Source organism: Medicago sativa, chromosome 5, assembly GCF_051527215.1.
Source record: "Medicago sativa cultivar Bolivia chromosome 5, Bolivia_mono, whole genome shotgun sequence".
Taxonomy (NCBI): Eukaryota; Viridiplantae; Streptophyta; class Magnoliopsida; order Fabales; family Fabaceae; genus Medicago; species Medicago sativa.
The window spans coordinates 67,843,952-67,916,040 of record NC_140753.1 but is presented as its reverse complement, the minus strand read 5'-3'; the positions used below and the strand labels follow the sequence as shown (position 1 = coordinate 67,916,040).

The window sequence follows — 72,089 nt, the reverse complement described above, 5'->3', positions numbered from 1 at the left end:
CAACTCCTTGGTTCTCAAAGCCGATTGAACTTCTTCCAAGGTAACAGTGCCTTCTTTGCCATAGAGCATGGTATCTTTGAACGATTCATAAGATTTCGGTAGAGCACACAACAAGAGTATAGCTTTATCTTCATCCTCAAGTTGCACCTCAATATTCTCCAAGTCATCAAGGATTTTGTTGAACTCCGTAAGTTGCTCCATGATGGCCTTTGACTCCACCATCTTGAATGAGTAGAGTTGTTGCTTTAGGAATTGCCGATGAGCCAAAGACTTTGTCATATACAAAGATTCCAACTTTGCCCACATTGATGCCGCGGTTGGTTCCTTTGCTACTTCTCTCAAAACTTTATCTCCGAGGCACAAGACAATGGCACTCCTGGCCTTGTCCACCATCTCGGTCTTCTCCGCACGTGACATGGTGACCGGTAACGCACCTTCACCCTTCAAAGCTTTCTCACACTTTTGCTGTATTAACATCGCTTCCATCTTTACCTTCCATAACCCAAAATCGTTATCTCCGGTAAACTTCTCAATATCCCACTTCGAACCCATGGTACTAGATTATCCTTTGACCTTGCCCCACGGTGGGCGCCAATTGTTGCGGATTCGATGAGAAAACTCACACCAATAACAACTTGATGTGTGGAGCAATGGATAATAAAGCAACCAATAATCAAAGTGAATAGAACAGTTATAATCACAAGCCAAAAGTAGAAAACAACACAGCAAGAGAAAAGAAGAAGAGAGAACACAAAGAATCTGTTTACCCAGTTCGGTCCAAATTGACCTAGTCTGGGGGAGAGAGCAGCCCTCCGTTCCACTATATGATGAGTAACGTTACAAAAGAGATGGATTACAAGAATAAGTCTCCCGCCTAATTCTACCCAAATCCCAGCCTCTTCCCGTAACCAAGAGACTCAATCCTAATAGTGTTTCCCAAGGTGAATCAACCCTCAAAACCTAGTGTTTGTTCCAAAGAGACAAACTCTATACAAACCCTAGTTTTGTTGTTGCCTTTCTAAACCCTTGTTTCAGCCCCCTCTATCTCAAGGTTTACACTGATACAATGCCTATATTTATAGTAAAAGTAACTCCCATAAAATTGTACCAAATCTGGCCCAAAAATACGTTTCTGAAAAAAAAACTGCACGCAAAATTGGGCCCCGATTTTTACCATTCGGGCGCCGATTTTTCCAGTACCAAACTGCTCCCAAAGACAGCCAAAATCGGCCCCCGATTTTTGCCATTCGGGCCCCGATTTGTACTTTCAGCAAACATCAATTTTTGGCCTCCAAACTCCAATTTTGAGTCACTTTCACAACACTTCACTTATACATTTTTCTTAATATGTGTGAAATGAGCAAATGATTCACTTAATTTGGGACAGAGGGAGTAATGTAGAGTACCGAAATCCAAACAATATTAAACGATGTATAGTTTTTTGAAAATTCCTTTAGACCACCAAACTGAAGAAAATGATATTGTAATGCACCCTAGGAAACAAAAGAAATACTTATCCAACCAGTAATCAGGTACCAAAGTCTGCCATAGAAATTGCATTGAAAAAATAAATGATCACAATTTTCCATTGCATCACACCCAATCGCACAAAAGCTAGTTGCAGTAGCTAATTTATTGTCACTCAATTAAAAAAAGTATGTTAAATTGAGTATCTAAAGAGGAACTATCAAGTCATGAATCCCTCTAAAACAACGTAGTCATCCCATCTCCCACCACATTTTGAATATTGTCTAATAACCATATCTCCTCTACCATCCCTCTCCCTTATTTATCTAATATGATTCAAGTTTCACAAATACTTGACAAGATCCCTTAAAACCATTTTTCTCTCTCCTTCACTTATACATTTTTCGTAACATGTGTGAAATGAGCAAATGACTCACTTAATTTGGGACAAAGGGAGTAATGTAGAGTACTGAAATCCAAACAATATTAAACGATGTTCAAGAATTTTTTGAAAATCCCACCTAACTAAAGAGAATGATCTTGTAATGCACCCTGTGAAACAAAAGAAATACTTATCCAAACAACAATCAGGTACCAAAGTCTATCGTAGAAATTGCGTATTGAGAAAATAAATGATCCCAATCTTCCATTGCATCACACCCAATCACCCAATCTTCCAAGGTGTACCAAAGGAAACTTATAAATCCAGGAATTTACATGATACAACTGAAGCTTCATGAAGTAGCCGAAAAACAAATTACGAAACCACCATTAGGCAAGGCATTGGGGTCGTCCTCCAAGTATGGTAATCATAATTGAATAAAAGGAAATATGGTTTTAACCACCAAAACGCTTGGATTTTAACCTAATAAGGTTAGTATTCCGAATAATGTTGATAAATATGGATGATTAGAAAGTGGAAGGAGATTGGAACAAGTTATGGTCACTTTCCATCCCTTCGAAGGTTAAACATTTTGCGTGGCCTATTGGGAGGGATTATCTACCTGATGGCTAACTAGAAAGTGTATTGAATGTTAGTCAAATAGCGTGGTTCGTCAATCCTACACTTTGACATTTTTTCTTATGTTGCGAGGATAGTGTCAATTGTTGGCAAAAATTGAACTTGTGTAGTTGTGTCCTTCGTTGGAAGGATTAATGGAAGGTACCGAAGGCTTCAGTGATGTGTTGCTAGATTATGGAAACACATGAGTCAAAATTAATTAGTGAACTTTGCCATGTCTGCTTGGAGCTTATGGAAGAAACACAATCTTGAAATTTGCAAGAATAAGCATGAAACAAAATCTTGAACTCTTGGAGTTTGTTGTATGAACTTGAATGGTTGAACTCGCTAGAGCATCAGTTCATGGTATTGGAAACGGCTATAAAATGGTGGTTAATGATGTTAACAAAAATAAATTAAATCACTCAGAGTACAGTGTCATCTTCCGAGATTGTAAAATTATTCTTTTTTTTTTTTTTTTATAACGAGATTGTAAAATTATTCTCATGAATCACAACAGTTACAAAGTTGTGTTGACTAGACATCAAGCAAACTGTAGCATTTATGCTCTTCCACGAACATCTCTATCTTATGCTTCACACAATGTTTTAATATAATTCCAAATTACGTTGCTACTATTTTTATTAACGAAGTGCCTTAAGCAGTGGTAAAGCTAGTCAAAATTTTATTAGAGGGCTAAATATATAGAAAAAGTAAAATATCTTTTTACGAATCTTTTCTTGACAATTTTCGTTTTTTTTTTGAATGGTTTCTTGAAAATTTTCGTTGTTAACAAAACTTTTTATGTAGTTACTATAGAGACTAAAAGTGCCAAAACAAGATAAATATATTTATGTATCAATTATAATTTTGTCTTCTATATTTCTACTAATAATTTTCATAAATAAACTCATTTGAAATAGTTAAATTTGTATTATTAGAGTAGCTAAACATAAACCAAACAATTAAGGTGAAGTGGTTAATGAGTTCCATCAATGACAAATTGTTTAGGAGAATATGAATTTAATTCTTAGGAGGAACAATTATTGGTCAATCTTTATCTACCTCACGGTCCAACTCCAAAATATCATAACCTCTTTCCTTTAAAAACTGAAGATTAACACACAAAAAATAGATAAACATAAAAATACACTAACTTCTAAGAGATTGTTTGCTCAAAAAAATTGAAACAAACTCACCGTTATTTCTTTAGAGAAAAAAAAAAAAACTCACCCCTAATTATATATTTTTTTTTAAGGAAAATTACCCTTAACAATGAAACGTGATCTAATCTACGATTGATAATGTTTGCAAAAGTCAAATGCATGTGGAACTTGTACGATTCCGTGGCGTGCCACTTGCGAATTTCACCAACAAAACAAATACTACCTCTGGTCACTATTATAAACAAATTTCTACTTTTTAGATTCATTCAATAAATGATATATGTGATCTATAATATACTCCCTCCGGTCACTATTATAAGCAAAAAACTATTTTTTAAGTTCAGGGATGTATGTGGTCATTAATATAGACCACATACATCATTTATTCAATGAACCTAAAAAGTAGTTTTTTGCTTATAATAGTGACCGGAGGGAATAGACCACATACATTATTTATTGAATGAACCTAAAAAGTCAAAATTTGTTTATAATAGTGACCGGAGGGAGTATGATTTTTTTTATTAATTTGTTATAAATTCATTTTTAAAGATAATAACAGGATATTTGAAGTTCAAACCTCCAACCTTTTACGTATATTATATAAGCTTCGAAACTCCGACATCTCCATATATTTTACGATGTTTATAGAAACTAAATTTAACTAATCAAAACAATGTTTCCCTAAAAAAAAAAACTAATCAAAACAATGTTAATTTAAAAAAAAATGCTAACGAGTGTTCTAAAAACACTCTTTAAAGACTTTATATAGTAAATTTTTATTGGACATTTTCAATAAGAGCAATGCTATATCTCTAAAAAAAAACATCAAGAATTCTTCAAGAATAAAAGTCAACCAATCACAATGCACTATTTGCCACAATTCAAGGAGGTGTGGCTGAAAAATAGGAAGTGGACAAATAAATCATGCAATTAAAACTTGCCACATGTGTCTTGAAAAATTCTTGATGCTATTTTTCTAGATAAATAGCATTTTCCTTTCAATAAATAGTTTAAAGGACATGTGCAGTATTTTGTGAATTCTACTCACTTCCCTGTTATCACGTATGAGTGGTCTATTAGTTGCCGGGGCAACAACTAGACCCTTCTCTACAGGTATAGAATCAATCAATAAAATGAATTGAAAATTCTCATTCCGATCAATATTAAAAGTAAAATTTTGTATTTTAAATTGATTAAATAATCGATGTATCTTATTTATATAGATTAGATATAATTGTTATTTAATGAATCTTTCTTCAAAAAATAGTTTTTAGATGAATCTGAAAAAAGAAATTTTGTGTTTAATAAAATGAAACAAGTGTTACATCTAACTACGGATAAAATGAAACATGTCGACTGGTTGTTGAACGGGTCTGACACCTCTTAGATGATTGGAAAACCGCCCAAGAAGTCAGATCGCACAAAGCTACGGACATCCTTACTCAACCGAGTAGTGTTATTCATGGTCCTGTCATCGAGTGGACGAAGCCGACATATGGTAGGTACAAATGTAATATTGATGCCTCCTTTTCTGACTCTCTGAATATGGTAGGTATTGGCATATGCATCCGTGATGATCAGGATGAGTTTGTCATGGCTAAGACAGACTGTTTCTCTCCTCTTTGTGATGTTGATGTTGGCGAGGCTGTTGGACTTCACATGGCACTACAATGGGCGGCTGATCTTCATTATGACAATGTTGATTTTGTTTTGGATTCCAAGTCTGTTGTTGAACGTTTTAATTCAAACCTAGGTGATAGCAGTGAACTAGGTTATATTCTTCAGGCTTGTGGGCAGTTGTTCGATTCTAATTTTCAGAACTCTCATGTCGAGTTCAAAGGAGGCAAGCCAATGGGGTCGCTCATGGATTAGCTAGGGTAGCCCTATCTAATGCTAGCTCCCACGTTTATGATGATGTACCGTCATGTATCCGAGACTTGATAGCTAATAAAAAGCAATGAATTTTTTCCATAAAAAAAATGTTACATCTAACTATAAAGAAAATAGGTCGTTTTGAGCTGAAATTTTTTTCCTTCAAAATATATCCTTAAACAAATTTAATTATAAGAATGGTATTTTATTGATGTCATTCAAAAATATAAGAATTTGTTCCTTTAAAAAAGATAAGAATTTGATATATTATTTTTGAAAAATATTATATTTTTTGTATTATTGAAAAAGATAATTATAGTTTGTTACAATATGAAAGTGTAAAATATCTATTATTTATATCTATAATTTTAATCAAAATCAAAATAATTGTAATAATTTTTTTTATAAAAACTAATGTTCGTAATTTTTATGCATTAGCGTAATAAGAAGATGGGACATACGATACGGAATGCTCGTTTAAACGCTAGTAACAATTTAATTATCTTTATGAGAAAAATACTTTAGTGACACGAGTTCGATTATAAAGTAGAAAAAGTCAGATTCACATTTGAGATCTTCCAAATAATTTGTCATTAATGTGTAGGATGTCATAAAAATATCTATATAGCACCTCAATTTTAAAAAATTTATGTATATAGAAATATAAAAAAAAACACAAAATATAAATTTATGATAAAAACAATGGCTACTACTTAATAGCTTTAAGTATTGTGAGGCAAATATTTTTTCTCAAATGATTTTATTTCATTATATACTCAATCCAATTTAAATAAGTCTTATAATAATAATTCCCTCAACAAAAAAATAAAAGTCTTATAATAATAACAAATCAGAGTGGCACAACAGAAGCATGGTGGGTCTATAATAATAGCTTCAATATTGAATTTTATTAAAAATGTTTGGTTCTAGACAACTCTTTAAACAAGAGTATCTATAAACAGAAGATTTGTGGGTTGATCGAAGAGAACTCCTATAAAGACATCAATCATTATCATATGCTAAAATCGCAATTGATGATGTAGGAAACATGAACCTCTAAATATTTATGGCTATGCCTATGGATGGTTCCACATGATTGAATTCCAGGACCACGTCCACGTACTCACTGCGTTATCCTTACAATGATTTGAAGTAAGGAAGTCTTTTGAGGCGGCTTTGTAACTTTCATCACGAGTAAGAGCATCTCCGATGCTAGAACCAAAATTTTGTTCTTCAATCAATTTTTGTGGGCCTATGGATGACACATAGGATTTAAGAACTATCACTCATTTTTGCTCCAATGCAAGAACCATATTTATGTTCTTATATTACTTTTTAGAGTCCCACAATAGACCCCTTTTTTACCAAACTATTTATTTTCTTTATATCTTCTATTTTTGTAATATATATTTAATAAAAAAATCAGTTTTTTAATTTAATTTTGTTAAAAGGAATGGATATAGAGTTAACGCAACAACCCAGCATATGCCATCAAACTCTCCAACTTCCTCTTTCCACTTCTAATCCATCGCGACTCCTTTTTTTTTTCTTTTTTTTTAATTCTATCATTTTTATTCTTTTTAAACTGTTCTCACATATTTAAATCAGATCTGAGATGATATTTGAAGAGAAAAAACTGATATTGAAGAACTTGTTCATCTGCTTTTTGCATCTTCTCTCTCCCATTCATCTGCTTTTTCTGACCATTTTCTGCTAGAACTTGTTCTTCCTGGAGAACGGTTCTCCAGCTTGGCCCTCCATGTCACTCAACTTCAATGGGATACAAAAGTAGAACCTGTTCTTGAAGCTGTGGAACACTCTTAAGAACAGCATTGGAGTTGCTCTAACCAATCTTCATTTGTTAAAGTATATAGAGTATATATATCATTCGATTATTATTGTAAGTAGGGTCGGTCTTAAGATTTTTGATGTCTTTGACGAAACAATAAAATTGTGCTCTTTAGTTATTTCAATATTTTTCTTCTTGCGCTTTTTGTTGCAAAATATTCATTTATAATTAAAATTCTTTAAAAATATATTTTCAATATAATTAATCACATCGAATTAAAAAATATATCTCTATAATACTAATTACTAAGTAATAATAATTTTACCCCTAAATTAATGGTGCCTTGGGCTGCCGCTCCTCCCGTCCACTTTCAGGGCCACCCCTGATTATAAGCAAATTTTAACATTTTAGGTTTATTCAATAAATGATGTATGTGATCTACATTAAAGACAACATACATAATTTATTGAATTAATCTAAAATGTCAATTTTTACTTATAATAGTGACAAGAGAGTGTACAATTTAACGATAGATAGACAAAAAAAAATATAGTGAATGTTTTCAATAATTATTGTATACTCTTTTAAAAAAAAATTGTGTCTTTATCTTTTTAAATAGAGAAAATTGAGAGAATTGTAAATAAAGAGGATCTCAACTCTAAATTGATTACCGTTGATGAATTTATTATAGTGAATTTCATCCGATCATTATTATAAATAAATAATTTAAATACTCACTCTGTTCTTAATTATAAGCAAATTTGACTTTTTAGATTCATTCAATTAACGATGTATGTGGTTCATAATATGGTGTTATAAGAGGAAATGAGAGGATCTAATTTGGTGCTTCGTCTTGCCCAAGTGACACTAAACATTTGAGTGGCTTTCAATTTTCATTGTTACGTTTGTTGTTTACTCCCTATCTCGTAGAGAGATATTTCAAGGTATCTTTATGGTTTAGGTCATTTAAGCGTGTGTTCATTTAAGTGTGTGTTTGGTTTGTGATAGGGAAAATTGAATTTTATAGAATTGATTTTGATTAAAAGTGAATTAAAATTAACTTGATTTATGTTTGGAGATATGTGAGTTTAATTCTTACCAATTTATACCGAATAAAATTGTTTTTAAATGTATAACAATCAAAATAAATTTTAATTATATATAAATGAGTTTTGTTAGAAGCCACTCATGAATTTGTCTTTTAGCAATCCACACCTCAAAGTGTGATTTCCACTTTTTAGGTATAACTTTCCTAAAAGACACCTTCATAAAAATTAGTTGGTGTCTTTTAGCAAATGTTCATAGAACAACTTGCTAAAAGACACCTTCATGATATGTGTTTTCTAGCACAACTCTGTATAAATATAGAAAAGTCGTTGGAGGACAAAAGTATAAATAAAGTACAACGGTCACGGTGAAATATTGGAATTGGTTCTCAATTCTCATCCAATGGAAAAGTTATTCATGGTAGCTTGACTACAAATAATTTTTGAAAAATGTTATCAAGTGTTCTAATGTGTTCTTAGGACATTTGTTTAGAAGTTTAAAGTAAAAAATTTATAATCTTAAAAATTATACATTCAATATATTGAAACAATAAAAAGTAATTTTTTTATACATAAAATTAATCAATTTTTTTGAAGGAGTTAATCAATTATTTTTATTTTTGAATTTTAAACAAATACCTTAAAGGTTAGCATAACCCATAAATTTTTTGTAAAAAAAAAAAAACTATAAATTTTAATGCCAAAAATTGTGTCAAATTTAGACACAGATAAACATGCAACTTATCACTAAATCATACTCTACCTCCGTCCTTAATTATAAGATCCTTTTGGAAAAAAAAATTGTCCCTTTTTATAAGACCTCTTTGATATTTTGAAGTACATTAATTATTTCTTTACCGACATACCCTTATTTATTTTGCATCTTTTTCTACAATAAACAATAAATTATGTTGAAAACATAAATTAACTCTCTCTCTTAAGGATAAAATTGTAAAAACAATAGTAATTATATACAAATTTAATACTACGACCAACTTTCTTAATCTCCGTTATATAGTCTACATACATCATTTATTGAATGAATGAACTTTTGCTTATAATAGTGACCGGAGGGATTAATATTTAGGGACGGAGTAGTAACAGATAATGGAGTCGGATACAATGTTGTCATTGTTTGGATGAGTAGATCGTGAATCATAATATTTTTCACAAATTGCAATGTTATTTGGATATATTTTTGCTAACATTAAATGCTCATAACTGCAAATTTGTACTCTATAGAAAAAAACAGAGAAACATTAAATGCATAAATTTCGTTAGATTTGATGAGAAGGAAAAGCTGAACTAAGTGGGTGACTCTCAGTATCGTTTGTTGCTGGCAATTTAATTCAACATAAGTACATCAGTTGAATTATTCAAAATCTCTTAACTTGTTATTGTGACATGAGCAGTAAGGACAAAGGACTAGGGAGGGCAATTGGGGGTCCCCATGGTCCCTTCCTCCCTTAACATGTTGACTTAAATATATTTTCAGTCTTTTATCTTTTATTAAAAATGCATTTTGATGCATTATTTTATTTTTATTATGTTTTGATAATTTATGTTTTTAAAAGATTTACACCTTTTTTTTTTTGAAGGAAAAAGATTTACACCTTAGTCTTTTAATCATAAATTATAACATCGAAAAATAATAACAACACACATTCTATCACATACTTTTCAAAACATTCTATTTGATTGATTAAAATTTACATGGAACGCACAAAATTTATATGAGATATCAACGTGATTTGGTGAGACTCATGTGAATTAACATAAACCTATGTGACGTATAGACATGCACGGATGCAGGTTATGCATATTGGGTCAGTTCACCCCACTTTTTGCTTTTTATTTCAATGAATAATAGAATGATTTTATATCTTGACTCCGCTTTAAATTGTACGTTGACCTCACATAACTAAACTAATACACCAGAGAGTCTAGAGGTAAAGCAAAGTCGTATATGTAAACTGTTTTTTATATTAGTACTTTCATGCCTTCTATTGCATTTTTTAAAATGGATTAGTGTTATCACCATTTACGTTTATGCATTGGAAACAAAACATTGGTATTTAAGTTTTAACTTTCAAAAGAACGATTGGTTTTTCAATTAAACCAAAAAAAAAAAATGATCCCAAAAAGATAAAAAAAATTAAAATAGCCCGTAAAAGATGAAAAATGACCAAACCAAATAAGAAAATTGATAAACTCAAGTCTAAAATTGAATTTATTTTTAAATTACTTATGAAATATACGAGGAATTACTAGAAAACATGGATGTATCATCTTTTGAAAACTTTTCTAATTTAGATGAAATTACTGATCTTTGAAGAAAGTGTGTGGAAACTACAAAACATATTGTATGTGATGACTGCAATTGTTGAAAGGAGTTTCTTTGCTATGAATTTTGGAAAAATCAAATGCGATGGAGGATGAATTTTTGAATGATAGTTTGATAACATCTATAGAGACCGATATAGTGACATACATTTTTTTTAAGGGATAATGACATACTTTTTGTATTCTCCAATTTTTCTTACTGCTAATTATTTTGTTAGTAATAAATTTATATATTTTTCTATAAATATTTATTGTAAACAATATTGACCTCACTTATTGAAATTTTTGGATCCGTCACTAATAGAAATGGGAAAACAAGGTTGTTTTTAAGAACATTGAGAATGAATGTTGAAAATGAAAACAAGAAAAAAAAAAATGTTTGAAGGAGATTTTATTGAGACGTCTTTTTTACCAAGTAAGGAGAGATGAGTGAGGAGAGACAATAACAAAATATTAAAATACAAAGTGAATAAAGATGATAAAAAGGAGAAGATACGACTAGGGCTTATCAAGAGTACGATAGCACCTTCATGTGTTTAAATATAATATTTGAATCATTCAAGACGAGTCTACCATACAAACCATCATAAACATAATTTTCAAAGCGAAAACAAAATAAGAAAATGACCAAACAAATAAAAGGGCACCGCCACTAGCTATAAAAACCTACAGAGAGGTTTGTAACTTTTATCTTCAGCCATCTGAAAGAAATAATCTTGACTTTGTCGAGAAGCTGAGAAATAGATTTTTGTTTATTATTAAAAATTATGTCATTCCTTTCATTCCAAATTACTCAAACACACGAGAACCGGATTAAGTGAGAAATAGAGCCTCTTGTCGAATGCACATACTGAACAAAACGATCAGATATATCAATAGGGTCAACCGATGAAAATTCCAACAAGTACGAACCAGATGACAAATAGAACCAAAAACAATACAATTTAGAAATAGATGGTTTGCGGTTTCTGTATTACCGCACCCACTCACGCATAGTTGTGCATCATGAGTAATAACACCACGCCAACCAAGTTATCTTGTGTAGGTAACTTATTACGAAGTAGCCACCAAGTAAAATTTGAAACCTTCAAAGGAACGTCTTTATGCCAAATTAAGGCTGAAGCTGCGAAAGACTGTTGTGACTACGAGCTAGTGAGAAAATTATACACACCTCGAATTCAATAAGCACCACGTCGGGTCTAACTGCCACCGTCATTGATCATCATTATCGATCTACAAATTCACATTAGAAAGTAAATCCGAAGACGCCCCAATCAACTCCTCTTCCCATTCGAACAACCGCCGCCGCCACTTCCAGGCCACACCACCCTCACCCCAACCTAAGACAAACATATCATTCACCGATACCCATTTATCCTCCGACAAATCAAACAACCTCCTAAACCCAGTGATGGCCCTAAGCATGGGCCGAGAAAGCGGCAACCTAGTGCACCATATTTCCAATATTAAAGAGAATTTTATATTATTTTATGTAAGATACTTGCTAACAATTGGGGCACTCTAACGTCATATTATTTTACACGAGTTTATGTGTTTCATTTCTTTCTAATTTTAAATCTCTAATCTCTTCATCTCAATTTTGTTAACACAAGAACATAAGTCATTGACATTCGACAACAACAAAAAACATAAGTGTCAATGTCATATAGATATAATATAGTCTCTTACGAATATGTACCAAATGATCCATTTATTTATTTAATATTCATACAAATATTTTTATATAGATATAATAGTAAAAAAATAAAACGATTTCTTGGAGGAGGAGGAAGAAGAAGAAGTCTCTTTATAGTGGTTTATGAATATAAATATTGAATTGTGATCAATGTGTGGTATTGTGTAAAACATGTTCTATTTAGTTAATAAATTCTCAAGTGTCGAGTGTAGACTTTGGAGCATGATCCTAGTTTAGAGCTTGTTGGTCCACATTTCAAAGATTCATACTCGTGTTCTTTTTGCACAATGTCAAATGAAAAGGTGCAATAATCTTTCAAGTTTATTTGTTTTATCCTTGTGTATTTTTTGTTAACTTTTTTTTAATAGGGGCACCATCTCATGATCCGCCCAAGGCATCCATATTCAAAGGACCAACCCTACCTAAACCTCTCACATAAATGAATCTCCCAAATCCACTCATCCGTCCAAAATAATGTATCTACACCATTGGAAACTATTCAAAAAACATTATCTTGAGACCAACCACCCCCCACCATCCCGATTACACACCATATACTTCCACCAACCTGACCTTCTTCGGATCCCCTCCAAAACTCGGCCGCCGTCCACACCGTATTGCGCCGATAAGACACGATACCATAAAACATCTTTATCCACCAACATCCTATAACACCATTTACCTAAAAGAGCAACATTAAACTCCCTCAATCGCCTAACCCTCAAACCTCCATCCTTATTCCTCGTACACATAGATTCCCAGTTAACCCAAGAAATTTTCCAATAATCCTCACACCAACCCAAAAAAAAAACTAATATAGAATCAATAGAGGAAATGATACATGAAGGGGCTTTGAAAAATGAAAGAGTATAGACAGTCTTAAGGAGAATCAATCAGCCATCCAATGATAAATTTCTACTCCTCCTCCCGAACAGTTTAGATTTGATTTGATTGAGCGTCACTCCCAAAAAATCAGACGCCGCACATTACCACTAATCGACATACCCAAATACACAAAAGGAATCTTCCCAATTTTGCATTTCAACACTAAAGCCACCTCATTTAACCAAGAATCATTAACATTGACTCCAACCAACATACTCTTATGAAAATTACCTTTTAATCCTGACATCGCTTCAAACAAGTACAAAACAGCTCGCAAGGCTTTATCAGTTGCCCAAATTTTGATCGTAAATAAGAACGTATCATTTGCAAATTTCAAATGAGGAATAACAACATAATCATGATCACCAACTAGATATCTAGTGTACACATTAGACTCCACTATCGATTTCATCATTACATGACATTCTTCTGCTGCCAACAAAAAAAGAAAAGGGAAAAGTGGGTCACCCTGTCTCAACCCTCTTTCCAACAGGAATTCATCTGTAGGACTACAATTAACCAAAACACATGTCATAGGGGTACTGATACACTCCTTTTGATCCATTTCCTTCAAAGAGTCGGGAACATCATTTTAGCCTTAACATCATCCAAATATCCCCAATCTACCGAATCATAAGCCTTTTCAAAATCAACTTTAAACATCAATAACTTTTTCTTCATCTTGCAAGCCTCATCTACCACCTCGTTGGCTATCAGAGTCCCATCTAAATTTGCTCGTTTTTCACAAAAGCTGATTGCATATCTGAAATAACACTACTAATGACCAAGTCTGTTTGCTAACAACTTAGCTAAGATCTTATTCAAGCTACCCACGAGAAAAATGGGTCTAAAATCGTTCAAGCGTTGGGGACTATCAATTTTAGGTATCAAAGCGATACAAGTATAATTAATACCTTTCGTTAACCTTCCATTGCAGTGAAACTCTAAAATGAACCTCATGATATCACCTTTTAATTCATGCAAAAACTCCTTCATAAAACTAAAATTAATGCCTTTCGGGACATGACTTTTGAAATTGTCACAATTCCAGAATGCAACTTTCACTTCTCCAAACTAAAAGGCTTAATCAAATTCCCTCCACCATAGGAAATCGAGTATGAAATTGAAGATCATCCACAAGTGGTCTATCAATATTACCCGCCACAAAATGAGCCGCAAAATGAGAAAAAACTGCACTACGCACATTAGACACTCCTTCCACCTGGGCGCCTTCGACAATAACAGAATTAAGATTATTACCCTGTCGACGACTAGAACTAATGCCATCAAAAAAAATTTGAGCTCGAATCTCTTTCTTTTAGCAAAAGTAACATAGATTGTTGCCAACAAATACTAGTATTGATACGAGATAAAAAATGTAAATCACTTGTCAGCCCACGTAACTCCTCAGACTCGCTATCTGATAACGACTCAATTTCCCCTTTACAAATCTAACAAAACTATTCTCTCCTTATTAGTAGAAATCCTACCGGCAAATTTTGAACATGGTTACTAATCCACAATTTAAGCGCTGATTTGATCAACTTAAACTTCTTCTTAACAACGCAACCACCCAAACCATCAACCTGAAAAGACATTCACTGATCACAAACTACTTATAACCTGGAATCTCTGACCAACACTTCAGTATACGCGTTGGTCTAGGCCCCCAATTTTGCTCATCACCACACAACACAACATGACAATGATCTGATAACCCTCTAATTTGAGCCATATGTAAACATTTAGTCCAAGTCAAACACCAAGCTTCAGATAACAAGAATATATCTAGACAACTCATGGATCTACCGTCTCCCCGATACCAAGTACATGCACGACCCCCAAGAGGGAGACCAACTAAGAAATTCTCCTCAATAAATCTAGTAAAAGGATCAATGTCTTCATAATGTACTACTACCCCAACTGATTTCCTTCCTTCCATACACCGAACCGCATTAAAATCATCACACACACAAAAGTTCTTCCCCTCACGGACACCAAGACTCGCATATAACTTGTCTCATAACAATTGCCTAGCCACATTATCATATGGATCATATATATTTGCCAAATAAAATTCCTCATTATTAGTAAGAAACATACCATGGATCAAGAGATTATGCTCAACATTGTACGATGACCGCACCTCCACCAAAGAACAACCCCACACGGTTAATAAACCAATTAACGCTCCTACCGAAGGACGATAAGAATACCCATACTATCCCAAATGGAAGAACAAGTAACGTTTTTTATAAAAATATTCAAAAAGTTACATCAATTAATAATTGCATTGATTTTGATTTTTTATTTTATTTTTTATAATTCTTCTTGTAATAAAAATCAGAGAGTACTCTCTTGCCAATCATTTTATTTAGTTAGGATCTACGTATCTCCATGAGATGAGATAGGTGGTATGAACTAGTAGTATGCTTTCAATACTTTGTCGCTTTCAGCCAGTTGCAAGTAGGCATAACTCTACTCCACTTTCATAAATCATAGCCCCCAATCTTTACTATTCCCTCTCGTTCGAAAGATATTTCATGTCCTGTCTATCCACCATTTTTATTGTGTTAAGACATATAAAGCATAAATATTAGTTTTATGAAATTTTGATTTTTATTTAAAATTAAAGATATAGATATTTAGCATTTTTATATTGTAATAAATTACATTTGTATTTTTTAATGATACCTACAATATAATAAATATAATATGAATTCAAATCTTTTTGAATGACATTAATAATATAACATTCTTATATTGTAAGAGTATAATTCAAAGTGAAAAAATTATCCTAAAACCATGCATTTTTGTTGTACATTGTATAGATTATGAATAGTATCAAAATTACCAAACAATACTTCAAAATTTATAGATAAGATTGAATTTATACTCACTAGCTACCTTCCCAACTACCAAGTAAAGGTCCTTATATCTCCCTCCTTCCCTCCATTATATATAGAGCACACTTCTTACTAGTTTTCTCATCATTTACCAAATATCACATTTGAACAGATATTGAACAATGGATTCGAGAAAAGCAATCCTCATCCTAGGCCTCTTGGCTATGGTTCTTCTTATTTCCTCAGAAGTCTCAGCTAGGGACTTAACTGAAACTACCTCTGATGCCAAAAAGGGTGAGCTATATATTATTTTTCTTTATAAATACTTTCACGAGCATTTTCTATATTGTTTAAATTCTTTTCTAGTTAATTATATATAAAGTAATGATTCATATTATATGTGCTGTGTTTGCAGAAGTTGTTGAAAAGACTAATGAAGTAAACGATGCCAAATATGGTGGAGGTTACAACCACGGCGGTGGTGGTTACAATGGTGGAGGTTACAACCACGGTGGTGGTGGATACAACAATGGCGGTGGATACAACCACGGTGGTGGTGGATACAACAATGGTGGAGGTGGATACAACCACGGTGGTGGTGGATACAACAATGGTGGAGGTGGATACAACCACGGTGGTGGTGGTTACAACCATGGTGGAGGTGGTTACAATGGTGGTGGCTACAACCATGGTGGAGGCGGTTACAACCACGGTGGAGGCGGTTACAACCACGGTGGAGGCGGTTGCCAATACCATTGCCATGGCAGGTGCTGCTCACATGCTGAATTTGTTGCCATGCAAGCTAAGGACAACACTCAGAATTGATCATAATGCTATGATCATGATGCACTCTTTCTTAGTAATAATATATTTCATGAATAAATAATGTGTGTTGATAAAAAAAGGCACATCAATTTCAGTTGCTGTGTATTATCTATCTTGCCACTATATAGTATAGATAGATATTTCATCGGTGGAAATCATGTATAAATTTGCATCAATCTATGTATTTGGGACGATGATGAGCTTTTCCAAAAAATGAATGTGTTATCATGTGTATTACGTTATTATTACTTTCTCTCGTTTTAAAGTTATGGATGAGATATCTAAGAAAATACACCGATCAAAAAATTCGTAGCATAAAACTTCTTAATACATATTTTTAATAATTTATAATTTTTTAGATAAAATTGATAATTTTTATATGAGTGGGAAACAAAATTAGTTCTTGAAATTTACATTCTGACACGGATACATTAAACACCTGGATTGAACCTAATGGTGTATAAAATTCATATGGACAATACAAATTTATGTAAAACCATTCTACATATATATAATTAATTTAGTGGATCAAATTTGTATTCGAACTATTCGAAATATTGAGTTTAAGAATCTACGTTGCTAGCTTTCCTAAAAAATGCACTTGTAAAAAATGTAAAACTTTTAGAAACATATATATTAAAAAGGTGACCATTATCCCTTAAGTACATCTAAGGTTACCATTGTCTCTCTCTCTTCTTTCTCAAAACATAGTCGTCGTAATTTTTCTTCTTTTTGATCTATTAAAGAGTTGTAATTTAGGGTCAATTTTGACTTGAAATCACTCAACCAATTGTTTTTCTTTTTCTTTGGTTAAATACGCGATTTTCACATATTTCAGTTTTCTTTCGTTTGCTTTCGTGATTTGGTCGTCTATCACGACTTTTTTTATTTTGATTTCCCGTCTTTGTGTGATGTGTTTATGATTTCCCATCTTAGTACGATGTTTATTTGATTCATGTTGAAATATTAGCTTTGATCGAATGCATATTATTTTTGCATCATCAACGTACAAATCTAGAAACATGAGTATTTCAGTTGCTTGAATATAGTCATATTTGTAGGCATACTCTGTCGATTTGTGCTATTAACATGGATGTTGTGAGTTTGTTCGCAAATTCATCTTTTTTGTTTTTAGCAATATTGAATTTGTATTGTATCGATGTACTCTATCAATTTAAAATAATGAATATCGTTTATATTTGTTAAAAAAAATGTATGGACCGGAGTTCGAATCTCAAACACACCACTCATTCACCTTACAAATGTGAATTCTAGTTACTAGGTTATTTGAAAAAAAAGTACCACACTACCCATCAATAAAAGGGTGAATAGAGTTATCCATTATGATTTGATATAGATGATAAGTGCTAGGAAGTGATACTTTCATGTTATATTTTAAGCACTTTCGTTACTTCTTGTGCAAGTTATTTAGGGAAAAGCCGAGATAAAAGTGATAATTGCCTTATTACGCTTTAATTGCCTTACTTTACCCAATTGCGCAGGATTTGACCTCAAGACACTAAGCAAGGATGAAAAAGCCAAGAAAAGTGCAAAAGGGCCGCATGTACCCCATTACTCGCGAGGCGAGCACAGCAGCTCGCAGTGGCGAGCATCAAAACAAAGCCAGAAAGCCGAAAGCACCCTCTTGCTCGTGAGGCGAGCAGAGCTACTCGCCGTTGCGAGTAAGGGCGGTTTGACCCTCCAAGGGTGACGTGGCAGAATCTTAATGGTGAAGGAAACAGCACTCGCCATGGCGAGTAATTCTGCTCGCGAGGCGAGCTCAAGCATGTCAGAATTCTATAAATAGCCACTTGCTATTCTTGGACAAGAAGCTTGATATTTTTCTTAGTTTTTCTCTTAGGTTTTAGTTTTAGATATTTTATAGAGAGAAATAGGGTAGATCATATAGAGTGAGAGTGGTTTTGGAAGTTGGATCTTTATTCCTTTGTTGAGACATCACAAGTGTAATGGTTCCTTCCTTTTCAATCCATCCTTGCAAGGCTTCCATGATGATGTGTAGCTAAATACCCTTTGTTGGGATGAGAGGTACTTGATCCTTGCTAGACATGTAATCTTTTGATCTTGCAATATATTGGTTCTAGCAATTTATATTCAATATTGTTGTTATTCTTGTGTTAATGCTTTCAATGAGATTCAAGATGATTTGGACACAAACTCTTGAATCTAGAGCTAGAGTAGCAATATATCTTAGGTTAACTTACTTGACATCTTTTTTAATCTTGTGATAATCACCATAATCAAGAGTTAAATGCTTTCGGATACTTAATCAGGTTGGACACGGTCGATTAGGTTATTTGATCGACTTTGTTATCGTTTAAGGGATTTGGACACGAATGTTTAAACGATACCTTAGAGTTAATTATATCACTTTGGACACGAAGGATAGTTTAGAATTGATTGTGATAATGTTGTTTATAAAGCTAGAATTCGTATGGATCATTAGGTTACGTGTGACGCTTGGTTAAGGAACGCTACTCCTAACAAGTTTCAATCCTTATTTATCTCAACTTTTACTTTTTGCAAATTAGTTTAGCTAATCACATTTCAAACAAACAAGTACTCTTAATACTTTGAATGATAATTGATGTTAAACTGTCATTGATAACGCACTATTCCCTGTGGAGACGATACACAAATACTTATCTTGTTTGATGCAAAAAGACTTCATCAAAATGGCGCCGTTGCCGGGGAATGGTGTTTAGTTATCATAGATAGAACGATTGATTTATCATTTTAAGCATTTGTACATAATCCGTAAATAGTTTTCATTTCTTGATAGTTGTTTGTACTAACCCCTTGTTGATAAACAAAGAAAAGTTTCTTGTTAGTTGTTTCCATTTTAGGATCATCACCTAGCCAAAATCATGGCTGATTATGGTTATAGCAACTTCTATACTCCACCCGAGTACGAATCCTGTCAACAGAATCAGCAACATTCTTACGAAGATGAAAGATATTAGGTGATAGAAAATACTTTGAATGTCTTCATGCAACAATCCATGATAAACATGCAAGATACCAACCAAAGATTGAAGAATTTATCACTTCAAATTGGGTTGATTCAAGCACAAATCATGGATAACCAAGCCAACAATCAATCCACTCTTGGAGAACAAGAAAATAATCCAAATATGTTTGAGAGAGTTGGAGAGATTGTTGAAGAAGTTGTTGTTCAAAATGAGGAAGTTACAACATTAGAATGTGGTGCATCACATGAAATAGAACTTCCCCAAGAAAGGCCACTTAGTGAAGATGCCAAAACTGTTGATATAGGAGAAGAAATGGTGGTTGAGAAAAAGGAACGGTTACTAATCAAGGAAGATTTAATGGAAACAAGAGGGAAGAAGATGAACAAGGTAGAAATCGATCGGGTAATTGATGAAATTTGCACCTTGTTCAATAAACCAAAGTTAGGGAGGTCATGGACTCCAAGTCATTGGAATTCCTACCAAAACGTAGGGTTTCAAAAGATGATGTGATATCTGTCTCATTTTGGCCACCCTAACGGAAAAGGCGTCGAGCTAACGACGTTAAACAAGCGCTAGTTGGGAGGCAACCCAACTTTGTAAGTCTATTTATTGTTTTAAAGCATATTAGGTATTAGGGTCATGTGCATACATCAGAACATCCAAAAGAGAAAGCCAAAAAAAAAATCCAAAAATTGTCATTACTCGCGAGGCGAGTAGATCTGCTCGCCACTGCGAGCAAGCTGGTAGTCAACATGGTCAAAAACCAATTCACTCGCCACTGCGAGTAATGTTGCTCGCGAGGCGAGTAAACTCAGTTGGGCAGTTACGCATCCCAAGATCACTAATTCACATTAACTCCCCCATTATTTTCCTTAACCACCCATTTTTACCTTTCCCTTATCATTTTCGTTTTTACACTCTCTCTCATCAAAAATTTTCACATTCTTCTCTCTAACATCATCACTAACCCTAAAACTTCAAAGTTTCAATCAAAGTCTAGTCAAGTCCAATTAATCCTTTCACTTTCTATTTATTTTGCACTTGCATCAATTTAATCTTCCAACAGGTTTGAATCCTTTCTTCAACTTCTATTTATTTTCAATTTTGAATTCATGTAAACCCTAGGATTAGAAGATTGATTTTTGTTGAAACTGTTGTTCTGATTTAGCACCCATATGCCTAAGATAAAACAGAATCATGTACAATTTCGTATTGCTTTTCTTTCTAAGCCACATCTTTTGGTTAACCCTTTTGTAAATTTTGAAAATAAAAATTAGGGTTTTGTGGCATAAATTCGAATTACAAAGCAAAGGCATGATTCAGTTTATCTATAGGTCATTAACAGGGTCGAAATTGTTGTATCTAGGGTAAGAATTCATGAGACTGAACAACTGTTGAAAAAGAATGGATTTTTGAAGAATTCTGGGTCACTCGCTGCTGCGAGTAAAACTGCTCGCGAGGCGAGTGTTCATCTTAAACCCAAAAATTCATCTGCTTACTCGCCACTGCGAGTAAAGCTGCTCGCGAGGCGAGGAGCTTCAGAACCTGAAATTTTTGTTCTGGTTTTAATTTTTAGTGATGCCAATTATGCTGATTTGTCTTCATACTGATAATTAACTGTTATATTGCATTGTGTATGGATTTCCTGGCTGTTTTGCAGGTATGGCTCCTAAGAATTCTCAAAAGAGAAAGAAGGGTGAAACCTCTGCACCCCAACCCTCCCAAAACCAAAATTTTGATGTGGTTAGATTTAAATCCCGCTATCATCAGGAGAGGTATGTCGAGTTACTCGACCAAAACATGTGGGCTGAGAGAGTGTTTAACATAAGCCCTAATGGACCTTACAGGGAGATTGCTAAACTTTTGAAAGACCAAGGTTGGGATAGACTGTGTAACCCCATCACCAACCTAAATGCTGAGCTTGTGCGTGAGTTTTATGCCAATGCTCTTCCAGAAAACCCCCTCACTGATACCTTTCCATATGAGACTGTTGTTCGGGGTCGCACCATTAAATTTGATAGGGCAGCCATCAACAAATACCTTGGCAATCTCTTCCAATTACCCCGTGACCATGAGTATGATGAATTCCACACCAAAAGAAACTTGGGGCACTTCAAGGTTGATGAAACTCATGAATAGATCAAACGATTTCTTTTGCTTGAGGGTTTCAACTATGACAAGAGTGAAGCCGGGAGAGAGCATTGTTGCCAATACAAATTCATGACTAACCCGGCCAAAATCATCCAGAAATTTATCCTCTGTAATGTCATGCCTAGTAGCCACATGTCCGATTGTGTTGTAGAAGTGTGCCCCCTCATTTACTACATCCTTAATGGCAAACCAGTGGACATAGCTCGAACCATTGCTTGGGAGTTGAGGAAAGTCACTTTACAAGGGAAGGGTGAGCCACCAGCCCGCCTATTCTTCCCCGGTCTCATCATGGGACTCATTAAGGATACCGGTATGAAGCTTCCTTCATCCGTCCATGAGAAAATTCGCAACCCCATCAATGATACTTTCATCACCCGTTTCATCATGGGTGAATCAAAGAAAGATAAGGGTAAGGGTAAACAAGCTTCATCTTCTCGGGCACCTCCCCCACAAGAAGAACCCATGCAATTTCAACCCACTGCAGCCTTTGATTTTGCTAGCTACGTGCAGTGGCAGCATCAAAGCAATATGAACACATGGAATATGTTGGAAGCTCAAAACCGTGCAAACACCTATTTCCAACAATCTCAGTATGTCATGCAGCAGCAAGTAGGCTACTCACAGGAGGTGATGGATCAGTTCATGACACCACATGCTTTTCAGACCTATGTTAATTGGCCTGAGGGCATGCCAGGTCCATATGGAGGGGTTGGAGACTTTGCAAGTCATGAGGATACAAACTTGGGAGAAGATGTAGGTGATGATGATGATGATGATCGAGATGATCCGGCAAATGTACCGAGTGCTACATCAACTCACGATGGCTCGGATGATGACATGCAATCTTGAGGAGGAGGAAAAGATTTGAAATCTAGTTCTTCATAGAGTGATTTTATCAAGCTTTCAGTCATTTCTTGCTGTCTTCCTTATATTTCATTTGCTTTCTCTTATGATACTTTTTGAACAATGTTACTTCTTTTTGTGTTTTGATTTGGCACTATTGACTCAGTTTATTTTTGTATTGGTACAATCGTATTGTGTTATGTTGTATTGTGTTTCGTTGGTACAATTAATTTAATTAGTATTGTGATGTTCATATTTATATTAGTATTATTTATTTTCGTATTATGTTAGTTAAATTCATGTTTAGCACCTTTTGTATGATCAAGTACCCTTTGTGGTTTTAATAGCCAAAGTTTAAATTTTAAACTCTCAGATGATTGATATTGATTCATAGTTGTGATTAAAGCGCAAAGCCAAGGTACAAGTTTCCAGTTTTTCTAGGTTTTTACTCGAATATGAAACGAGTACTTAGTACAAATTTCATTTCATTTAGTTCTTTACAATAATATATTTGTTTGTGAACCACTTGGTTCTAGCTAAAAGTGAGGAAACCTCAAATGTTTGTACATATGCAAGGAGACCGGAATTTATTGTTTAACTCGATTGTGTTATTTTAAATCCAATATTTGTTTTAAATTGTGTGAAGACATGGAAGTGATCAAGGCATATTTTTGTTTATGAGTGAAACTTACTTGACCACAAATAGCCTACCTTGTGAGAAGAGCGAGTACTTGCTAACCCACTTGAGCCAAATGAATCGGAGTCATCAATTATGAACTGTCAATTCATAAGCACAATGCTTGATGAAGTTGCCTATAAATTTTTCAAAATTCAGTTCATTCTTGACGCACTTTAGGACTCTGATATGTTTTTAATTGTTGAACCCTAAAATTTCATTGTTTATTTGTCCCTTTTGCCTTAGAGTAGAGGAACATTCAAATAGGGTATTTGTTGATTCAAGTTGGAGAGAGAAGGTAGATGTAAATCTTATGTCAAGTACTATGGTGTAATTTTATCTTTGATCAAGACAACATGGTGTTGTAAATACAAAAAGAAAAAGAAAAGAAAACAATGTGTACATGAAAAGAAAAAGAAAAAGAGAAAAAGAAAGAAAAATCCAAAAATAGAATAAGTTGTCAAGATCAAAGTGCTTCATGTTTAAGCACCAAGGGTTTGTAATGATTGGTAGGAAAGATTGTGGAATTTAATGGTTGATACAAGGAATGTTCCTCTTTGATAGACTTTTTGATTTCAATTGCCCCACATATGACATTTCTTTTGTAACCAAGCCAAGTTATAACCCTCAAAGACCTTTTGATCCATGTTTTTCATGCCTTTTGAAATGATATTTGGATGGACACATAACTTGATTGGAATGTTAACCTGATTTCCGGATGTGTGTTCATAACCCTCTTTTATATGTTTTCAATTGTTTATCTACTTGCAAAGAAGTGTGTTAGGTGTGGTTCATAAATAAATGTATTATTGTCTTGAAATATTTGACTTGAACTTTTTACTTAGGACTCATCCCATGTTGGTAGTAGAATTTTAGATTAGTTGGAAACTTAGACTTGCCAGCGCATTCACTTTTAAATCATTCATCTGAAAATGTTTTCAAAACCTTTTGTACTTGTGTCTTGTTCTATTAACTTGTTTGATTTTCAATCTTTTGTTTGAGGACAAACAAAGAGTTAAGTTGGGGAGAGTTTGATAAGTGCTAGGAAGTGATATTTTCATGTTATATTTTAAGCACTTTTGTTACTTGTTTTGCAAGTTATTTAGGGAAAAGCCGAGATAAAAGTGATAATTGCCTTATTACGCTTTAATTGCCTTACTTTACCCAATTGTGCATGATTTGACCTCAAGACACTAAGCAAGGATGAAAAAGCCAAGAAAAGTGCAAAAGGGCCGCAGGTACCCCATTGCTCGCGAGGCGAGCACAGCAGCTCGCAGTGGCGAGCATCAAAACAAAGCTAGAAAGCCGAAAGCACCCTCTTGCTCGCGAGGCGAGCAGAGCTACTCGCCGTTGCGAGTAAGGGCGGCTTGACCCTCCAAGGGTGACGTGGCAGAATCTTAATGGTGAAGGAAACAGCACTCGCCATGGCGAGTAATTCTGCTCGCGAGGCGAGCTCAAGCATGGCAGAACTTTATAAATAGCCACCTGCTATTCTTGGACAAGAAGCTTGATATTTTTCTTAGTTTTTCTCTTAGGTTTTAGTTTTATATATTTTATAGCGAGAAATAGGGTAGATCATATAGAGTGAGAGTGGTTTTGGAAGTTGGATCTTTATTCCTTTGCTGAGACATCACAAGTGTAATGGTTCCTTCCTTTTCAATCCATCCTTGCAAGGCTTCCATGATGATGTGTAGCTAAATACCCTTTGTTGGGATGAGAGGTACTTGATCCTTGCTAAACATGCAATCTTTTGATCTTGCAATATATTGGTTCTAGCAATTTATATTCAATATTGTTGTTATTCTTGTGTTAATGCTTTCAATGAGATTCAAGATGATTTGGACACAAACTCTTGAATCTAGAGCTAGAGTAGCAATATATCTTAGGTTAAGTTACTTGACATCTTTGTTAATCTTGTGATAATCACCATAATCAAGAGTTAAATGCTTTCGGATACTTAATCAGGCTGGACACGGTCGATTAGGTTATTTGATCGACTTTGTTATCGTTTAAGGGATTTGGACACGAATGTTTAAACGATATCTTAGAGTTAATTATATCACTTTGGACACGAAGAATAGTTTAGAATTGATTGTGATAATGTTGTTTATAAAGCTAGAATTCGTATGGATCATTAGGTTACGTGTGACGCTTGGTTAAGGAACGCTACTCCTAACAAGTTTCAATCCTTATTTATCTCAACTTTTACTTTTTGCAAATTAGTTTAGCTAATCACATTTCAAACAAACAAGTACTCTTAATACTTTGAATGATAATTGATGTTAAACTGTCATTGATAACGCACTATTCCCTGTGGAGACGATACACAAATACTTATCTTGTTTGATGTTAAAAAAAACTTCATCAAAATGGTTTGATAAGTGCTAGGAAGTGATACTTTCATGTTATATTTTAAGCACTTTTGTTACTTGTTTTGCAAGTTATTTAGGGAAAAGCCGAGATAAAAGTGATAATTGCCTTATTACGCTTTAATTGCCTTACTTTACCCAATTGCGCAGGATTTGACCTCAAGACACTAAGCAAGGATGAAAAAGCCAAGAAAAGTGCAAAAGGGCCGCAGGTACCCCATTGCTCGCGAGGCGAGCACAGTAGCTCGCAGTGGCGAGCATCAAAACAAAGCCAAAAAGCCGAAAGCACCCTCTTGCTCGCGAGGCGAGCAGAGCTACTCGCCGTTGCGAGTAAGGGTGGTTTGACCCTCCAAGGGTGACGTGGCAGAATCTTAATGGTGAAGGAAACAGCACTCGCCATGGCGAGTAATTCTGCTCGCGAGGCGAGCTCAAGCATGGCAGAATTCTATAAATAGCCACTTGCTATTCTTGGACAAGAAGCTTGATATTTTTCTTAGTTTTTCTCTTAGGTTTTAGTTTTAGATATTTTATAGAGAGAAATAGGGTAGATCATATAGAGTGAGAGTGGTTTGGAAGTTGGATCTTTATTCCTTTGTTGAGACATCACAAGTGTAATGGTTCCTTCCTTTTCAATCCTTCCTTGCAAGGCTTCCATGATGATGTGTAGTTAAATACCCTTTGTTGGGATGAAAGGTACTTGATCCTTGCTAAACATGTAATCTTTTGATCTTGCAATATATTGGTTCTAGCAATTTATATTCAATATTGTTGTTATTCTTGTGTTAATGCTTTCAATGAGATTCAAGATGATTTGGACACAAACTCTTGAATCTAGAGCTAGAGTAGCAATATATCTTAGGTTAACTTACTTGACATCTTTGTTAATCTTGTGATAATCACCATAATCAAGAGTTAAATGCTTTCGAATACTTAATCAGGCTGGACACGGTCGATTAGGTTATTTGATCGACTTTGTTATCGTTTAAGGGATTTGGACACGAATGTTTAAACGATACCTTAGAGTTAATTATATCACTTTGGAAATGAATGATAGTTTAGAATTGATTGTGATAATGTTGTTTATAAAGCTAGAATTCGTATGGATCATTAGGTTACGTGTGACGCTTGGTTAAGGAACGCTACTCCTAACAAGTTTCAATCCTTATTTATCTCAACTTTTACTTTTTTCAAATTAGTTTAGCTAATCACATTTCAAACAAACAAGTAATCTTAATACTTTGAATGATAATTGATGTTAAACTGTCATTGACAACACACTATTCCCTGTGGAGACGATACACAAATACTTATCTTGTTTGATGCAAAAAGACTTCATTAGTAGATTAAAATAATTCATTATCGTCTACTATTTATTATCTATTTATATGTAACATAATAAAAATAAAAAAATGATTTATATTGATGCAAACTTAGCATGCACTCTACACACGTTTTTTATTGATGGGCAAGAATTGCCATACAGTAATGATAACTTGACATCAAAATAAAAACACAAATTAAGATATCAAGCATTGTTCATAGTATCTTTATACGGTATTTACACATGAGTTTTTTTCCCTATTTTTTCCCTCTTCTGCCAACCGCTCTCTCATCCATCTTTCTAACCAACGCCTCTCTCTCACCACCGTGTGGCCACCGTCCGTCCAACCACAGGTCCGTCCGCAACTCACAGTCTCTATCACAACCGTCTTTCTCAGATTTGACTAGCACTAGTGAGCTCCTCTCTCCTTGCCGCCTCATGTAACCGTCAAACTCGGATGTGTAAGAGCCTTCTCCCTCCTTGCCGCCTCCTTCAACTCCATCGAGTCTCCCTCCTCCACCTCGTCCATAATCGCGCCCTACCCCTCCTTCGCCACCAAAGTCAGGAATGAGCTAGAGAGAGAAGAGATTAGACAGTAGAAAGAAGATGGACGACGTACACAGAAGATATGTGAGAGAACGGTGAAGAGTGAATGAAAAATTGTTTTTGCCCTTGCATTTTAATGATAATTACAAAACTGCCATTAATGTCGTATTTGTGTAAAATGTTTTGTGTCGTATTGATGTCGTATTCAATTTGGAGGGAATCGTTCATCAAGGATTGGAAATGTTTTAAGGGTACATAAGTACGATCAAACGATACGACTTTCCATTAACAATTCAAACAGATCAAATTGCGTCCCTACAAAAGTGATTGTCTCATTGTTATGTCATGGTTTGAACACATGTCATATCACTTAAGAAAGGAGGCAAAGAAAACCATTGCATATCACTTGAGAAGCCCTTTAGACTTTCACCTCACCTCTAAGTTTCCAGTCCGGGGGGGGGGGGGGGGGGATAGGGGCTAGGGGATAATGCACCAGTATGGACCTAAAAGGTCCAGGCTAGTCATTCATTAAGGAATCCAAGCAAATTAGCCCTTCAACAATAACATAGGAAGACCTAACAAATGGACCAAGTCAACGAACATTAAGATTACCACATTAATTGGACATGTGGCATAAAATCCGAATCGATCTTTTATACCACCATGTTATAACTGATTCCTTAGAATAATAACTGATACAGATCAATACCTCAACAAAATAAAAAGGGGCCACCTTGTAGACAGACATAAGTTCCTACATGCTCTAGCTCCTCAAAGCATAAAAAAACATTTAGATAGCTACGAGATCGATCCTATATATTGGGACCTTAACTGAACCACATAAATGCTCACATAAACCTCAGGTTCTCTTACACTCGGATATACATGAATCACTCGTAATTACAATGTTCTGGTAGGGTTGTTACTCTAATATCCATATTTGCCTCGTAATAAACCATATTAAAGATACGGAAAGAAGATTGCAACCAACAAGGAGTCTATCATCATATCAACCATTATAAATAGGGGGCATATCTCCTTGGTATGATGAATTTCACATCATTCCAATTCAATTTTATCACACTCATATACAATGTATGTCTGCTCTCAGTTTGTACCTCGTCAGAATTGAGCGTTGGCGTGTCTTATGCAAGCCCCTCCCCCCCGACACATTAAAAAAGGTGCAGAAGAAAGAGCGTACAACTAGTGCAGATGAGTAACACTCCCTAATTAGGAGGTAAATCCCCATTGTTCATACAGAAACACAAACAAATGGACTTGAAAAGCAATCTAGGACTCGATTCAAGTCCTTATGAGAGATTTTAGGTATTTGGCAAGTGTACCAAAAACTATCGAAGTAGTAATAAATATCGATCCACAAGGACTGTGTTAATTTCAATTCTAGCAAGTGTGTTATTAGTTAGGATGTGTAAAGATTATAATGGTTGCCCTAGGCAGAAGATTTTTGGTTCAATACTTGGTAAATAAGTGTGAGAGAAAATTACTTTGAGATGAATGATTAAGTCAGTGAATCCGCTATTGCTTTATATGACTAGTTTACCTCTCTTTACTCTCAATTACTACTCAATCTTTATGAAAAATTAACTAAGTGGTTTTGATCAATCTCTTGACTCAAAACCCTTTCCTAAGTTATAACCATATTAATCTCTTAAACAGATTGAATAACCGCGGAAGCGATGTCGGAACGTTAATTTATATGTCATAACCCTCAATTTCCTATCTCTAGGTTCCTAGTGTTGAGTTAAACAGAATTACTATTTCAGGATTAAATGCTAGGGCTAGTAGTCATTCAATTCCTAAGATCAATTTATATGATTGTAAGAAGCTAGGGTTAATAGTCATACAAAACAATCATATGAAAAGCAATAAACACAAATAATTCTGAATAAAGACTGAATAACATTGATAATAAAGAGAGTTTAACTACTGATTCATATATTACAATAGGTTCATCATGGCTCAATCAAACTAAGAGTTTAGCTACTCATAACTAAACAATCATAAACATAAACAAGAGAAAACATACATAAATCCGACCAACAGAGAGTTGGTATGAGATTCAGGGCTTGTTCTTCGATCTCCTAGTGTCTTCTATGCTCAAAATTGCATTAATAATCGGTACCCTAATCCTTGCCTGCAGCTGGCTTTATATAGAAAGAATTTTAGGGTTTCAGAAAAGCCCATCATCGTGCCACGTTACGATCCAATCGTGGCACGATCACTTCATTAATCCTACGTGACAGCAGACAAAACCTAGAATCGTGGCACGTTATACAAACCTTCGTGCCACGAAAATTCCAGTAACCAATCCTTTGTCCCACGTTCTCAAATCGTGCCACGAGATGTCTCCAATGTGGCACGATGCTTCACTCTTAGGCAATTTTCTGTCTTTTCACCAGTTTCTTCTCTTGAGCTCTTGTTCCTGTTTTGATCTGATTTCACCATGAATTACATGTAGTTGACTCTCTAAATGCCATAATAAAGACATAAACATGACTAAAAACTAGTGTTGTTGCACAGTCATCAATAGGTTTAATGCGAGACAAGTTTATGTAGTTGTGAATCGAAGGAACGTACTAATTTTTTAATATATAAAAGGTTAAAAAAAGGGCACATTTACCACTCTTTGAGTCTAAAGTATAAACAACAATCAATCTTATTTATAAACTCTGATTGTAGAAGTCCTCAAGGTGAGACTGAAAATCTTAGATTTGTGTGTTTAATTGTAATCTTACGTGATTATTGTGAAACAAATCTCTCTTGTATGTGGGGACTGGACGTAATCTCAGATTGTGGGATGAACCGGGATAAATCTTTGTGTAATTCTCTTCTCTTATCTATGATTATCTTTTGCATTCTATGATTGGTTTTTAACTTAAAAAAAAATCATACTCAATTCAACCCCCTTTCTTATGTTTTTCTCACATTTATGAGTCAACATCATACGTTAATCAGAATGTTTGTATGATGTATCTAGTCATGATTCCTCTGGATCAATTAGAAACCCATTTGACATGAAGGACCAATTATCAGGGTCGGCCCTAGGCATAGTCCTGGGGTGTGACGGCCTAGGACCCATGCCGAAAGGCCCCAAACATTGATATGATGAAGAGCTGGGCTGAAATCTGTTAATGTTTTTTGCCCTTTTGGTACAATTTGCAATATATATCCCCATACAACACATAGATTTCTATATACACCATCCCGATAATAAAAATTGGTTGTTCTTATTAATGTGCCAAAAAATTTATCATCGAAGAAATTAGTTTTTTTTTTTTGCTCTTTGTTCCGAATAATCTGTCTCACTAATATTAAAAATAGGGACCAAAACATACTTTTAGTCCTTGTAAGATTAAAATTTGCTTAATTGTGATTAAACTTTTAAATTTTTAATATATTTTTTACATACTTATTTAGAACATTATACAAAGTTCCTCCGCAAATAAGTAACTCAAAATTTTATCATTAGGTCCAAATTTTCATTAATATAATCTTGAAAATTTGCCTTTTAGAAAAAATCATATTTAATTCATTACATGTTTAAAAACTAAAAGATTTTATAAAAGAGTGTCTTACGATGTTATGAACATGTCTGTAAAACATCTTTTGAAAATTTAGAAGTTTAAGCATAATTAAACAAATTTGAATTTAACAAGGACTAAACACACTAAAGGAAAATTTTGTAGGGACTAAAAAGCGTGATTTGTTTTTATAGGGACTAAAAAGAAAACTGCAAATATTTATAGGGACCAAAAACTTAATTAACCCAATATAGTAATGTCAACTTTCTTGAATTGATTGAAAAGATTGCATAATTGAATTTGATAATGCAAGATCATGCGAAAAGCATTCATGATCATGAAATCGATGTGAGACGTATTGGGATTATGTGCCCACTCAGTTTTTTGTTTTTGTTTTTTTGTTCTTTTTTTTTTATCAATAGTTGCATTTGACATACGATGTTTTGGGGCATCAACATAATTGAGATATCAACCGTCAAAATAAAAGTGAGTCTCATCAATTTCAATGAGGTAATTTCTTATAATAAGTGTGATAAAATTATTGATATAAGTTATTAAGTGTGCTAAAATTCACCATTGAAGGTACACTTTTAACAACAGTCTAACATTGATTTTGTATCATCATAATGAATTTTTTAAAGATAATTATAGCATGTAAAAAGAGAATCGATGTACTTCTAGCATATAAAGGAGTTCTTGTATCTATGATTCCTCTAAAAAGTCTAACACTAATTTTGTATCATGTATTATTGTTGTTATGAGTTTAACATTGGAGAAGTTGCCATCTAAAAGTTTAAAAAGGTTTAAAATGTAATTAATTACGCGTTGATAAATTTAAGTCTATATTTTTCTAGTGTTAAAATTTTAGTCTAGCTACTTCGTAGATGATATTGTTCTCTACTTCTACGATATATTATTTTGTTTTGGTGTCTTTGAAGTATTTGATTTATTTTCATATGTTGCTTAAAAAAACATTTATTTGGTAATAAAAAGTAAAAAAAAAAACGAAATAAAGAGTTAATAAAAACACAACAATGAGATCCCCGTGAGCTTAACTCAGTTGGTAGGGATATTGCATGTTATATGCAGGGGCGGGGTTCGAACCCTGGACACCTCACTTCTCCACATTTTATTGTGTGAGCTATAGCCACTAGGCTACTTGATCAAAAAAAAAAACACAACAATGAGTTAAGTTTTTTCAATGATTTATTATGTAAGAGACCATTTTCTCGTATTATACATAAGACCTGTAAAGTTGTAGAGACGGCTAAGGCAATTATCTTGACAATCATTTTGGTAAGGATTAAAATTATTATTAAAATTATGGAGGACTAAAATTGAAAACTCGTATATTTATAAGAATTAAAAACATATTTTATCCAAAAACTTACAACCATCTTAATGGAGAAATGAATCTTAACTGAAACAATTTCAAGTTTTCTCAATTATTACATCTCAAACACAAGCTCAGTATACTTTTTCTGTATTTTTTTTTTTTATCTTTTTTCTCTTTCAAATTTAATGGTATAAATATAACAATAAAAAAAACTTAGAGATTTTCACTTAAAAAATTCATTTCCTCCTAAACAGATACTACACCACAAAAACAAATTCCAAATTTGTATATATCAAACTAATGAGAACAAACACGTGATCTAATCTAAGATTGTACCATTACGTGGCGTGCCACTTGCGAATCTCACCAAAAAACAATGTCGATTTTAATCATAAAAAATAAAATAAAAAATCGATTGCATTTAATGCCTCAATATTGTCAAAGTGTCGGTGTGAATGAATTAATTGAATGGGGGCACCAAATGACCTATTCTAGTTTTTTCTTTTATTTTATTATTTTTTTATTAAAGAAAATGACCTATCCAAGTGTTCTGTGAATTCTTCTTACTTCCCAGTTATCAAATGAGTGGTATGTGTTATTAATCATATTAAATTATGAATAATTCAGTGCGTGATAGTAAAAAGATGAAGAAGTATATAGTTTTGTTTGGTGGATTCCTCCCTACAAAAGATAATTTGGTTAATTAAGGAGTAAGTTAACAAAATTCTAATGCTTGTGTTAGTGGTTATGATTTTTGGGTCCATTTAGGTGTTGGTCAAGTAAACTATATGTGTTCATTCAGCAAATTATTTATATTTGATTGATTATCTTATTCATTTTATTAATCTTAGAGGCTTTCCAAAAAGGAAAAAAAAAATTAGTCTTAACTACAAGTGATTTGGCTAGCTTGTGTGTGGAGGGTGATTTAGAAGGAACGAAGTTATCGCTTCCTTCGGCAAAACATTGAGGATACATCAAATTAATATAGAAAACAATACTATAACCACCAGCATGAACCTCACGGGTTTAAGACAACCAACGTGGCGCGCGTGAACAACCCATGTCGACAGAAGCACCCATGGCCAACAAAAACGTAGCCACTCCAACATTTAAAGCACCAAAACGAGCAAAACCCATCAATAACATAACCCATCAGTGAATCTGGGCATAGAACGCAAAACTGCAAAGAATCACAACTTCTAAATCGACAGATCTAGAGGCACTAACAACAACGGCACAAGTGAAACCAAATCCAAGAGTAATCGTGGCGGCGTCGGTAGTTAATGACAAAATTTGACAAGTGCACTAAATCGTTTTCAAGCAGTAAAATGGCAAGTAAGATTGTTTCCACAAGGATTGACGTTTCGACAAGGTAATTAGCTAAACCTAATAAAAACAATAAAACATGGGATTTTGGAAGTTTATTTTGATTGTGAAAAACAGTTGGATAGATTGTAAAAATAAAAGGGCTTGATTCAAAATTTTAGCAGTGATTAGGATTCTTCAAATCACCTCTAGCTCTTTGTTGGGATTATAAGGCAAATACAATTACCAATTATAAAATGACTTTTCTTATTTAAGTGGTTAATTAGTTCAGTGGAATCTACCGTTCCTCCTGATGTCATTTTTTTCCTTAATCATCTTAAAGGTCATACATGCAATACATGGTATGAGGTCGTCAATCCTATAGAGCTTTGTACACAGTCATATAGTTATTAAGGTTGGGACTTACACTCTCAATGGTAATTGAAACTCAACATAGTTGGAATTCCTAAATTTTCATTTAAAGGAACCACTTGTACTTATGAATCTTAGAATTTCACCATATACCCTAATTAATCCTAATTGATTAACTAATAACGATGTAAGCCAGGTCCCAATCTACACCTAATCTAAGATCAGTTACACTGACCACGTGTATCACACTCCCTAAAACAAAAGTATTATACTGTGATACATATGAAAATTAACTAGATATCAAATCATAAATGAATAAAAGGCTTTTACATTAATAAAAATCCAAAAATAAATAGAGGTCTATCTTAGAAACATTCCAAGTTAAGTTTACAGTTTAGATCATTTGAATCCACCATAGAACTAATAATTAATAATGGAGCCATCAACAATGTTACCGCTGGTAATCCATTGGATGAGTAGATCGTTAATCATATTATTTTTCACAAATTGCAATGTTATTTGGCGATATTTTTTCATAACATTAAATCATAACAGTAAGTTTGTATCTCTAGGAAAAAACAGAGAAACATTAAATATTCAAATGCCTAAATTTTGTTAGAATTGAAGGAAAAGGAAAACTCAAATAAGTGGGTGAGTCTCGTTATCGTTTGTTGCTGGCAATTTAATCCAACATAGAACTTCAGTTGAACAGTAAGGGAGGGCCATGCGTGGGTTGTGGTCGTTGCCTCTTCCCTCCTTAGACCAGCATTATGTGAGTATAGTTTAGATACTTACTGAATAGTTAACTAACGTTGAATCAATTGATAAAGAGTTGACTGACACGCATTATCATAGGTTCAATCTTCGTTATCAAAATGAAGATCTCTTTATTATGTGCGATTTGTAACTTCATTTGTTTTTTTTCTTCTGAAGAAGTTAAATTAACCCACCTAAATTGACAAAATATTTTTGTAACTTCATTTGTTAACGCTTGAAGTCCAACTCACCTAAGCTTTTTATTATTAAAAAAAGTTAATTATTTAATAAAAACTTAAATATTATTGTCGCAACAAAATATTTGGTATTAAAAAAAAACATTACTGTGTTGTTCTAAACGATGAGTTACATATATGTAAAAGTTATCATAAAATAATTGTTAAGTTAAATTTTCAAAATAATTTATAACTTTTTTTTCAACCATGTCCTATAATAAGTATCACTCCCCACTAGGAATCTTAGATAAGGAATGGTGTAAGAATCAATTAGAAAGGTGTTAGAACAACAACCAATATAAAAAAAACAACAATCACATGACAATAAGACACGACTTTTGTTCATGCAGCTTGGTCATTTGTGACTATCTATGTGACTATAAAGCATTTATAGTTTTGGTAGATAAAGTATCTATAGTTCTATTTCATTTTTGTGATGAATCGGAGTTTATAATGTTACAAGCTCCGCAACGCTCTGTTAGCTCAACCCATTCTCCGTCTCTTTCCTCTATATTGTGTTTATATGAGCTGAACTCAATAAAAGATGATAAGGTGAAACCTTAGTTCATGATGAGGTGCAAGAATCAAACCAGTAACTCGATGAATGCAAACATTCAATGCAAATAAATTAATTTGGTTCATTTTTTTGATATTCATGTATAACCTGAATCACACGATCAAATTTGACCACTATTGTTCTCGAATATCAGTTTTAGATCATTTAAAATAGATCACTTGAGAGTTGAACCAAAATATTATATTTTATTATTAATTATTTTTATTTCAACAAGGTAAAGTAAAACATATTACTACCAAAAAATATTCTCCATAGCAAAAGACGTGCCAGAGTAGAACACCAAAGTCACTCAAAAAAAAAAAAAAAAAGATATTAATCATTGCCCAAACAAACAAAAGGGAAAATCTACCAACTATGATAAACCTGAAGCAAAGTTAACATATTTTACCTTCAACCACCAAAAAGACAACATCTTATTTTTTCCTTTTTGTTAAATATCATGCTGTATTAATAGTTTTATCTTGCAAATATGTTGATTTAATGTATTTTTTAGTCATTATATTTTATTTTTTTCATTGTAACTATATACTTATTTTAATAGTATAAGAATACCTAAGTCGGCATTAGACTTGATCGCTAATTTTCAACATAAGGATTTCCACCCTCATGCAACTTTAATTCCCTCATTGGGAAGTTTATCTGTCTTTCTTGGTTGGTTTCCTTTATCATACTTCAAGAGGAGACAACTAGTATGTTGATTGATTGACCAAGTTTAGTGCAAAGAATGTCGACGACATGAAGTTATGGGATGTTTAGACAATGAGTTTCTTAGTTTTTTCCCTTGTCTTTTCTTTTCCTCTGATAAAAATATAATATAAAAATCTATAATATTCTTAAAGAAAACTTAATTTTTTTTAAAATTTATAAAAAATATTAACTATTAAAAATATCAACCTGATTGATTTGAGGCAAACTAACCCATTTTTAATCACTTTAGTTTCATTTGGATTTAATAAAAAATTGTCAAATCCAAGTCAAAAACAAATGAATTATTCTTACTTGGTTTGAATTTAAGGTCGTCAAAAACCGAACCAAACGAAGGCTTTCCACTCGTAGCCGAAGGATTCAAGGAATTTGAGTTGTATTAAGCTTTTAACTTATGTTTTTCTTACTATTTAGAGTAATTAAAGAACCTATAGTTGAGTAACATAGTTTGTTTCTTAATTTGTGTAATCGTTTCAAGCAAATATAACTATAGGATGTTAAATGCTACTCATCGGATCTTATTTATAATAAACATTTATATCAATAAAATATGATGTATCTAATTAAGAATTTAGACAAATACAATAATTTTTTACTCAAATATCTCATATAAATAAGATTGAAAGGAGTAGTAATAGTATTCAACAACACCGTCCTTTAAAAAGTTTAGAGTGTACCTCTGTAATATTTTTACGTATGTAAACATATTATGAATGTGTCTGGATTTGTTTGAATGAATCATGTATGTATCTCCATGGGATGAGATAGCATGCTTTCAAAACGTCACTTTCAGCCAATAGCAAGTAGACACAACTCATCTCTATTTTCATAGCCTTCCATCTTTACAACTCCCTCTCTTCGAAAATGTTCAAAAATAAGTGAGTCATAATATATTTTGATCTGTTTTATTATCTTATAAAGACAAATGATAATATATAAAATATTTTTTAATAAAAAAATATACAGAATATTTTTAAATTTGTCTCAATAAATATTTTCAAAATATCAATTTCTTATATTTTTTTTTGTTAATACATAAATAAGATATTAAAAATCAAATATGTGCATTGATATGCTTGAAACATTCAACAAGATCACTTATTTTAGGACGGAATATCAAAATCATCAAACAACTATTTTAGCTCAAAATTTATAGTCATATACATCATCCGATCAATATTATAAACAAAATTTCATTTCTTATATTAATTGAATACAAGATGTATCTGGTCGATATTATAGACCAGATACGTTATGAATCTAAAATGTAATGAATTAATACAGACTAGCTACCATCTCAACTACCAAGTAAATGTCCCTACATCTCCCTCCTTCCCTCCATTATATATAGAGCACACTTCTTACTAGTTTTATCATATATAGTTCACTACAAAATATCACATTTGAACAGATATTGAACAATGGGTTCGAAAAAGGCAATTCTCATGCTAACCCTCTTGGCTATGGCTCTTATTTCATCAGTGATGTCCGCTAGGGACTTAACTGAAACTTCCACCGATGCTAAAAAGGGTGAGCTATATATTATGTTTCTTTATATATATGTTTTCATGAGCGTTTTAGATATATGTTTTAATTATTTCCTACTTTTTTGAAGGATTATATTTTATGCATGTTAATTAATTATTTTCTTTATAAACGTTAATCTTCATGCACCTCAATGTTATATAAAAAATGATTTCAAACTTGCTTCATAACGTACAAAGATGATGTATATATATAATTGTGAGTTTTATAAAATTTATTATGATTATATATTCAATAAGAAGTTGTTGAGTGGTGTAAAAATTTTTCTAAACATACACAGGTATGATTTGATAATACAAATATTACTATTTTTGACTTCTTAACCAGTGTCCTAGGAGCACCGGTTAGCATGACCCTATATATAGATATATATTTAAAAAGGTAATCATTTAATAATTCATATATATTGTGTTTGTAGAGGTTGTTGAAAAGACTAATGAAGTAAATGATGCCAAATATGGAGGCTACAACCATGGTGGTTATAACCACGGTGGTGGTTACAATGGTGGAGGTTATAACCACGGTGGAGGTTACAACCATGGTGGAGGTGGTTACAACGGTGGTGGTTACAACCACGGTGGAGGTGGTTACCACAATGGTGGAGGTGGTTATCACAACGGTGGCGGTGGATACAATGGTGGAGGTGGTTACAACCATGGTGGAGGTGGTTACAATGGTGGTGGAGGACACGGTGGTCACGGTGGAGGTGGTTACAATGGTGGTGGAGGTCACGGTGGTCATGGCGGTGCTGAGTCGGTTGCCGTGCAAACTGAGGAAAAGACTAATGAAATGAATGATGCCAAATATGGTGGTGATAGTTACAACCATGGAGGAAGTTACAACCATGGTGGAGGTAGTTACAACCACGGAGGAGGTAGTTATCACCACGGTGGAGGTGGTTACAACCACGGTGGAGGTGGTCACGGTGGTCACGGTGCCGACCAAACTGAGGACAAAACTCAAAACTGATCAAAATGATATCATCATGCACCATGCACTCTTTCTCAGTAATATATTTCATGAATAAAAATAATGTTGTGTGTTGATATAAAAAAAAAAAAAGGCATACATAGATGTGCAGCAGTTTCAGTTATGGTGTATTATCTATCATGCCACTATATAGTATAGATAGATATTTCATCCGTGGAAATCATGTATAAATTTGCATCAGACTATGTATTTGTAACGATGACAAGCTTTTCCAAAAAAATGATGAGTGTGTTATTATCATGTGTATTCCATTATTACCTCTCCTTTTAAATTTCTATGAAATTTACCGATAAAAAAATTCATAGCATTAAACTTTTTCTTCAGGGCCGGTCCAACATCTATTGATGCTCAACCCGAAATCTAAAATGGAGTATTTTAAGTTATTACTAGTTTGTACGAAAAAGAAATTATTAATAGTATTTTTTTTTTACAAAAGTAATATTTTTATTAAAAATGATTTCAAATTTTTTTGAATGCAAAATCATCGATTAAATTATTGTAATTGGTTTGGTTTAATAATTCTTTTTCAATCGACAATAAAACAAATTCATTTAATCATTGTTGACACATTGTTCATCTTACGAAATTGGCCGACACAACAGTTATATGAATTGTTAACATTATTCTATAAGTAATATATGCATCTGGAAAAGAATACCAAGTCTTTCTATATAATTAAGTATATCAATTGCTATATCATTCAGCCAATTGTATCATTTTGTCTTAAATTTTTTATCTCCATAAATAAATATGAGGTTCCCTAAAAAAAATATGAGGTACCAAATATAATAGGTACAAAAAAATAAAATAAAAATTGAGGCCTTTGGAAAATGCGTAGTTTGCCTATAGCTTGGGTCGATCTTGTTTATAATACATATTTTTAATATATCATAATTTTTCAGATAAAGTTCACAACTTTTATGAGTAGGAAGCAAAATTAGTACTTTGAAATTTACACCATTTACACAATGTGACACATCTTACATTAATGATTTTGTGTTTATCGATAAGATTTTAGATGTGGAGGAATTGGTTCAGAAGGCCCAATTTTCTTTGTGTTATTGGTTTTTCAAGTCCCAACATGGTTCGCCTTGCTCTCACTATGAATGGGTGGTGGAACCAATTCTTTGATTGAGCCGGTAGTTACTGTGTGGGGGACTTGTCTTGGTGCTTGTGTCTTATTCTTTGGTGTAGTTGATTTGGGTCATTGGCGTTGGTGTTTTTTTTTTTTGGTTCCTTTTGGTGGTGTTGTCGGTTATTGGTCAAGCTACTTTTTTATTATACATACATACATACATACATACATACATACATACATACATACATACATACATACATAACATACATACATACATACATACATACATACATACATACATACATACATACATACATACATACATACATATATATTCTATTTGCTATTAAAAAAAATTTGGGTTGAAATTATTGGTGTAAAAAATTAATATGGCTCATATTAATTGATGTAAAACCATTATATATATTATATAATTTAAGAATTAAATGGATTCAATTTGTATTCTAACTTTTTGTTGTTTTTTTTCTTTCTTTCTAAATATTGTGTTTTGTTAGAAAGTAAATTGTTAGTTTTCCCAAAAATTTGATATATAATCTTTTGAGAGTTTAATAATTTTAAAGCAAAGATAAAATGAGGTAATGAATGGATCTGAGAATTTGGGATATCTATATTTGTATACCTAACAACTGTTTTTTTTTTTTTAATTTAGAAAACCTAATGTTTTTTAAGAAGTCACCTTAATGTGATCCATTACCGATGAAACATCATGGACTAAGTTAGCGAATATACACCCATAATTAAGCTTTCACGACAATGGATTGAGTGCCATTTATAAGAAGAAAAAACCATTAAGTGAAAAGAAAATTCGTATAAGATCTCTTTGGTTCAAAAGAAGCAAACAAATGAAACAAGAGAAATAAGATCGCCAACATAATGAGAGAAAAACCTAACTAGTTAAACACTGTGTACCAAATCACACAACCAAATTAAATGTATTGTTGTTTATTGATGATGAGAACACATAATAAAAATAGAAACAATAGCGTCTAACAATATATACTCCTCGAGTTGACAATCTAATTGATTTAGTACAAGCATGAATTAATGTAACCTTCATATAACCCCCTAGACTTCGAACACTAGAAGAGAACATTGTATATATGACCTTGGAACCGTTAAACATCACCCAAACCAGACAACAATGTGACCGCACTATGCTTTTTACAAGATTCACCATCTAAATTCTTGGGGTATAGTTATTACATACATTTTGATGAGAATAATTGGAACAAGGAATGAAGAAATCAAAAGTGTCCTGCCATGACACAACGAGCGATGTGTGCTTTGGGCTATGCATCGCGTAATTTGATGGGATTCCAGATTGTTCAGTCTTGGCGCCATGCGCGACGGGTGCTATATACTATTATTGAAGGAATTACAAAGTTTACAACCTCATCGCAATGTGTGATGCGCAACAACCGACACGTATCAGGCAATGATCATTTCAGTAATACTTGGAAACACGCACCTATAAATATAGAAGCCATGTGCCAGTGCAGAAAAATTCTCTAGCAAACAGAAAAAGGGAATAACGTAATTTTGGAAGGTTAGGAGCGACCAAAGCAGTTCAGAAGCTAAGGAATCATCAGGTGGTGATAATTAGTCATGTATTTATTTTCATATTCATTTGTAAATGTTTAGTAAGCATGATTGGCTAATTCTCTAGGTTAGGTCATGTGGAGGAACTTCTATTCGGACAATTGTAAATGTTTAGATCAAATGACATGAAACTAAACTATTCGGACAATTGTAACCAAGGGTGCGAGTCTCTAAGTAATTAAGAGAAGCAGATCTAACATGACCTAATCATTGTTTTATTACCTATTTCTTTATAGAAGAGTTAATCCAACCATTTCCAAGTGAAACCTTCCAATTGTATATATCCAAACTATTAGCGTAGTTAAGTTGAGATTTTACAATCTACGTCGATACTAACTTATAAATTTTACTACTTAATGACGATTTTGTACACTTTCTAAAGTCAAACATCAGTTTTCCATGAAGATGACGAAATTTGAAGATACCATGGAGAAGGGGATAGAGAGAGAGAGAGAGAGAGAGAGAGAGAGAGAGAGAGAGAGAGAGAGAGAGAGAGAGAGAGAGAGAGAGAGTTAATGGGTTTGTGGAAAATGGATAAAGAGATTTCTAACCGTTTCGTTTTATTATAAAAGCTTATTCTCCACCTTCAGCCACTTTCAACGATGACGAAACCAACTTTGACGATGAAACATTTGTGTCATCTTGCTTAAGCTTTAGAGATTAATTTCAAGTTATTGGAAGCAGTTTTGATTTTGGTAGAAAATGATTCTCTTATGATTTTAATTGTAGAATTAGGATTTTGCAATTTTTTGACCTTCACAATGGTGTTTTTGTAGCATTGGAGAACGATGAAGAGTGTTGTTTAGGATGAAGAAGACATTGTTGTGCAAAGTAACGACGAAGTGATATCTATTTCTTTTGTCGGTTGCGGTTAAATGAAAAAAACTTGCTTAACTTTTTCCCGAAAAGATTATATGTTTAGTGCTTGAAAAATTCCTCACACCCAAGACTGTGAAAAATTAATCATACTCATATATGTGAAACACTCATCTAGTTCATGGAAGTAGGTAGAAGAAATTGGGAATTAGGGATTCAAGAATTATGGTCATGAGTTTTTTCTTTTTTTTTCATTGAATTTTTTAAAGTAAACATTTGATAATTTAAATTAAAAAATTATGAGTTGATGAATCAGAGTGGGCTTTAGAACAATGTCTCTAAAGTTCGATGATACATATATGAAATAACAATTGGACACTCTAATGTTTATTCAAGAGTGTATGACCAAATAATTAAATTTTGAGTTAGAATTTGACATTTTGACTCTGAAACATTATTCTCTGATTTAAGAAGAACATTTTTGGTACTCAAGGCAAGCTCTAATGACAACACTTTGATAGTCAATGAAAAGTTAAAGTTTTAATCAGTATGCATCAAGACAAGCTCTGAGCAGACAGGCTCTGGAGGATGATGTCAACGATGAGCGATCTGAAGAATATTTGATCAGTTTTATCTTCTTCTGATGGAACATCATTGTCCATGTTGTGCAATACATTTTGTCCTTGCTCAATTAAATGAAGACCTTGTTGCAGAAACAGGAGAAAAATTAAATTTTATTGACAAAGAGGAAGCAACTGATCATTCTAAAAGAAATAGAGAAAATATGAAGTACTACTCAACTGAATTATCCATTGGAAAAAAAGTTTTCAAATCTAAAGATAGATTTTGATGCGCTGACAATCTCTTTAAACAACAACTCTATTTAGTTCTCCTATAAAAGGACCTTGAATATTGAAGAAGACAGAGAAGTACAAACTTTTAAACTATGCCAAAACTCTGATCAAATTTCAAGCACACATAAACACTTAGAAAATTCTTACAAACTTCCTATCATAAAATTTCTTAAGCGTTTAGAAATCATTTGAGCTTAACTTAGGTTACTTTTGAGTATAAAGTATAAACAACAATAAATCTTATTTGTAAACTCTGATTATAGAAGTCCTCAAGGTGAGACATGAAATCTTAGATTTGTGTATTTAAGTAATTGTATCTTATGTGATTATAGTGGAAAAATCTCTCTTGTGTGAGAGGACTAGACATAATCCTAGATTGTGGAGTGAACCGGTATAAATATCTGATTATCATCTCTTCTCTTATCTCTGATTATCTTTTGCATTCTATGATTGATTTTTAACTTAGAAATTTTTTTTTTTGAAAAAATCCTACACAATTCAACCCCTCTTATGTTTTTCTCACATTGACAAGTCAGCATCGTACGTCAATCAAAATGTCTGCATGACATATCTAGTCATGATTCCTTTAGCTCAAATAGCAATCCATTTGACATGAAGAACCAATTATTCTGATAATCATTTTTGTAAGGACTAAAATTAATATTAAAATTATGTAAGATTAAAATTGAAAGCTCATATATTTACACGTATCAAAACATATTTTACCCAAAAACTTACAACCATCTTAGTGTGGAAATGAATCTCAATTGAAACGGTTTCAATTTTTCTCAATTATTAATCTCAAACACAAGCACAATATACTTTTTACTTTATAATATTTATGGTTAATAGCTCTTTACCCCCTGTAATATAGGTCATTTCCGATTTTTCTCTTATAAATTTTTTTTTTGATTCACCCTTCCATAAAATATTTTTTTTATTTACCCCCTAATAGGCCAAACAAAAACCAATTTTATTTTTTTTTTTAAGAAATTTTCGTTTTTGTTTAGCCTATTAGGGGGATAAATCAAAACAATTTTTTTTATAGGGGGTAAATCAAAAAAAAAAATTACAAGGTGTAAAACCGGAAATGACCTATATTACAGGGATAAAGACCTATCAACGCTAATATTTATATCTCTTTTTCTCTTTCATGTTTAATAATTTAAATTATAACAATTGAGAAAACTTAGAGTGGTTTTCACTTAAACAAATCCATTTCCTCTTAAACGGATAATACCACACGACAAAAATGGATTCTAACAATGAGAACAAACACGTGATCTAATCTAAGATGGAAAATGTTTTTGCTTAAGTCAAATGCATGTTGAACTTGTACAATTACGTGGCGTGCCACTTGCGAATCTCATCAAAAAACAATGTCGATTTTAATCATAAAAAACAAAACAAAAAATCGATTGCATTTAATGTCTCAATAATGTCAAAGTGTTGAAATGAATTAATCGAATGGGGGAACCAAATGACCTATCCTAGTTTTTTCTTTGGAAAGAAAATGACCTATCCAAGTGTTCTGTGAATTCTTCTCACTTCCCTGTTATCAAATGAGTGGTCTATGTTATTAGTTGCATGAGAAACAACTAGCCCCTTCTCTAAATATGGAATCAATAATTTCATTTGAAAAGAAAAATCTTGCTATCTCATTTGGAAAATGTTTTGTATATGCTTTAAAATAAAGAGGAAAAAAATTGATATATGTGATAGTTTAATGATATGATAAAAAAAAAGATAGAAGAAAAATAAAATGTTAAATATGTTTATGAAATTAAAAGTTGTTTATTATTATTGTCGATCTCATTTTACGAACAAGTGTAAGTAGGAGTGTTCTTCAGTATTAATTCTCTATATTTATGAGAAAAATATCCTAGTGATCCGAGTATGGTCATAACTAAAAAATCTAAGATATCATAAAAATATTTATAACACCACAATTTTAATAAAATTATGCATAAAAATATTACAAATGTTAATTACACCTCAATTTTATTCATATTAAATTATGAATAATTCAGTGCGTGATAGTAACAGTTATTGATTTTTCTTTCCAAGGATATATATATCACAATAAAAGTATATATAGTATTTTCTTAAAAAAAAATAAAAAATACTAGCCGCCACCCCTTTTTTCTTTTTCTTCTTGTCGGAGGGGTGATTTAGCGTCAATTTTGACCCAAAAATCACCCCTCCAAGTTGTTTTTTCCTTATATCCTAATTAAATAAGTGATTTCACATATTTTCTGTTTTCTTTCGTTTGTTTTTGTGATTTCGTCGTCTCTGAACGACTCGTTCGTTTTGATTTCTCGTCTTTGTGCGGTGTGTTTTTGATTTCCCGTCTTAGTGCGGTGTTTATTTGATTTCCCGTCTTAATGCGGTGTTTATTTGATTCAGGTTGAAAGATTAGCTTTGAGCAAGTGCAGATCCGATCAATGACAATGACTTTGGCGTCGTCAACGTTGCAGATCCGGAGACATGAGCATTCTGGAGACTTGAATATAGTCATATTAGTCATATTTGTAGGCATAGATACTTTGTCGTTTTATGCTATTAACATGGATGTTGCGAGTTTGTTCACAGATTCATCCTTTTTGTTATTAGCGAATTTGAATTTATATTGTATCGATGTATTCTATCAATTTGAATGAATGAATATCGTTTACTTTTGTCAAAAAAAAAAAAAAAAGAAAGAAGAAGTATATAGTTTTTGTTTGGCTATTGCGTAACTGGATCCTTACAAAAGATAATTTGTTTTTTTTTTTTGGTGAAGACAAAAGAAAGATAATTTGGTTAATTGAGAAGTAATTTAACAAAATTCTATTGTAGTGTTATTCTGCGATATTTTTGCTTAACATTAAATGCTCATAACTGCAAATTTGTATCTATAGGAAAAAACAGAGAAACATTAAATATTCAAATGCCGAAATTTTGTTAGAATTGGAGGAAAAGGAAAACTCAAATAAGTGCATGGGTGAGTCTGGTTATGGTTTGTTGCTGGCAATTTAATTCAACATAGTACTTCAGTTGAACAGTAAGGGAGGGCCAGGCGTGGGTCGTGGCCTCTTCCCCTTAAACTAGCATTATGTGAGTATAGTTTAGATACTTGTTTAATAGCCAATAAATGTTGATTCAACTCGTAAGGAGTTGACTGACACACATCTTCGTAGGTTCAATCTTTGTTGTCCGACCTCTTTGTTATGTGAGATTTATAACTACATTTGTTAACGCTTAGAGTCCAACTTAAAAAATAGTTATTTATTGAATAAAAACTAAAATATTATTGTCACAACAAAATATTTTATATTTTACAAAAATATTACTACCAAAAAAATATTCTTCCTATCACAAGACGTGTCAGAGTAGAACACTAAAATTTTATAACAAAGTCACTACGGAAAAAAAACAACAAAACATAAAGAAATTAACCATTGGTCAAGCAAACAAAAGAGAAAATCCACCAAAAAGAAAGCAGCTTAACTTTTCCTTATTGTTAAATACCATGCTGTTTTAATAGTTTTATCTTACAAATATGTTGATTTAATGTATTTTTAGTCAATGTATTTAATTTTTGTCATTGAAACTATATACTTATTTTAATAATATATAAGAATTTCCAAGTTAGCATTAGACTTGATCACTAATGTCCAACATAAGGATCATGCAACTTTAATTGTCCAACATAAGGATTCCCACCCTCATGCAACTTTAACTCTATCATTAGGAAGTCCATCTATCTTTCGTGGTTGATTTCCTTTAATCATATTTTAAGAGAAGACAACGAGTGTGTTGATTGATTGACCTAATTTGGTGCAAAGAATGTCGACGCCATAAAGTTATGAGATTCCCTTCCTACAGAGTTGGATCTCGTCTTGTTTGTTGATGCCTCTAAGGTGTTTCGACAACGAGTTTCTTAGTGTTTCTTTTGTGTCTTTTCTTTCATTATGATAAAAAAATCTATAATATTTTTAAAGTTTTTTTTTTAAAAATTAATAAAAAATATTAAATTTTAAAATATTAACCTGATTGATTTGAGGCAAACCAGCCCATTTTCAATCACTTTAGTTTCATTTGGATTTAATGAAAAATTGTAAAACCAAGTCAAAACAAATGAATTATTCAAGAGAGAAAAGCAGTTATAACAACTAGTTTGCAATGTTTATTCATATTTTAGTTGTATTAAGCTTTTACTTATGTTTTTCCTTGCTATTTAGAGTAATTAAGGAATCTATAGTTGAGAAACGTAGTTTGTTTCTTATTTAATTTGTGTAATCGTTTTGAAGGAAATATAATTATAGAAGGTTAAAAGTTACTATCTCCGATCTTATTTATAAGAAATATTTAGGTCTTCTTCACCAAAAAAAAAAAATTAGGTCAAAAAAATGTGATGTGTCTAGTTAGAAATTTGGTTAAATACATCAATTTTCGTTGATTCAAATGTCAAAAATAAGATCGAAAGGAGTAGCATTCAACAAACTGTTATTTATAAAGTTTAAGTGTACCTTTGTAATACTCTTTTGCTGATTTTTTAACATATGATGAATGTTTCTGGATATGTATCTCCATGGGATGAGATAGCTAGTACGAACCAATAGCATGCTTTCAAAAACGTCACTTTCAGCCAATAGCAAATAGACATAATTCATCGAGAAAGTCTAAATATAAATGTACAGTGTTTAGGCACACACACATAAAAATATTTTTTCTAATAATAAAAAAGAACTTGATAATAAAATGATTTAGTCTTTTGAGAAAAAGGTTTTTGATGTATGTGTGACCAAATACTATGCATTTATATTTGTGTCCATGCAAGAATGCATCACCATTTTCATAGCCTTCGATCTTTAGGGTGGACAGATAATACCGACCCGTCCAGAAACCGATAAAACCGTTCCCTTTTTCTGTGTTTCGGGTGGGTCGGTTCGGTCTTCGGGTCCAAAAAAGTGACAAAAACGGTTAATGGTGGGTTTGCTCGGGCGGGCTCGGTCTGCAAAATTACACCCATCGGTATCCGAACCCGCCCGTTACTCAACCAATCACAAAATGATAAGTATGTACTACACAGCTACGAGAGAGAAATTTTTTTTGTTAGATAGAGGACAGCTGTAATACACTGCAAAGTAGTGTATGGGTTAGCCTGTCTAGTCTCTTCAAATCCATCAGATAGCTATTTCTCTCTCTTTTTAGTGTCTAGGAAGTTGAAATTAAACTCTTTACTTTAAAGATTTAAATAACTTTGTTTATATCATATTATTATTATTCAAAGACAAACTCAGTTACCATGTTATATCTTTCTAGTTTCCACTCTCCAGTAGTACAACCACAACGATGAATGTTGCAGCTTTCTAGTTTCCACTCTCCAGTAGTACAACCACAACGATGAATGTTGCAGCAAATAAGTGATTAATAATATCTTTTGTAGCCAGATCTGTTCAATGTTGATGCGGGTAGCAAAGTCTTTGATCTTTCTTCAATAACAACTACTATGCAAATCTTTTCTTTGCTGGATTTTTCTTCTCTGTTTTCCTTTGTTGTGGTGCAGAAAGATTCATGTTTCAAAGATTTCAAGTTTTGGTTTTGTTCATGAAGAACCGACTGAACCCACCCGCCAGAACCGCCATCCGCCGGAACCGACGCTGCCAGAACCGACGCTAAAAATGGTCGGAAATGGGTTAGTGTTTTAAAACCGTCGGTTGACTCGGAATTGGATTTTGAACCCGAAAACCGGCCGAAACCGTCCGCTGTCCACCCCTAATCTTTACAACTCTCTCAATTATGAAATAAGTGTCTCTATTTGACTATATGTCTATTATTCATACTAGTGAAAAGACAGACACATATTCATCTTTTTGTTATTTTTATTACATTAACATTTGTAAATTAACAACGATATTTTATAGAAATTTTGCATGTAAATTAGAAACGATATTTTATATAATTTTTTTGATATAGATAAAAAATTATAAGTATAGATATTTATGACTTTTAAATATAACAAACTCAACAAACCATATTTGTATTTTTCAATGACAAAAATAATATAAAAAATATAACTATTTTTTCTTTTTTAATAACACCAACAATATAATATTATTATATGAAAATATTTTTAAGGGATTAATTAGAATAACAAAAAAGCCAACATAAAATCGGTCTAAAACCCTTATTTTCTTTATATAAAGTATAGATAATATACGTTGATCAACTTTTTTACTATCATAAAGACAAATGATAATATATAAGATATTTTTGGATTTATCTCAATTAATATTTTCAAAATATCAATTTTTTATATTTTTTGTTAATACATAAATAAGATATTAAAGATTGAAGATGTGCATTGATACTCTTAAAACAATCAACAAGATCATTTATTTTAGAACGAAGGGAGTAGTCAAAATAAATGGTATCAAAATCATCATACAACTATTTTAGTTCAAAATTTATAGATTTATAGATATATACATCATCCGATCGCTATTAAAACCAAAATTTAATTTTTCAAATCAATTGTATAAAAAACGTATCTGATCTATAATATAGACTAGATACATTATGAATCTAAAAAGCAATATACACACTAGCTACTTTCTCAACTAGCAAGTAAATGTCCCTACATCTCCCTCCTTCCCTCCATTATATATAGAGCACACTTCTTACTTAGTTTTATCATAGTTCACTACAAAATATCACAGTTAAACAGATATTGAACAATGGATTCGAAAAAGGCAATCCTCATGCTAAGCCTCTTGGCTATGGCTCTTATTTCCTCAGTGATGTCCGCTAGGGACTTAACTGAAACTTCCACTGATGCTAAAAAGGGTGAGCTATATATTATGTTTCTTTATATATATGTTTTCATGAGCGTTTTAGATATATGTTTTAATTCTTTCCTACTTTTTTGAAGGATAATTCTTTAATACTTAATTATATATTTTATGCATTTTAATTAATTCTTTTCTTTGTAAACGTTAATCTTCATGCACCTCAATATTATATAAAAAAATGATTTCAAACTTGCTTCATAACGTACAAAGATGATCAATATGATACATACATACATACGTGTGTGTGTGTCTATATATATATATATATATATATATATATATATATATATATATATATATATATATATATATAATTATTCAATAAGAAGTTATGATTATATATTCAATAAGAAGTTCCCTTCAAAAAAAAGAAAAATATATTCAATAAGAAGTTGTTGAGTGGTGTAAAATTATTCAAACATTACACCGGTGTTTTGATATTCCTTATTATTCATTTAAAGATTCATATATATTTTGTTTGCAGGGGTTGTTGAAAAGACTAATGAAGTAAATGATGCCAAATATGGTGGTGGCTACAACCATGGTGGTGGTTACAATGGTGGAGGTTATAACCACGGTGGTGGCTACAACCACGGTGGAGGTGGTTACCACAATGGTGGTGGCGGTTACAACCACGGTGGAGGTGGTTACAATGGTGGTGGGGGTCACGGTGGTCACGGTGGAGGTGGTTACAATGGTGGTGGAGGACACGGTGGTCACGGTGGAGGTGGTTACAATGGTGGTGGAGGTCACGGTGGTCATGGCGGTGCTGAATCTGTTGCCGTGCAAACTGAGGAAAAGACTAATGAAGTAAATGATGCCAAATATGGAGGTGGTAGTAATTACAACGATGGTAGAGGTGGCTACAACCACGGTGGAGGTGGTTACAACCACGGTGGAGGTGGTCACGGTGGACACGGTGGACATGGTGGCCATGGTGGTCACGGTGGACACGGTGCCGTGCAAACTGAGGACAACACTCAAAACTGATCATAATGATATCATCATGCACCATGCACTCTTTCTCAGTAATATATTTCATGAATAAAAATAATGTTGTGTGTTGATATAAAAAAAAGGCATACATAGATGTGCAGCAGTTTCAGTTATGGTGTATTATCTATCTTGCCACTATATAGTATAGATAGATATTTCATCAGTGGAAATCATGTATAAATTTGCATCAGACTATGTATTTGTAACGATGACAAGCTTTTCCGAAAAAATGATGAGTGTGTTATTATCATGTGTATTCCATTATTACCACTCCTAACATTTGTTTTATAAGAAGTCACCTTAAAGTGATCCATTACCGATGAAACGTCATAGACTAAGTTAGCGAAAATATACCCATAATTAAGCTTTCACGAGCATCGATTGAGTACCATTTATAAGAAGAAGAAAAAAACCATTAAGTGAAAAGAAAATTCGTATAAGATCTCTTTGGTTCAAAAGAGGCAAACAAATGGAACAAGAGAAATAAGATAGCCGACATAATGAGAGAAAAACCCAACTAGTTAAACAATTTGTACCAAATCAGAAAACTAAATTAAATGTATTGTTGTTTATTTATGATGAGAACACATAATACAAATAACAACAATAGTGTCTAACAATATATACTCCTCGAGTTGACAATCTATTGATTTAGTACAAGCATGAGTAAGTGTAACCTTCATATAACCCCCTAGACTTCAAACGCTAGAAGAGAACATTGTATATATGACCTTGGAACCATTGAAAATCACCCAAACCAGACAACAATGTGACCGTACTATGCTTTTTACAAGATTTACGATCTAAATTCTTGGGGTATAGTTGTTACAAGGAATGAAGAAATCAAAAGTGTCTTGCCATGACACAACGAGGGATGTGTGCTTTGGGCTATGCATCGCAAAATTTGATGGGATTCTAGATTGTTCAGTCTTTGCGCCATGTGTGATGAGTGCTTTGGTCATTTCTAGAATACTTGGAAACATGCACCTATAAATATAGAAGCCATGTGTTAGTGCAGAAAAATTCTCTAGCGAACAGAAAAAGGGAAAAACATGATTTTGGAAGGTTACGAGCGACCAGAAGCTAAGGAATCATCGGGCGGTGATCGTTTACTCTTGTATTTATTTTCATATTCATCTGTACATGTTTAGTAAGCATGAATAGCTTATTCTCCATGTTAGGGCATGTGGAGGAACTTCTATGTAAATGTTTCATCATGTAATTTATAAAAAGTTCTTTGATTACAAATGATTGCTTGGTTTTATTCAATTATAATTGTTCTTAATGCTTTTTATGCGTTTACGAATGTTCATAAACTGATTTTGGTCTCGATGACTACTGACCTTAGCTTTAGGGCTTGAGCAAATTTTAATCGTTCAATTGCTTTGTGACAATAATTTGGCATACAATCAAACCGTCCATGGATATAGTTTCACGTAAGACGTTAGGGGGTCGTAACTAGAGAAAAAGGTTAGTGAACTAGAAATTGACTTAACTATTTTGATCAAATGTCGTGAAACTAAACTATTCGGCCAATTGTAACCAAGGGGGCGAGTTTTTAAGTAATTAAGGGAAGCAGATCTACCATGACCTAATCATTGTTTTACCTATTTCCTTAAAGAACAGTTAACCCAACCATTGCCATGTGACCCCATTTACTTAACTATTTTGATCAAATGTCGTGAAACTAAACTATTTGGACAATGACCTAATCATTGTTTTACCTATTTCCATAAAGAACAGTTAACCCAACCATTTCCATGTGACACCCCCCCCCCCCCCCCCCCCCAATTGTATATATCGAAACTATTATCGTAGTAGTTAAGTTGAGATTTCACAATCTACATTGATACTAACTTATAAATTTTACTACTTAACGATGATTTAGTACACTTTCTAAAGTCAAAAACCAATTTTCCATGAAGATGACGAAATTTGAAGATACAATGGGCATAGAGAGAGAGAGAGAGAGAGAGAGAGAGAGAGAGAGAGAGTTAATGGCTTTGTGGAAAATGGATAAAGAGATTTTTAACCGTTTAATTTTATTATTAAAGCTTACTCCACCTTTAGCCACTTTCAACAACAAAATTCCAACTTTAACGATGAATCATTTATGTCATCGCTCAAGCTTTAGAGATTAATTTCAAGTTATCAGAAGCAACTATGATTTTGGTAGAAAATGATTCTCTTATGATTTTAATTGTAGAATTAGAGTTTTCGAATTTTTTTGACCTTCGCAATGGTGTTGTTGTAGCATTGAAAATGAGCCATTTGAAGCTTTTTGTGAAAAACATGGAATTGTCCATGAATTCTCTTCTCCTAGAACTCCACAACAAAATGGGGTTGTAGAAAGAAAGAATAGAACCTTACAAGAAATGGCCAGAACCATGATCCATGAAAACAATTTAGCAAAGCATTTTTGGGCAGAAGCAGTGAATACATCATGTTATGTCCAGAACAGGATCTATATCAGACCTATTTTGGAGAAAACAGCATATGAACTCTTTAAAGGAAGAAGACCAAATATCTCTTACTTTCATCAATTTGGATGTACATGTTACATTCTGAATAACAAGCTCTACCTAAGGAAATTTGATGCCAAGGCCCAAAGACGAATCTTTTTAGGTTATTCTGAAAAGTCAAAGGCATACAGAGTGTATAATTTAGAGACACACTGTGTTGAAGAATCTATGCACGTTAAATTTGATGACAAAGAGCCTGGGAGTAAAACTCCAGAGCAAGATGAAAGTTTTGCAGAGATATAGGTTCCTGAAGATACTCCAGAACCTGATCAGATAGCTGAATCTGAAAATAGTCCAGAAGCTGAACCCACATCAGAAGCTCAAGATGAAGCTGCTTCTGATGAAGCACAAGATGGCTCACATCAAGCAGATCCTCCCAGAAATACATTCAAGCACAAGTCTTCACATCCTGAGGAGCTAATCATTGGAAACAAAGATAGTCCAAGAAGAACAAGATCATATTTCAGACAAGGAGAGTCTATGATTGGACTAATATCAATGATTGAACCTACAACAGTTGATGAAGCACTTTCAGATGATGGATGGATCTTAGCTATGCAAGAAGAGTTGAATCAATTTCAAAGAAATGATGTGTGGGATCTGGTACCCAAACCTCAGCATAAGAACATTATTGGAACAAAATGGGTATTCAGAAACAAGTTGAATGAGCAAGGAGAAGTAACAAGAAACAAAGCAAGACTTGTTGCACAAGGTTATAGTCAACAAGAAGGCATTGATTATACTGAAACATTTGCTCCAGTTGCAAGATTGGAAGCAATCAGGTTACTTCTTTCCTATGCAGTTAATCATGGCATAATATTATATCAAATGGATGTCAAGAGTGCATTTCTTAATGGTGTCATAGAAGAAGAAGTGTATGTCAAACAACCTCCTGGTTTTGAGGATCTTAAGATTCCTGATCATGTTTTTAAACTGAAGAAATCACTATATGGCTTGAAACAAGCTCCTAGAGCTTGGTATGATAGACTAAGTAATTTCTTAATCAAAAATGATTTTAAAAGAGGACAGGTTGACACAACACTCTTCAGAAGGACCCTTGGGAAAGATATTTTTGTTGTGCAAATATATGTTGATGATATAATATTTGGTTCTACTAATGCATCTCTTTGCAAGGAATTTTCTAAGTTAATGCAGGATGAATTTGAAATGAGCATGATGGGAGAGCTGAAGTTCATCCTGGGCATTCAAATCAATCAATGAAAAGATGGAGTCTATGTTCATCAATCCAAATACAGAAAGGAGCTTCTGAAGAAGTTCAAGCTTGAAGATTGTAAAGTGATGAACACTCCAATGCATCCTACATGCACCTTAAGCAAAGAAGATGAAGGAGCAAAAGTAGATCAGAAGCTGTACAGAGGTATGATTGGTTCTTTGTTATACCTCACTGCATCTATGCCAGATATTTTATTCAGTGTATGCTTGTGTGCAAGATTCCAATCAGATCCTAGAGAATCTCATTTGACCGCTGTCAAGAGAATCTTCAGGTATTTGAAAGGAGCAACTAATCTTGGACTCCTTCATAGGAAATCCTTAGATTATAAGCTAATTGGATTCTGTGATGCTGATTATGCTGGTGATAGGATTGAAAGAAAGTCAACCAGTGGCATTTGTCAATTTCTGGGTGATAATCTTATATCCTGGGCTAGCAAAAGACAAACAACTATTGCTATGTCTACAGCAGAAGCAGAATACATTTCAGCTGCAAGTTATTGTACACAACTACTTTGGATGAAACATCAGTTAGAAGACTATTAGATTATTGCTAACAGTATTCCCATTTATTGTGATAATACTGCTGCTATTTGTTTGTCTAAAAATCCAATTTTGCATTCAAGAGCTAAGCATATTGAAATCAAACACCATTTTATCAGAGACTATGTTCAAAAAGGAATTTTAGATATACAATTCATTGATACTGAGAATCAATGAGCTGATATATTTACTAAGCCTTTAACTGTTGAAATATTTGATTTTATAAAGAAAAATTTGAACATGCACTTTGTGTCTGATTAAAAGCTTGCTTGCTCTTGAACAGGATTTTAGGTTCTGAAGTCAGTTCAGAAGTTGTGGTCCATCAGAAGCTTTTTATTTAGGTTCTGAGGAAAATACGCTTCTGATGATGACGGCAGCATCTGAAGTCCAGAAGCTGGATTTTACGCTTCTGAATAGTAGAGTTAGTGGAAACGCTGGAAGTTACTTTTTGTAGTAACACTGGGCCACTAACTTGGCAGTTACTCTGAAAACTTCTGACGTGGCCTATCTGTATTGGTGTATAACTTAAAAGGGCAATGACGATTTAAAAGCTTTGAAAGTACTTTCACGCGCCCCCCAATGTCATTAATGTTATGTTTGTTTGTCTCTTTTGAATTGTAAACGTTTTTACTCTTAACACTTTGACAATTCACACACTACTCACTTCACAACAAACATTTCTTCTTTCAAACCTATTCTTGCGAAATAAGCGCAATTCTCAACCCTAGAACCCAAATCACCATCATCATCTTCATCAATGGCATCATCAAGCTCGCAACAAGTGTTATCAGAATCTACATCCAGCATGCAACAACATCAGAATCAACCAGAAAGGGCTGCTTATCTGATGGTTGGGTCTACTATGGAGCTTAAAGAATATCAATTGGTCGTACATGTTGAAAATCCAGTTGATTTCTCATCTCTTCTGCATTACGGTTGTAATATCAAGGGATTTTATAATACTCAAGACTGGCAGGAGTACTTTAGGATGTTGAATGGTCTTACGTACAAAGCCTTGGTAAGGCATTTCTGGGTAAGAGCATCTATTTTTGACAGAAAAGTAGCAGATGCAGAAGAAAGGGATTTGGTTCTACGCTATCCAGAACTTGCTAGGAAAACAAGAAAAGAAATGATGCTGGAACCCTTCAATGGAACTGAAATCAGATCAACGGTGATGGGAGTTCCCATAAAAATCACTCAGGAGGTGATCGCTTCAGTAATTGGTGTAGAAGCGTATGGAAAATATTCAGGAATAGAGATTTCAAGTTCAAAAGAATTCTGGAATGACAAAGTCAACATGACTCTCTTCAACTCAACAACATCATAGACGTATGCTGATTTGGATATGGTAAAGAAGATACTTCTGAAAATCCAATATGAGAACTTGCTACTAAAAGGTGGTGGCAATGACCAACCTTCTTTGGCACATAAAGTCTTCGCTTATCATCTTATCAAAGGGGAGAAAATCAATTTACCAAAGTACATCTTCAAATACATGGAGAATCACCTTTGGAAGAGTCAGAACAAGAACAGATTTTGGGTACGCTATGGAAGATTGCTTTCTGAAATCTTTCATCAAGGAGGAATTATTGCAGCACTCAGTGCAACAAGATTCTACACTGATACAATGCTGGATACAGTGGTTGACAAGGTGATCAATGGAAGAACCTTGAAGAGCATGAACCTGATTCAGGAGTTCACACCTCTGAAGTCAGATATCAGTTAATCCATGGTAGTCTCACAACTGAATGTTGATTTCCCCCCAATCTGTAAGAAGGACTATCTTGCAGTTCAAATGGCACTTCTTAGTGATCATTTTTCAACAACTGGTGAGTATATTGGTTTAGAGGAAGTTCCTGAAGAGATGTCAGGAAGTAAGCTACCTATTGAAAGAAGCACAAAGAGGAAGAGAAAGGAAGTGTCAGAAGAAGAGTATCTGGAAGTAGAGAAACCTTCCAGGAAGTCAATGAAGAATATAGCTTCTGACAAGCTAAAATTTGGTGATTCTGAATTACCATCGATTGAGGAAGAAGTTCAGGATCTGGACACTAATGTAGTCTTGAAGAGGAAGACCAGAAGTGGTAAAGTTGCTGCTTCTGAAACTGTAACAGCTCCTGAACAACCTCTAGTGCCTAAGAAGAAGAGGAAGCCTGCAGTAAGGAAAATAAAGGAATCTCCCTATGTAGTTGAGGAATTAGAAGGTGTGGAAGCCTCAACTGATCTGGTAACAAGCGAACTGAAGAAGAAAAAGGAGGAAGAAGCTGCTGCTCAGGCTCTTCAGAAGGCCTTGAAGCTATCAAAAGAGATTGAAGTTCCTGCATCTAGCCTTGTCAGTAAAGAAGCTGTTGCTGCTGCTACAGAAGCTATTCAAGCTACTGAGGATCTTCAACACCTAGTGACCTTGTTTTATCTTGGTTTTCGGGTGTCAAACATTGATTACGTTTGAACCTTTCTAACCGGTGATATCTTATTTTTTCTTGGGAAGGGAAAAAGTAAGCAAAACCCTTGAGAATCGAGGTCCGGGAGTTGTTTTCGCTACGGGAAGGTGTTAGGCACCCATAACGACTATAGTAACCTATAGGAACCGTCTTTAATTTCTACGCGCGCGCTTTATTTTTAAATGCTATTTTGAAATGTTATTTACACCTAAAATTTGCTAAATGAAGAATTGGAGGGAGAAGAATGTTTTTGGATTTTTATTTTAGTTGAATTGAAGGAATTTTGTTCCTTGCCTACGTACCCGTTTAAGGGATCAAATCCACCGTAGTTCTCTCTCAAAAATGTTTTTGTTTTTGTTGGTTGATTTTAAGTTTGAAAATTGGAGTTTGAAGAATAGAAAGAGGCCTCAAGGGCATGAGATTAGGAAATAGTGAGGTTGGATTAGTGAATTGCAAAAGAAGTCAAAGTTTGATTATTTTCATTGAAATTTGATTAAGAAAATGGAAAAGAAAATACAATGGGATATTGGATCCCAAGGTTTGTTTGGAAAAGGTTTGAGTGAAGTTTGTTCATATTTTTTTGGAAAGATTTTTCTAAGTTTAAGGCCTAAACATACATCTAAACATGCAATCCTAAACATACATCTAAACATGCATATTCTAGCTATATACCTAAAGTGGTGTGTGTGCACGTGTCGGTGCTTGTGTCGGTGTACATCATTAGAGTCCATTGTCCTTTACATCATACCCTAGATACATTCTATGGCCTCTTTGCCAAGAAATTAAAAGCATGAAAGTAAAATATTACAAAAAGCTCCTAAATGTTTACATTCTAACTTTTGTACGGAATTGAAACTTAAAATGCAAGAAATAAAAGTGGAGAAAGGGATGAGATATGGAATGAAATGCTATGGAAATGAGACATGAAACAAGAAACAAAGGGATTAGTAGTACAAGGTATAATATGGAAAATGAAGCAAGTGGAAATTGCATAACAAAATGAACAAGACTTAACCAAAAAAATAACAAACACTTTAGCCAAAAAAATGGGAAAATGGACTTGAAGAAATTGCACTAACACCAAAGCAAATTTAAGGCTTAAAATTCTCATATCAATGGTAATTTTCAAATGGTTCATTTCAGCCACATTATGAGAATCATAAGGACGAGTATGAGCCAAGACTTATAGTGCACTTTCAAGTCCATTTTACACATTATTTCTCATGGTAACAAAACACATTACTTACAAAACAAGAAATTCACAACTTGCACTTTCAAAACAGCCAAACAAACACAATTTTCAGAGGTAAACACATTACACATTTGCATATTAAGTGTCAACATGATGTGGCGAAGTATTGGAATCAAAAGCATGCAAAAATTCCACAACAATTGACAAGAAATAACACAAGATCACAAGGGAATTTTTACATAAGCCTTTATCAAACTTTTAACATGCAAGAAAGAAACCAAGAATCAAGTCTCTCGTATCAATACCAGCCCCAAGAATGTTCATGCGATTTTGAAAATCTTTTCACGATTTTTACCAAGGTTAAAAACACTAAACCAAACAAACAAACAAAATTTTCACCTATATTTTCTAAACAATTTTACCATGTAAAACACACCAAAAATTAACAAAAAATATCAAGAAGAACAACTAAAAAAAACTCAGTAATTTTATTAAACCAATTTGGCGCAAACAGGGGTGTAGAAGCAATTTTTTAACAAGAAATGCTGGGAAAGGGGGGGTGCGCATAGCAGTGCTGTAAAGATGAGACAAAAGAGAGCTAAACACGTTGGGCTTTAGAAAAGGCCTGGATTGGAAGGAGGCTGAACCGGTTTGGGGAACGGGTCGGTTCAACCCGAACCGGTTCAGCAAAGAAAACAAGACGTATTCTTCTTCTTTCCATCATTTTCCAGAAAAAGTTCTTCCTCTCTTTCACGTTCCTAACCAACAATCACACAATCCCCTTTTTGTTTCTTCATGCTTTCAAAGGAAAAGAATTCTAACAGCTTTAACAAATATGAACCTAAACCAATTCTTCACAAAGAGATTTCATGCCAAAAAGAACAAACAAGTATAGGTGTGGATTCCATGCGCAAAATTCAATCAAAGCGATGTAGATTTCAGATCAGAAGGGGATTCGACAACAATTGAACCAAAAGAGATAGTGGTAGTACCTTAGGAATGCTCCAAGAAGACCTCCGATCTAATCTTCTTCGAAGTCCGCTTCAAGCTTCGTCACCGTTCTTGCGATTTCGATTCTGGACTCTTGATCTCTTGTGATTCGATTGCAGCCTTGTCCTTGTACGATCATGTTCTTCTCGGATTCAGCTTTGGCTCAGACGCGAGTTTCCGTCATAGCTTCTTCCCGCTCTGCTTCGTTTTTCGATGCCGTTGCGGTGATTGAAACGTAAACCAAACCTTGTCGTCGTTGCTGAACCAGATTCGAAGATGAAATGAAAACCTTGGCCGATTTGATCTTTGAAACTGAATTGACGTGAATTCGGCTCTGTTCTTATGAGATTGGCGCTGAGTTGTTGCCTTCGAGTTGTTCTTGATGAAAGAAGAAAAACGCAGAAGCAGTGCTATAATGCTATCGTGATTTGGAATGAATTTGAGCAAAGGAATCGAATTATTGTTGTTATTGTGATGGAAGGGATGCAAAATATTGTGATTGTTTGAAGGAATGGTGATTGATGATGATTTGTGGTGGTTTTGATGGAAGTGTTGTGGTGGTTTTGATGGAGGTTGTAGGTGAAGATTGATGAAGATGGTGGTGGTTTATGGTGATGGAAAGAGGTTGATGAGTTTGTTATGGTGGTGGAGGAGTTTGTTAGGGTGGTTGAGGTGGTGGAGGGAAGTGGTTAAAAGTTGGTTATGGTGGTGAAAAAGAAAAGGACACGTGAGGAAAAAGAAAAGAGGGAAAGAAAAGAAATTGAATTTTTTATGATTTTTGTGTAAATGAAAAAATGAATGAAAAATAATTGGTGTTGAAAATTTGACCATGGTTTGACTTATATAGGTGATGTGGGAAAGCTTGGACCAATTAGAATGAGACATGTGGCACTAGACTTGTAACAAACTCTTAAGAACCAATAACATTTGGACACATGGCACTTGGACTCTAACAAACTTAAAAGGGATTAAAATGTAAATAACGAAAGTGCGCGGACTAAAATGAAAATTAACACTAAAATTGAATCGAAAAAGTAAATTGAAAATTAACGCAAAATGGGACGATTAAAAACAACAAAGCAGATTAAAATGAAACAGAAATATTATGTGAAATGACCAAAACGCCCCTAGGGACTAAAATGACTAAAAACGACTCAAATGCAATTTTAAAATGATTTTTTAACAAGGGATTAAAGCAAGAGTTTATACAAGCGAATTAAAATACTCAGAGACAATTTTTAGAATTTAAACAGGGTTTTAACACATGAAAAGACTAAAATGCCCCTAGGGGAAAAACTGACTCAAAATGACTTCAAATGCAATTTTAAAATGGATTTTGACATAGAATGAAACAAAGACTTATTCAAATCAAATGAAAAGACTCAAACAAATTTTTAAAAGACTGAAAGAAATTTTAACACATGAAATGACTAAAATGCCCCTAGGGGCTAAACTGACTAAAAAATGACCCAACTGATGTTTTTCTGAAATGAATTTTGACATGAGGTTGAAACAAGGACTTATACAAACCAATTTAAAAGACTCAAACAATTTTCAAAGATAAAAATGAGTTAAATGCAGGAAATGACTAAAATACCCTTTTATGTGAATTTTGCAAATAACATTGAAATAAAATGCAGAGAAAGATGCAATTGATCAAAGACATATCAAATGACTTATAATGCAAGAAAAGAAGAATTAAACAAGTATTTTTAGGTCCAAAATTAGGGTATAACAGCTGCCCCTATTTAAGTTTCTTTGTCCGGAGAGTCAAGAGACGAAGTCTTAGAATTGACGGGACGAAGATACTTAAATATTAACATTTGCACTACTTTTGGACATAAAAATACGCTTTCAGATTTTCAAAAACATGAATGCCATGCAACGTTTTGATTATGAATGCAAGACAATCGAACCGGAATCTACGGGCTGTGTCACACCACCAAGGGATTTATAGACATCAAGGTAGAAAGAACGGGCAACAAATAGACAGGTACAAGCTATTCTTTGGATTGAACTTGCCACTTGACCGAGAGATACAAACAAGAGACGGGTACAAGCTGTTCTTTGGATCGAACTTGCCACTTGACCGGAAACATAGACATATAGGCAGATACAAGCTGTTCTTTGGATCGAACTTGACACTTGATCGGAAACATAGACATATAGGCAGATACAAGCTGTTCTTTGGATCGAACTTGACACTTGATTGAAAATACAAACAGATAGACAGACACAAACTGTTCTTCGGATCGAACTGGCCGTTTGGCTGGAGCTATAGACAAAAAGGGTTGATACAAGCTGTTCTTTGGATCGAACTTGCTTGTTGGATTATCACCACGTCATGTGGGAGAGTGCAGACTGTTCTCTTAGATCGAACTTGTCGTTTGACCGATAACAAAGCATAAGCTGGGTACAAACTGTTCTTCAGATTGAACTTGCCGTCTGACTGATAACAAAGCATGAGCTGGGTACAAACTGTTCTATCGAACTTGCCGTTTGTCCAGAAGCATAGGTATATAAGCAGGTACAAGTGGTTCTTTTTTGGATTGAACCTGGCACTTGACCAGTAACAAGATACAAATTGAAAGTCTGGTTTAACAAGATACCAATTGAGGGTAAATTGTCATTGACTTGATTTGAAAGTAGACATGACCATTTTTGTTGGCCCAAGAGTAAATTGACATTGATTTGAGTTGAAAATTGACATCAACATTGACATTGACATTAGACATTGACATTGACATTGAAATTGACATTGACATTGACATTGACATTGGCATTGACATTGGTTTGGCAATTGAAATTGACATTGACATTTGGCATTGATATTTGACATTGACATTGACATTGGCATTTGACATTAACATTTGACATTTGACATTGATATTTGACATTGACATTGACATTGGCATTTGACATTAACATTTGACATTTGACATTTAACATTGACATTTGACATTGACATTTAACATTGACATTTGACATTTGACATTTGACATTGACATTTGACATTTGACATTTGACATTGACATTTGACATTGACATTGACATTGAATTTGACAGTTGACAGTTGGATATTGACGTTTGACATTGACATTTGACATTGACATTTAACATTGGCATTGGATATTGACATTTGACATTTGCAATTGAAATTGAAATTGGCATTGAATTTGACAGTTGAAATTTGGATTGGATTTGACAGTTGAGAGTCAGATATGCAACATGTATGCATGGTATAGCAAGATTATTGGATGTATGAGCACGTAAAATGCATGATTATGCATGTATGAATGCTTGAAATGCATGATTGGCTTGGCAATTTGGCAGGGAAATTTCACAAAGGCAGACAAAACATTGGAAGATTGGGCACATAGTGGCTCGTGCTGCGACATATTCACAGGGGAAAACCTCTTTGGAGAGACCGTCGTTTGGGAGACGTATCAAAACCATGGCTGAGGGCAGTAAACTTGTAGAGGGGACCCTTGGAAGGTTCTTGGATACAGGTCGCCGTTGCTAGGCGTGTCAGTGCTGGGTAAACATTGGATGTTCGCATCTGTGGTCAATGCTTTTCAATATTCTTTTCATTTTTCATTTTCAAACCCCACTTTTTGCCTGAACCGCCCTTTCGGGTTTTCGATTCACCGGGGAATAAATTCTTTTCATTGCCCCATTTTTGCCTGATTTGCCTTCATAGGTTGTCAATCAGCGGGGTGCTCATTTTTGCCTAAGCCGCCCTTGCGGGTTTTCAACTTAGCGAGCTTTTTATTTTCATTTTTTCCATTTTTCATTTTCCATTCTGTTTTTTCATTCTTGCCATTGACCACAGATCATCCTGGGGAGTAACCTGCTTGTAACATGTATTGAAATAGACATTGATACTCATTCATTCATGCATGTTTCATTGAAATGTACCCTATTGCTCAGGTTTGCTTTCAAAATAGACAGAAAAAGATTTTGAAATTTTCAAAAATGTTTGTTTTAGACATTGACATCATCAAATAGACAGAAAATATTTCGTATATAGCATTGAAAGTAGAAAGAAAAATAGAGTTTCAAATAGTAGAAAGGCTCAAATTGATGTAAAAGAGTGAGAGTCAGCCAAAGGCACGACTTCACGGATTTACAAAGCTTGGAAAATGGTAATTTTATTGGTTGGTGATACATTGAACACGATGACCGCTACATTTCATAGAAACTTTGAATTCACAAGTACAGAAGCTTCTGATGAAGAAAATCATTGACAGTTGCAGATGCCCCAAGGGGTGACGGTAATTTTCCAGATATAGTTACTTGTCTTTTATCAACCTCATTTTTGCATGAACCGCCCTTTCGGGTTTTCGGCTCATCGAGGCGCTCATTCTTGCCTGAGTTGCGTACAATCTCAGCGAGCTTTTTCATATTCATTTTTTTTTGTCCCTAACTTTTGCCTGGATCGCCCTTTCGGGTTTTCGACCCACCGGGAAGCGCATTTTTGCCTAGGCCGCCCTTTCGGGTTTTCGACCTACCACGCCGTTCTTTTCTTTTTAGACAAAGTATTTCTTGACTATATCGGCATTAACAGGATTTGGGAGTTCAACACCATCCATGTGTGTAAGAATCAAAGCACCACCAGAGAAAGCCTTCTTGACAACATAAGGACCTTCATAGTTAGGTGTCCACTTGCCCCTTGGGTCGGGTTGTTGACTTATTCTTCTTTTCAATACAAGTTCGCCTTCCTTGAATTCTCGAGGTCGGACTTTCTTGTCAAAAGCATTCTTCATTCGCACTTGGTACAACTGTCCATGAGCCATAGCATCCATACGTTTCTCTTCAATCAAGTTTAACTGGTCATACCGACTTCGACACCATTCAGCCTCAGTTAACTTTGCTTCCATGATTACTCGAAGAGATGGAATCTCCACTTCCAGAGGGAGAACTGCTTCCATACCATATACCAGAGAGAAAGGAGTTGCCCCGGTTGAACTGCGCACTGTAGTACGGTAACCATGCAAGGCAAAAGGTAGCATTTCATGCCAGTCTTTGTAGGTAGTGACCATCTTCTGAACAATCTTCTTGATGTTTTTGTTAGCGGCCTCAACTGCACCATTCATCTGAGGTCTATAAGGAGAAGAGTTGTGATGTTCAATTTTGAATTCTTCACATAAAGCTTGCATCATGCTATAGTTCAGATTGGAACCATTGTCAGTGATGATCTTGTTGGGAACACCATATCGACAGATGATGTTATTCTTGATAAACTTCACTACCACTTGCTTGGTCACATTTGCATAGGAAGCAGCTTCAACCCACTTGGTGAAATAGTCAATTGCCACTAGGATGAAACGATGCCCATTGGAAGCCTTTGGTTCAATTCTTCCGATCATGTCAATGCCCCACATAGAGAAAGGCCTGGGGAAGATATAACATTGAGGGCATGTGGAGGCACATGAATCTTGTCAGCATAAATTTGGCACTTGTGGCATCTCTTAGCATGTTTGTGGCAATCACGTTCCATAGTTATCCAGTAATAGCCGGCTCTTAACAGCTTTCTTGTCATGGCATGGCCCGAAGCATGGGTCCCAAAAGTACCATCATGTACATCATGCATCAATTTCTTAGCTTCTTGCTTATCAACACATCTCAACAAAACCATGTCATAGTTCCTCTTGTATAGGATTTCTCCGTCCAGAAGGAATCTACTAGCCCATCTTCTCAAAGTCTTTTTATCCCTGTTGGAAGCACCAGATGGATATTCACGATTCTGCAAGAATTGCTTGATGTTGTAATACCAAGGCCTTTTATCACTCGCATCTTCATCAGCCTGATCTGGCATATTTTCAACAGTAAACACATGAGCGGGTCTATCGAGACGCTGCACTTTGATTACGGGCACATCATTCCAGTGATTGACACGAAACATGGAAGACAAAGTAGCGAGAGCATCAGCCATCTGATTTTCATCCCGAGGGATGTGGTGCAGCTCGACCTTTGTAAAGTATGTCAACAGACGTCTTGCATAGTCACGGTAAGGGATCAGCTTCTCGTGACGAGTCTCCCATTCACCCTTTATCTGATTGATAACAAGTGCAGAATCTCCATAGATGTCAAGGTGTTTGATTCTCAGGTCAAGGGCTTCTTCAATGCCCAAGATGCATGCTTCATATTCAGCTATGTTGTTTGTGCATTCAAAAGTTATTCGAGCGGTGAAAGGAATGTGGTGCCCCTGCGGAGTCACAATGATGGCTCCAATCCCTTTACCATAAGCATTGACAGCACCATCAAACACTAATCCCCACTTACTATTGGGATCCGGCCCTTCATTGATCAGCGGTTCTTCACAGTCTTTTGCTTTCAGGTACATAATCTCTTCATCAGGGAAATCAAACTTAATTGGCTGGTAATCATTAAGGGGCTGACAAGCAAGATGCTCAGCAAGGACACTTCCTTTGATTGCTTTCTGAGCTTTGTACACAATATCATATTCAGACAACAACATTTGCCAACGTGCAATCTTTCCAGTAACAGCAGGCTTCTCAAAGATGTACTTGATTGGATCCATTCGGGATATCAACCAAGTTGTATGATTCACCATATAATGACGCAGTCGTTTGGCAGCCCAAGCTAAAGCACAGCAAGTCTTTTCAAGCATTGTATACCGAGTCTCACAGTCGGTGAACTTCTTGCTCAGATAGTAGATAGCATGCTCTTTCTTACCAGTCTCATCTTGTTGACCGAGAACACAACCCACTGAATCATCTAGCACTGACAGATACATAATCAATGGCCTTCCTTCCACTGGTGGGACAAGGATAGGTGGCTCTAACAGGTATTCTTTGATGCTATCAAAAGCTTCCTGACATTCATCATTCCATACAACAGGCTGATTCTTTCTGGGCAATTTGAAAATTGGTCCACAAGTAGTGGTCATATGAGATATGAATCTTGAGATATAATTCAGACATCCGAGGAAACCTCTGACTTGCTTCTCAGTTTGAGGGGCCGGCATTTCTCTGATGGCTCGGACTTTGTCGGGATCAACTTCGATGCCTCTTTGGCTGACAATGAAGCCTAGCAACTTTCCAGATCTTACACCAAATGTGCATTTATTAGGATTCAATCGCAGCTTGTACTTTCTCAATCTTTCAAACATCTTTTTCAAATACACAACATGCTGCTCTTCATCACTTGATTTCACAATCATGTCATCAACATATACTTCAATCTCTTTGTGAATCATATCATGGAACAGAGTGGTCATACCCCTTTGATAGGTAGCACCAGCATTTATCAAGCCAAACGACATCACTTTATAACAGAACGTTCCCCACGGAGTGATGAAGGACGTCTTTTCTCTATCCTCAGGAGACATTCGTATTTGATTATAACCGGAGAAACCATCCATAAAGGAGAACACTTTAGACTGAGCAGTACTGTCAACGAGCACATCAATATGAGGCAATGGGAAGTTATCTTTTGGACTGGCTTTATTCAAATCTCTGTAATCAACACACATTCGAACTTTCCCATCTTTCTTTGGTACTGGTACGATGTTGGCAATCCACTCAGGGTATTCAGCTGTCATGAGGAAACCCGCATCAATTTGCTTCTGTACCTCAGCCTTGATCTTAAGAGCCATGTCTGGACGAGACCTTCTCAATTTCTGTTTGACAGGAGGACATTCAGGTCTTGTCGGTATCCGATGTTCCACAATCTTGGGATCTAGACCCGGCATATCTTCATAGGACCATGCAAAGACATCTGGATAATCATGGAGAAGCTGAATAATCTTCTTTTTCACTTCTGGCTCAAGTGCTGCACCAATCTTGATCTCTCGCTTGTTTTCCTCAGTACCCAGGTTGATAAGCTCAATTTCTTCCTGGTGAGGCTGAATGGCTCTTCTTTCTTGCTCAAGCAGTCGAGTGATCTCGTACGGTATCTCTTCATCATCATCATCCTCATCTTCAGCTTCATATACAGGGAATTCAAAATTTGGAGGAACCATAGGGTCGCTGTGTTCAACGGGTTTATTATGGTTCAATCTGCATAATATGATTGGGATGATTTTAGAAAAATGTTTTTCTATGCAGATTTTTGAAATTAATAAGAAAAATACAGATGTTTTGGTTTTTTCTGGCATTACCATTATTTCCAAGAAAAAGGCACTAAAAAGTAAAAAACAAAGAGTCGTGAGAAAGACGACAACTTTTTACTGATAACGGCAATGCCGAAACAAACATGCCCTTACAATGATATCACTTTCGCCTTGGGCAGAGCGAAAGGATTGTTATTTTGAAAACAAAGAAAACATGAGCAACAAAACACATTACATGGAAGCATGCATGACTAAAGGAACATCAATGGCTTCCCAATTTCTCACAGTGCCTCCTGGTATAACAAATGTAGGCACGTGACTTCCTTCAGCAGCATCTTCAGCAATAGCGTTGATGAACCCAGCACTGTAGAAAGTTCCTGTTGAAACGCCTGAGGTTGGAGAGAATCCAAGGCCTTCTTTACGCTTGTTTTCCAAGATCTGAATCACCTTGCCCCAGCCAGCAGCTTGCCCTGCTTGAACAGCCTTCTGGGCATCTTTCAGTGAGGCCATGCTAGCACCAGCTCTCCGGGGCTCTGCACCCTCGACAGTCAAGCCTTGAAACGACGTTCCTTCTGCGGACCCTGCTTCAACACAAGAGAACGATGATATTTGGCTAACCAGAAATGCCTCCTCACCATATACGGTGACAACCTTACCGTTTCTCATGAACTTGAGCTTCTGATGCAAAGTGGATGTGACTGCTCCAGCGTCATGGATCCATGGTCTTCCGAGGAGACAACTGTAGGAAGCATTGATGTCCATGACTTGGAAGGTAATCTGAAATGTTTCGGGACCAACGGTGATTGGCAAGTCCACTTCCCCGAGAACATCCTTGCGGGATCCATCGAAAGCTTTAACCAGATAGCTACTACCCCTCAGAGAAATTCCGTGATGGCTCAACTGCCTTAGTGTGGATTCAGGCATTACATTCAGAGACGATCCAGTGTCCACCAAAACGTTGGATATCATATCAGACCCACAGTGCACCGAGATATGTAGAGCCAAATTATGATGTTTCCCTGCTTCGGGGAGCTCATCATCACCAAACCCCAAGTTGTTGCAGGCGGTAATGTTACCCACTTCATGATCAACATAAGCTTGTTCCAGTACTTTCATCAACACTTTCCTGTGAGCCTCTGAGCTCATGAGCAGAGACAAGATGGATATCTTTGACGGAGTTTGCAGCAGCTGGTCAACAATCTCATAATCACTCCTTTTGATAAGCCTCAAAATCTCGTCCAGATTAGACTCTTTAATGGGTTGGCCCGAGGGGCTGGCATTCTCTTTCCTCAAGGTTAGCCATGTTTCTTCTCTTGTACAATCTTGTCTGATGAACTCTAAATCTTGTTTGATGAACTCTATCTGGTTGGTAAACTTTGCGAGCACGAGCCACTTTTCAGACTGCGGCGGACAAAACCAGGAGACAATGAGCGCGGGAAGCCATTTGTGACCGATGAATGATGCATATGATGCATGATATGCAAATGTAAAAAGACTCTTTTTTTGTCAGAAGACTTGTCAAAGTGGTTGTGAACATCACGGAGAAACACGGTTTTATTTGAAGATCTTGAGCAAAACTAGAAGTTTAGTTGAGATGGTATCACTTGGTGTTCACATCCGTGATGTTCAAAAGATGACTTGTCTAAGTCCTCCGATAACAATGCATGCCAAAAGTTTATGCATGTATGCATGTATGCATGAATGCATGATTATGTTCAAGTTCGGAGAAAACATGGTGGATTGAAGTTTCAAAGTCGAGGAGTCATGGGTGGACACGGTGTCCGGTGAAACTAGGGCTTTAGGATAATAGTAACCAGGTTCTAAAAAGGTTCCCAAGTTGCAACCTCTCCGACGTATCTCATGGTGTCACGAGACAACCCTCGCTCCATGATTATACGTGGAAGGTCTAACTTGAGTGTAGTATCGCGTGACAACTAAAACTCGAGACAACACCCGGTTTAGCCTCCGCACTACATCCTAGAAAATGGCCATGGATGGGTTTGGTTATCTACGGTTCATAGCGTCATAGAACAATTAGAAGCAAAGTGCCTAAACGCGACAACTCGCGCCGACAACATCACCCCCAAAATGCCTCAGCTATGTGGGATTGATCGCGTAATTCAAAACACGAGGCAACCCCCGGAATGAATTGTCGATTATATCCCTCCTAAATCCTAAGTTCACTCAGCCCGGGTGCAGGACTTTTGATATTCTCACCCCACACGTTTGCAAGAAATTAAACATTTATTCAAATAGGAAAGCAAGTAAAAGAACAAGTAAAAATACAAGCGCAAGCGTGGAAATAAAGACTAGGCGTAACTCTCGAATCTCCCCAGTGAAGTCGCCAGCTGTTTTATCTTGGTTTTCGGGTGTCAAACATTGATTACGTTTGAACCTTTCTAACCGGTGATATCTTATTTTTTCTTGGGAAGGGAAAAAGTAAGCAAAACCCTTGAGAATCGAGGTCCGGGAGTTGTTTTCGCTACGGGAAGGTGTTAGGCACCCATAACGACTATAGTAACCTATAGGAACCGTCTTTAATTTCTACGCGCGCGCTTTATTTTTAAATGCTATTTTGAAATGTTATTTACACCTAAAATTTGCTAAATGAAGAATTGGAGGGAGAAGAATGTTTTTGGATTTTTATTTTAGTTGAATTGAAGGAATTTTGTTCCTTGCCTACGTACCCGTTTAAGGGATCAAATCCACCGTAGTTCTCTCTCAAAAATGTTTTTGTTTTTGTTGGTTGATTTTAAGTTTGAAAATTGGAGTTTGAAGAATAGAAAGAGGCCTCAAGGGCATGAGATTAGGAAATAGTGAGGTTGGATTAGTGAATTGCAAAAGAAGTCAAAGTTTGATTATTTTCATTGAAATTTGATTAAGAAAATGGAAAAGAAAATACAATGGGATATTGGATCCCAAGGTTTGTTTGGAAAAGGTTTGAGTGAAGTTTGTTCATATTTTTTTGGAAAGATTTTTCTAAGTTTAAGGCCTAAACATACATCTAAACATGCAATCCTAAACATACATCTAAACATGCATATTCTAGCTATATACCTAAAGTGGTGTGTGTGCACGTGTCGGTGCTTGTGTCGGTGTACATCATTAGAGTCCATTGTCCTTTACATCATACCCTAGATACATTCTATGGCCTCTTTGCCAAGAAATTAAAAGCATGAAAGTAAAATATTACAAAAAGCTCCTAAATGTTTACATTCTAACTTTTGTACGGAATTGAAACTTAAAATGCAAGAAATAAAAGTGGAGAAAGGGATGAGATATGGAATGAAATGCTATGGAAATGAGACATGAAACAAGAAACAAAGGGATTAGTAGTACAAGGTATAATATGGAAAATGAAGCAAGTGGAAATTGCATAACAAAATGAACAAGACTTAACCAAAAAAATAACAAACACTTTAGCCAAAAAAATGGGAAAATGGACTTGAAGAAATTGCACTAACACCAAAGCAAATTTAAGGCTTAAAATTCTCATATCAATGGTAATTTTCAAATGGTTCATTTCAGCCACATTATGAGAATCATAAGGACGAGTATGAGCCAAGACTTATAGTGCACTTTCAAGTCCATTTTACACATTATTTCTCATGGTAACAAAACACATTACTTACAAAACAAGAAATTCACAACTTGCACTTTCAAAACAGCCAAACAAACACAATTTTCAGAGGTAAACACATT

At 34.4% G+C, this 72,089-nt stretch overlaps 4 protein-coding genes across 10 annotated transcripts; 3 read left to right on the top strand and 1 right to left on the bottom strand.

Moving 5' to 3' along the window:
* Nucleotides 1–11,916: 11,916 nt before the first annotated feature.
* Nucleotides 11,917–13,799, bottom strand: LOC146924313 (uncharacterized). The gene is made up of 3 exons (XM_085711843.1): nt 13,365–13,799; nt 12,953–13,167; nt 11,917–12,127 (listed from the first exon to the last, which is right to left on the bottom strand). The coding sequence occupies exons 1-3, from the start codon at nt 13,797–13,799 to the stop codon at nt 11,917–11,919; spliced, it is 861 nt and encodes a 286-aa protein (XP_085567969.1).
* Nucleotides 13,800–16,253: 2,454 nt separating this feature from the next.
* Nucleotides 16,254–19,051, top strand: LOC146924312 (abscisic acid and environmental stress-inducible protein). The gene is made up of 2 exons (XM_085709350.1): nt 16,254–16,404; nt 16,526–19,051. The coding sequence occupies exons 1-2, from the start codon at nt 16,293–16,295 to the stop codon at nt 16,933–16,935; spliced, it is 522 nt and encodes a 173-aa protein (XP_085565476.1). The 5' UTR covers nt 16,254–16,292; the 3' UTR covers nt 16,936–19,051.
* Nucleotides 19,052–38,035: 18,984 nt separating this feature from the next.
* LOC146924311 (cold and drought-regulated protein CORA) lies at nt 38,036–51,645 on the top strand. 7 transcript variants are annotated; one of them, XM_085709344.1, is made up of 3 exons: nt 38,036–38,190; nt 38,624–38,788; nt 51,001–51,645. In XM_085709344.1, the coding sequence occupies exons 1-3, from the start codon at nt 38,082–38,084 to the stop codon at nt 51,387–51,389; spliced, it is 663 nt and encodes a 220-aa protein (XP_085565470.1). In that variant the 5' UTR covers nt 38,036–38,081; the 3' UTR covers nt 51,390–51,645. The 7 variants fall into 7 exon arrangements, with proteins under 7 accessions (XP_085565470.1, XP_085565474.1, XP_085565469.1 ...); XM_085709348.1 differs by having other exon boundaries at nt 38,624–38,884; nt 51,259–51,645; XM_085709343.1 differs by having other exon boundaries at nt 38,624–39,100; nt 51,301–51,645.
* Nucleotides 51,646–56,447: 4,802 nt separating this feature from the next.
* LOC146924310 (uncharacterized) lies at nt 56,448–57,017 on the top strand. Its single transcript, XM_085711842.1, has one exon. It carries the CDS (start codon nt 56,448–56,450, stop codon nt 57,015–57,017), a length of 570 nt encoding a protein of 189 aa, XP_085567968.1.
* Nucleotides 57,018–72,089: the final 15,072 nt, after the last annotated feature.

Bases quoted from the DNA above. Each gene is read 5' to 3' on its own strand.
- LOC146924313 (XM_085711843.1), bottom strand. From the start codon at position 13,799: ATGACATGTGTTTTGGTTAATTGTAGTCCTACAGATGAATTCCTGTTG. The intron at 13,168-13,364 runs GTGCGGCGTCTG...GGTTGGTGTGAG, and splicing joins GTATGTCGATTAGTGGTAAT to GATTATTGGAAAATTTCTTG. The intron at 12,128-12,952 runs GTCAGGTTGGTG...ATGGTGCACTAG, and splicing joins TTGGAGGGGATCCGAAGAAG to GTTGCCGCTTTCTCGGCCCA.
- LOC146924311 (XM_085709342.1), top strand. From the start codon at position 38,082: ATGGGTTCGAAAAAGGCAATTCTCATGCTAACCCTCTTGGCTATGGCT. The intron at 38,191-38,623 runs GTGAGCTATATA...TTGTGTTTGTAG, and splicing joins TTCCACCGATGCTAAAAAGG to AGGTTGTTGAAAAGACTAAT. The intron at 39,122-51,300 runs GTGGTCACGGTG...ACCACGGTGGAG, and splicing joins TGGTTACAACCACGGTGGAG to GTGGTCACGGTGGACACGGT.
- LOC146924312 (XM_085709350.1), top strand. From the start codon at position 16,293: ATGGATTCGAGAAAAGCAATCCTCATCCTAGGCCTCTTGGCTATGGTT. The intron at 16,405-16,525 runs GTGAGCTATATA...CTGTGTTTGCAG, and splicing joins TACCTCTGATGCCAAAAAGG to AAGTTGTTGAAAAGACTAAT.
- LOC146924310 (XM_085711842.1), top strand. From the start codon at position 56,448: ATGGCATCATCAAGCTCGCAACAAGTGTTATCAGAATCTACATCCAGC.